Genomic DNA, 72,089 nt, shown 5'->3' with positions numbered 1-72,089 from the left:
ACCAGCAGGATCACATGGGGCAGCTAGAGCATAGTGCTTTACTGAACTTTACAAATCACAACACTCTAGTGTGCTTTGCCACACCATGCAGCGAGGCTCTAAGTTTCATTTTCAAAAATGACTTAGGAGTGTCATTTTCAAAAATACTTAGGCAAGTAAAGATGCAAATGGGTGCTTAGTGGGATTTTAAAAAACATGCAAGCAGGTTAGATGCCTAGCTACAATTGAAATCTAAGGGAGTTTGGCACTTAACCTGCTTAGGCATTTTTTGAAAATCCCACTAGGCACCCCTCTGTGTCTTTGGGCACCTGAATACCTTAGAACCTCTGCCCTTTATATCACTTTGAGACTTTTGAAAACTTTACCTGACTGCTCCATTTTTTATAAATAAGAATGATGCCAACAATTCATGAATTTTAACCTTCCCTTGGATATCATCTTGTGCTACTTTCTACATTTACAATATATAAAACAAAGCAATAAAAATCATACAAGTCATTCAGCAATGTAACCTGTTAAGTTTTGAAGTTTACAGAATCCATACAGGGCTCATTACTTTATGAGAACAATAAGACAGTAAGATCATCAGGTGAAGTCCCATGCTATATCATTTTCTCCCTTTCCTGACTCAGGATCATCCATGTTGCTTATAGAGCTTTGAGAGTTTCCCTCTGCTTTAACTCCCCAAGTGTTCTGTAATGATCTGACCATGCTTGCCTCTGGATCATGTTAAGTCAAACAAAACTGGATTGGATTCCCTTCTGAGTCCATATAATCTGAATTGGCCAGATCGTAGAATCATAGAATCATAGAATATCAGGGTTGGAAGGGGCCTCTGGAGGTCATCTAGTCCAACCCCCTGCTCAAGCAGGACCAATCCCCAACTAAGTCATCCCAGCCAGAGCTTTGTCAAGCCTGACCTTAAAAACTTCTAAGGAAGTAGATTCCACCACCTCCTAGGTAACACATTCCAGTGTTTCACCACCCTCCTAGTGAAAAAGTTTTTCCTAATATCCAACCTAAACCTCCCCCACTGCAACTTGAGACCATTACTCCTCGTTCTGTCATCTGCTACCACTGAGAACAGTCTAGATCCATCCTCTTTGGAACCCCCTTTCAGGTAGTTGAAAGCAGCTATCAAATCCCCCCTCATTCTTCTCTTCCGCAGACTAAACAATCCCAGTTCCCTCAGCCTCTCCTCATAAGTCATGTGTTCCAGTCCCTTAATCATTTTTGTTGCCCTCTGCTGGACTCTTTCCAATTTTTCCACATCCTTCTTGTAGTGTGGGGCCCAAAACTGGACACAATACTCCAGATGAGGCCACACCAATGTCGAATAGAGGGGAACAATCACGTCCCTCGATCTGCTGGCAATGCCCCTACTTATACATCCCAAAATGCCATTGGCCTTCTTGGCAACAAGGGCACACTGTTGACTCATATGCAGCTTCTCATCCACTATAACCCGTAGGTCCTTTTCTGCAGAACTGCTGCCGAGCCATTCGGTCCCTAGTCTGTAGCGGTGCATGTGATTCTTCCATCCTAAGTGCAGGACTCTGCACTTGTCCTTGTTGAACCTCATCAGATTTCTTTTGGCCCAATCCTCTAATTTGTCTAGGGCCCTCTGTATCCTATCCCTACCCTCCAGCGTATCTACCTCTCCTCCCAGTTTCGTGTCATCTGCAAACTTGCTGAGGGTGCAATCCACAGCATCCTCCAGATCATTAATGAAGATATTGGACCCAACCAGTCCGAGGACCGACCCTTGGGGCACTCCACTTGATACTGGCTGCCAACTAGACATGGAGCCATTGATCACTACCCGTTAACCCCCAGAATCTAGCCAGCTTTCTATTAACCTTATAGTCCATTCATCCAGCGCATACTTCTTTAACTTACTGGCAAGAATACTGTGGGAGACCGTGTCAAAAGCTTTGCTAAAGTCAAGGAACAACATGTCCACTGCTTTCCCCTCATCCGCAGAGCCAGTTATCTTGTCATAGATGGCAATTAGATTAGTCAGACATGACTTGTCCTTGGTGTATCCATGCTGACTGTTCCTGATCATTTTCCTCTCCTCTAAGTGCTTGAGAATTGATTCCTTGAGGACCTGCTCCATGATTTTTCCAGGGACTGAGGTGAGGCTGACTGGCCTGTAGTTTCCAGGATCCTCCTTCTTCCCTTTTTTAAAGACGGGCACTACATTAGCCTTTTTTCAGTCATCCGGGAGCTCCCCTGATCGCCATGAGTTTTCAAAGATAATGGCCAATGGCTCTGCAATCACGTCCGCCAACTCCTTTAGCACTCTCGGATGCAACGCATCTGGCCCCATCGACTTGTGCTCGTCCAGCTTTTCTAAATAGCCCCGAACCACTTCTTTCTTCACAGAGGTCTGGCCACCTCCTCCCCATGCTGTGCTGCCCATGAACGGCTGTTGAATGAAGCAAGAATTGCTTCCTGTGAAGAGTCCTTGTCATACCATAAAAAAGAATGAGGAACTAGACAAAACTCTTCCCAACTGCACACTGCAGTGAAACACTGCAAGGCAAAGAATTTTGGGTTGCATTAACAGAGGCATAGCATACAAATCATGGGAGATGATAGTACTGCTCTACTTGCTGCTGGTTAGGCCTTAGCTGGAGCACTGAGTTCAATTTTGGTCAGCACTGTTTAAACAGGTTGTAGAGAAACTCGAAAGGATCCAGAGGCAAGCAACAAAGATGACCAAAGGAATGAAAACTATATGAGCAAAGGCTGAAGGAACTGGGTATATTTAGTTTGGAAAAAAAGGAGATTAAGGGGGCACATGATAGTGGTCTTCAAATAAATACTTGAAAGGCTACCAAAAAAGGATGGGGAAAAATTGTTTTCTTTTGCAACAGAGGGCAGGACAAGAGGCAATGGGTTAAAACTACAGCATAGCAGATTTAGATTAAATCTCATGAAAAACTTCCTGTCAGAACTGTAGGGTAGTCGTGGAATCCCCTTCACTGGAGGTTTTCAAAAAGAGGCTGGATAGCCATCTGTCTTGTATGCTTTAGATACTACAAATCCTGCATCTTGGAAGGGGGTTATAGTAGGTGACCCTGGCGGCCCCTTCTAACCCTATGGTTCTATGATTCTGTGATAAGGCCATTTAGTCACCTCCCTGCCATCAATTTCTAAGAGGAAAAATACTTTTTGCCTCTCTTGAAAACTTTTAAAGTTAGAATCCAGAGCTTCAGTAACCTAGTATTTCTCACATACTGTACAGCATATCTCTAATGATAGGAAATATGAATCTGTGGAATTAAATGACAATGCAAGGAAAGATTAATGTCAGCTGTTTCCGATTGATTTTAGCCAGAGGTGAAGCCAAGGCTAAACTCATCTCTAGTGAGCTTAGAACCAGGTACATAAGGCTCACATCTGAGGTATCTAATTACTGTGGTTAGACCACATATTATGACAGTTTCTTTATGCATAAAATCTCTCTGACAGAGAAAGTGAGAAAGAGAGAGTGCCAGTTTTAAATTATTCCTTTTCAAGATCCTTTTATTGTTATTGATCAGTGTGACACTATTATAATAATCTTTGTACACAATATGCCTGAGGTATCATTTGAAAACTAAAAACTCAGTGTTCATTAATATTCTTGTGTGATGTATTCACATGGTGGTATTAACGGTTAAATATATATGCTAGAATTATGACTAACGTGTTTAAACCAAGCATGTCATGGGAACTGGTAAACAGGTCTGCCTTACACAAAGGAATGTGTATTTGATTCTCTGATTAGCCAGATCTTCAGACAGTGAAGGTCCATTTTTACATATTAGGTAAACAAATGAACTGAGCTAATAAATGGGGGAAGAAAGAGCGTGCAGTTTCCTTCATCACCAGACTCCATCTCACCATCCACACCACTTGAATAAACTGTACTTTGAGGGGTAGCCCTCAGAAGAACTCATTTCAGAGGTCTATTGATCTATAAAGACAGGGGCTAAAACTCAAGTGATAAGCAATTGCATCAACTGATTGCATACAATATTATTGTATCATAAAAGTGTATAAAGTAATTTCTTTTCTGAAAGCTAATGACACACTGATGATTAGTATAATTGTGAAATGTATGTATTAACACTATATGAGGAAATGTGGCTACTTAATGACATTCTGTTCTAAAGTCTGTGGCCAAACAGGAGAAATAGGTTCCCTCCCACACAGAAGAGAAGGCAGCTATTTATTTATCTTCTATGTAAGTTAAGCATGGTGGAATAAAAGAAATGGAAGTTCTGTTTATACAGAAATCAGCAGTGGGATGGGAAGTCTGGAGGAATGGACAACAGCATGAGGTGATCTTGCCTTTTGAAACAAGCTAATTGAACTTCAGAAGATATAAGCAAGGAGAGAAGCTATCTTTGGTATCCATCACTAGACAGACAGAAGAGGACACATCTCTTGAAAGCTGAGAAGGATGAGTCCTTCAACCAAGTGGGAGTTGAAATCACTGGGAACTGAATATAGGTGAGAAAAAACATCTTGAACAAAGCCCATACCTTGCTAGATTAAGTTTTAGACTTTTATAAGCATGTTTTCACTCTTATGTAACCCTTTCTTGTAACTTGTAACCCTTTCTAACTTCATTCTTTTTACTTGGCATCACTTAACCTGTGTCTTATCATTAATAAATTTGTTTTGTTTTTACTATGAACCAAGTCAGTGCTGTGTTTAAATGGAAAGGTGAGTTAATAAGCTGTGATGTCTTTATAGGAACAAACAATTGTTATTGTTTCTCTGAACTGTCCAGGCCAGGGCTGGACATTGCAGAGAACATGGTTTTGGAAAAATTTGGAACTTGCAGTGTGTTGGGGTCACTCCAGAAGTAGTAACTAAGGCTGGTTGAAGTCAGAATGGGGTTGTGGCACTGTAGACAGGTTGCTGGGTCAGAGCTGCTGAACAAGAGCTGTCTAGTACACAGACACACAGGGTGTGACCTGCATGCTTGTATGCTGGTTGTGAGCATTCCAGGTTGTAAGTTACAGCAGCAAAGCACTGTGAGGCACCCAGGATTTCAGGGCAAGAAGTGACCCAACCCTTCACTGGTTGGATTTCCCCAAACACCAACACAATCAGTTATGTACATTATAGTCCAAGTGTCTTTTCAGTGTCCAGATACCCAAGAGGGCATATGAGCAAATGGTAAAGCACACAAAAGGGAATTTTTGTGGGTAAGAATTATACAAACAACAGGGTAGATTCTAATACTATTACTCAATTTGGATGTACTTTATTCCATTAGCCATCCTACTGAAGTCAGTGGGACTCTAAGCAGAGTCAGGTGCTACTCAGCTGAGGCAGATTAGCACAACCTGGGCCTATATTTGTAATTATGTTGGTATCTTTTCACTTTAGTCTCTGATATTCAAACCAAATGGAGGGTGTGTACCGTACTGCGTATATTTGTAAATGATGTAGCTATTTTGTGATGGGGACATTATAATTCTTGGATCCGCTAATTAATTCTGATGTGATTATTCTGTCCAAGTGGCCTTTTGTATTTTTTCTTGATACATTCTGTATGAGGTGCCCAGTTGAACTCAAAGTCTTTCAGTGTATTTTCTTTAATGTCTATGCTGCTTTTTCATTGGAATGAAAACATATATGTTCATCATCCATTTTTAAGCAGGAGGAGGGTTTCTACGAGAAAGTAAAATAGCATTTAGCTGAGCACAAGGCCATCTGTAAATATACTTTTGTATTTATTTAACCATTATTCCTTCAGTTAGGTGTACAAGACAGAAGGCTAGATTCAGATCTTTACTATTGTCTTATCAGGGCCCCCATCACTGTGCTATCTGAGAAGAGGTTGGTATTCACCTTGACAAAAGTCATGCTCCAGGCCTCACAGCTCTGGCTAAGCTAAGCCTTTCTGTATGCAACCAATCCCATATGGAGACACTGTATTTTTTGCAAAGCATGTCGATGCCACCTGTCAGAAAAACAAAGTTTAACATTCTAATAATAGCCTATTATAAAACTGTACTTTAATAGGCAGCAAAGTTACCCATATGCAGCTCCATGTTCACTGGAGGCTATTTCTTGACAGGTATAGTCTGATGGCTTCCACTTGTTCAAAAGCATATCTCCTGCCATCATTGTACATGGCTTATTAGGTTTTATAAAGATGATTTGCAAGTGATTTGTGAGGGAGATATATTTTATAGCTTGCACTTCAAGTGTAGCAAAAAAAAAATCATTTATCTCACATACAGTGTTTTCTAAAAGTCAAGAACTAAAAATATAACTAGAAGTTGCTTTGGCAAATCTAATGCTACAGATTCTACTACATGAAAGTATGAAATAATATTAGAATTTTTTTTTCACGGCCAGTGTAGCTCTCATGGATCCAATTATTACTTCTTTATATAACATTCTATGTGATTGAGATAGGGAGACTTGTCCAGACTGATCTGAAAAGGAGAGCATAAAAACACTTGTGTGATTGCAGTACATATCAGAATGCATTCAAATAATGATAGCAGTCTGACACAGACTCAAAAAATCAAGGACTTTCAGAGCTGAGGATGAAAGGCCATTTTTAACTCATCCAGCTCAGACACTGGTACTCATATGGAAAATGAAATGACAAGTTATCCTGAGAACCTAAACAGAGAATCACTTAGATACATGGTGGTGGGTGAAGGAAGGTACAGCACCTTAATTGTGTGGGTTTTTTTGCTTATATAAATATATCAGATTTCTAGCAGCATTTTAACAAATTTTCCTGGCTTAATTCAGTAGCTCCTTCATTACTTTTTAAAAAAAGAATAGAGACATGTAATGAGATATAGGCTCAGTTCTAAAGACCTTTCTCAGTTTTCACTCAGAAAAAACTAATGAGAGTTCTGTTTGTGGAATGCCATGAGGATTGGGTCCTAAAATAGCACTGAGCCGTGTTCAGTACCTTGGACTTTTGCAAAGATCAGTAAAGGCCTTGAAGAGTGGGGCCTGTTCGATGTTTGTCCACATCACTAAACAACTGTTTTTGATCTAGAGTAGCAGGGGGTGCTATAGCTCTGTGGGCAGACATGTGCAGAGAAGCCTGCACAGCTACTTTCTGCCCTATAGCTAGCTTTATCCATGGCTGTTTGTCTAGCAAATTCTTGTGTTTGAAATCTCAGAAATCTGTATTTTCTATTACTTGGTAACTAAAAAAAAAGGCTACACTGACTTTTAATAATTGAAGAAATAAAAATGTGCGTGGTAAAAGCAACTGGTCTGGGTACAGCTTAATTCAGTCAGTGGAGTTTAACGAACTGACTGACATCGGCTGAGGATCCCTTCCAGTTGTATATAGGCTGACAAATGCATAAGGCTGCTAAATTTCAGCTTGATGTGATTTGAAATGGCTCAGATATTACACTTTAGCAAAAATGGCTCAAAAGTAGCAATACTTTCAGATACATAGTGCTTCTAGTGTACTGTTTCCAAATAGAAATGATTCTATAATTACTATTTGCAGTGTTGTTGTAGCCGTGTTGGTCCTAGGAGCTGAGGAAAGCAAGGTAGGTCAGGTAATATCTTCTGTTGGACCAACTTCTCTTGGTGTCAGGGATAAGCTTTCAATCTTCAGAGAATTCTTCCTCAGGTAACCAGAATATCCAAGCTAAATACAAGGTGGGACAGGTTGTTAAGCATAAGGGGTTCACACAAGCTGTCGGAAACGACTTAGAATGAAGTGGGCAATTAAGGGTTAAGCAGGGTGTGTTACCAAATGTGGTAATGAGCGATAAAACCAGTGTCTCTCTTAAGTCCATGGTTTTTAGTGTCCAGCAGAGTCATGAATTTAAGTTCCCAGGCTTGTCTTTTGAAGACATTGTGCAGGTTTCCTTTGAGGACAAGGACTGAGAGGATTATCCCATGTAATATTTACCTTGGACGCTCTAGTTACCTTCTCCATACTGGAGGAAGAACTCTGTGAAGCCTGAAAGCTTGTCTCTCCCAACAGAAGAAGTTGGTCCAATAAAAGATATTACCTTACCTACCCTTTCTTTCTGTTTAATTACTCCATTTAAATACAAGAGCAATTCAGACTTTATAATGGTCTGCATGCCAGTGACTTTCTTTAAAATACTGTAGATTCTCCTTCCAAAGACAATTGTGGAGGCTATGAAACCTTTTGTAATTTTAACAGTCACAGCAGGAATATGTATTTGGTACTCAGCACAGGCACCCTTACTCTTTGATGAACTAAGAAGTTCTATCTGTCACAGCAACTGTGAGGGATAAGGTGAAGGTCTAATAAATACAGCAGATGAATTGAAAGATATGAGTATTAAACATCAAGGACAAATCTAAGCATTTACATTTTTCTCTAATGCATTTTTTATGTTCGTAACCTACTGCATTGTATTATATTTACTCTATGAACTAAGAACTTCTGCATGTCAGAGCAAATGTGAGGGGCAAGGTGAAAGACTAATAAATAAAGCTGATGAACTGAAAGATAGGAGTATTAAATATCAAGGACAAAACCAAGCATTTACATTTTTCACTAAAGCCTTTTTATATTCATAACTCAACGTATCATCTACTTTCTCTGCCTAACTTTTTGAGGAGTACACATTTGGGTTCTCTACTACCTGACTGGTCAATTGTCCATGGATGCTTAAATATTACCACAGCAGTAAGAAAAGAAAAGTACTAAATACTTCTGAAAAGAGACAGGAATTTTAAAAACAAGACTTCCTCTGGACTCTCCAGAAGAGAGATTTTCTGATGTAAATAACAATGGTTTGAGCTTTTGGGTCTGAATATAAAACTTTTCAGAGTTTAGCGGTTTCAGATTTGAAAATCCAGCTTTGACCTTCAGTCTACACTCTAGAACTAATATAGTAAATAAATGTATTTAAAAGAGAACCAAAAGAGGAGCTAATGAAATGTGCACCTAATATTAAGCACATTGCATAGTGTTTCATTAAGACCTTCACTGTCATACTTGCATTCCTATCTCTCTTTTTTTTGCCACTGTATTAATAATAAATAAACAAAGAAATAATAAAATGTCAATAAGAAATAAAATAATAATGAGACATGGCATGAGAAATGCTAAGTCCATGAAATGTACCCATTTAATAAATGACAATATCATTATTATTAATAGTAATTAATAAGTAGTGTATTCTAATTATAATCACTGTATGACTTAAAATGGGGAAAATATAGGGTCTGATTATGTCTCATTCATGTCTATGGGAGCAAGAGAAGATGAAGCCTATTGAACATCATCATGGGCTGTCACTGGGGATTGAACCTGGAACCTCCGGTGCTAAAACAATAGACTTTTGGACTGAAAGAGTAGTCCTGTAAGTGGCAGTTATACAGTAGATTTATTTCTGTGGCCTGGCCCCTAGAGTGTATGCCTGGGGAGGAGACACCAAACACAGTGAACGATGGTTTACACAAAATAATGGGCTGAACAGTAATACCCTGGATTAGATTCAGTGGGGCCTTACACTAGGAATCGTCCCACTGAAGTCAATGGGACCACTTGTGGAGGAAGGTACTACACAGTATAGAGTATGGCAATCTGTCCCAAAATGATTAATTTGAATTTTAAATAGTTTGCGTAATGCCCTCTATCTGCAAATTGATTTTGTATTTTCCTGACCAAGAAACTTTGCTGGTAAATATACTCAATTTCCTCTGGGTTGGTGCTGCACAATTGCAGTGTAAACTATAAAGGACCACAGCTTACAAATTATTGCTGGTGAAGAAACTTTTTTGGGAAATTTGTCAGACTTCTAAAGTAAAAGATACTGTAGCGGAATAAAAATAGATAAATAATAAATTGCAACTTCGTCTAGAGCTGTGGACTGTGCTAGTCTTTCCTGTTTTGAAAGATTTTATGGTGAAAATGTTTTATTTTTTATGTTTTGAAATATACAGCAACATAAAAATGTAATGGTTGGCTTAACCTATAAAGAGTTTTCTAATCAGTTAGTTCCTGACAGAAGGTGGAATTTGTATCTCAGTGGAAGATTTACTTATTTATTTTTTCCTTTGCTTTTAATTTTCGAAGTCCAGGATGCCTTGAAGTTGCTTGACATAATGGGATAAATTTTCAAAGCTCCTTGCAGGAGAGATGCCAGTGCAAAAAAACCATCAAGCAAACACTGAGTTATGTGTGCGCATCTCCTGTGCTGTGTTTTGATAATTCATCCCATATATCTGAAAGACGATGGGATTTGCAAATAGAGTGAAATTATGGATTTGTCTGGTTACTTTCCTTATTTTGCATTACATGGAAATTAATAAAGTCAATAAGTGTTACATTTACTGTGCATTGAATTACTTGGTTGTTTGGTAATTATTAGTGTGGTTACAACCTGACATAAACAACTGTGTAACTCAAATGTGCAATTATGTGTGGTATATGCTGAGCTGACTCTTATTGCACATATTTTGCTGATTTTGCAAGCAATTAATAAATACTCTTACAATGTGGCTTGTCCAAAGAGCCTATAAATAACATATCAGAGTCCATTTTATGTTCAGCCTATACTTGTGCATGCACTGAGCACACTGTTACAGCTCATTAGTAAAGCCAAACAGAGATAATTTAACTAAATCACTATGAAAAGTAATTTAAAAGGAAGATAAAGGCAATTCTGCTCAATCCTGGATTTTCATCCTGATATTATTTTCCTTGTGGCGTATTTGTCAATAATGTCACAGCTGCAGTATTGATAAAATGTTAATTTTTGGCTTACTGGAGATTTTTAAGAGGTGTAGAATTTTGGCATATTACTCCTATTTCATCCTGTTTCATCATTGCAACCTGGTGACATAAACAATGTGCTCCTGCATGGAGACACTACTTTAGTCTTTCTTAGTTAGTTTTTCTCTTGCTACTAAACAAAGCCAATTGTGGCAGAGAAAAACTCATATTTATTGAAAAGCTTATTGTGAAAAGTCAGCAATGTTTTTCTCAAAAATAAATAAAGGCTAAGACTTACAGTCTGTTCAAATAATTCGTATCCCTGAAATCAAGAGTACTGTGGTGTTTTGTAATGAAGACATTCAAATTCTTGTCATATAAGGAATGAATACTAATACTTCCACTGTTCGTATAAAACTGTGAGCATTAAAAATATCTCACCTTGCTTAGTTATCTTAGAGGTCCTAGCAAAAAGTTGGCTATTTGGTTTGGTGTTGGGTATGCACATTAAATAACTACATATATTACAGCAGGATGAAAGCCTGATTCTTCTTTTCTGTGCATCTTGTGTGATCATTTACACGCATGTAAAGCTCAACCATTCTGATTTTGTGCCATTTTTTACATCTACTTTGCACTCTGCACATGTGGAAATGACTATATATAATGTGCAATGTAGTAGAGAATCTGGCCTTTTAAGGACATCTATCATTCATTCGGGGAGCTGGACCTACAGTGTTATTCTCAATAGCATGAAAACAGTAGTGAGAGAACAGAGAGAACAAAGAGAACAGCATAGAAACAGAGCAGTATTTTGTTTGTGCACTATGGACATTATCTTCCTAAAAACTTTAGAACCTCTGGGTATCAACTGACCTTGAAAAAAATCTTCCACAAGTGCAACAGCAAAATAAACTTCTCTGCTTCATGCCAAGCTGATGACGTAAGTGTTGCGCTCTGTATTGTCTCAGTTGGGCCCATAAATCTTGCACATTTTGCTGCTAGTTCAGGTGTTACTGCAGCTTTTGGTATCACTATGCATAATATTGTTTCTTCAGTCCCTTTGGCACTCTAAGTTATTTCCTCAGGAACTTGTGAAGATTGATTTATGGAAGTACTTGACTTTTGCAGAGAAGTAGAGGATGAGGAGAAGGAAGAAGAAAGAGAGAAGGAAGGAATATTATGTGGTTCAGATAATATTGTTTATGAAAATGTTTAGTGTCCTGCCTACCCAATCCCTAGAAAATTATCATTATTAATATTACTATATGTATTATCACAGCACCTAGGAGCCCCAGTGATGGACACCATTGTGTTATTTGTATAATCTAAATCTTAACTTACGACGTTGGTCTGGCTCTATTACTTGGTACAATAAACCCCAAACAAAACTATGTGTTGAACAGTTCCTGTAATTGCTGCAACTTCATAACTGAGGAGATTTAACAGAGCAAGCCAGCAGTTTCTACTGAGCCACAAATCAGTAATTAAGGCACTTTGCTAAAATTAATCCAATGGGGAGTGCTGCATGAACCCCAGGAACCAGCTTCTCCAGATATGAAAATACAATATTCAACCTGACACGTTGTAGTTTTTGGTAAGAAATATTACTTTTCCACTAGTGAACTGTTACCCAAGAAACAAATGGAAAGGCTGGCAGAAAACAAGTTAAGATGAAGGGCCTCTACCTCCTTTTGTGCTGGTGGAGATAGGTCAGACCACACTAATTAGACAACCTATCGATCCCAAAGATATGCTGTGGAACACGTGAGTATATAACTTGTGATAACAATCGAGAGCCACATTTGTGAGTCATCTGTGTATAGAGAATACCTAATGCCATCTGAGTGGATGAGGTAATTTACATGAATCGTGCAGGGGGGAGAGGAGAAGTGGGCAAAAAATGGAGCCTTATTGGATGGAACAAGCAGAGAGTTAGGAGGAGTACAAAATCCAAGGGTGCACAAGGTTTTCAAGAAGGGGGGAATGGTCAATCACATCAAAAGCAGCTGGGGAGTTGGGGTCTTTGAGGATGGAGAAGAGGTGCTGAGATTTGGCCATGAAGAGGTCATTAGGGAACTTGGTGAGAGCAGTTTCAGCATTGTGGAGAGGGCAGCTACTAGACTGAATGCAGGCCAGAGTTGGAACTTGTAGAGATTCAACAAAATAATGAATTATTAGAACATCCAGGCTCACTTTTCCTTCTCCTTCTCCTCTGCTGCTCTCACCAACTCTTGGTTTAGTAAACCCAAAGCAAAACTATGCCCTGAACAGTTCCTGTAATTGCTGCATCTGTAATCTGTCTCATTTCAGATCTCCACTGACTATGTCTTTTCTCTTTTGCCTACCCTTCTTAACCCTATGAAATGTCATGGGCTACAGCTAATATGAAAGATGCTATGCAATCTAATCTTATATTAAACACTGTTATAAAATACTTACCCTCTCAAGTCTGCGGTAGTTCCTGTTCGTTTGTGAAATGCTATGTACACTCAGTTAATTACCATGAGCCAGGGTTTTGGATGATTAGTGTAGAGGAAGAAAGGCTTACCTCACAACATTGAGATGTGGAAGAAACAACCTTCTCTTGTCTGAAAGATTTCAATCAACTCATGAAGTTTCGTAATTATAGTTTTCTTGTTTGTAAAATGCTTAGAAGAGCAAAAACACATTCAATTTTTGTTCTTTTTCATCCAGCCCTGGCACCTTTTATTCTCTCAAAACTATGGTGTGATGTTTCTTGTCTCACAGCCAGAGACAGGGATGAAATGAGTTCAGATAGAACTGTTTCTCAAACAAAGGGACACCATGTTCAATGCTTCAAAGCATTTCTACTCAGATTACTGTTCATGTTCATGTACCAGACAATACTTTCCTTGCTCATGGGTAACATGCTCATGTGAGGGCTCTTTTCACAGCCTGGCATCAAATCTTTGACCATTACTCTAGAGCTCACCTAGCATCTTCAGCTATTTTTTTCTTCACCTGACATCTCTGTCTCTGGCCACATTGAGGAATTAGTCCCCTCCCTAATTCATTTGCTTCTTTGATGATAACCTGCTGGGTCTTCAGTGAGATGCCAGTAATGGGAGACTTCACAGACAGTTTGGGAACTGAGACTATCTTTGGACAATAGCTCCTACCTCATGGTCTCTGGTTCCCAACTCAGAAACACGATAGTAATATCCTAATGGGTTAAGTTCCCTACTAACACCCTGTATGGTCCTGTACTATTGACATGACTGTAGAGATGAAGGATGGAAAGTCTCATAGTTAAGTCACTGTAGTGTGATTCAGAAAAGCTTGGTTTAGTTCTCATAGAAGTGATCAGAAAATGTGGAAAATTTCAATGAAAATGAAAAAAATAATTTTGGTTTCAATTGTCTATGGATTTTTTTTTTTTACTTTTCTGCAAAAATTTGAAAACCAAACATTTTTGGCTGAAAACTTGCATTTTAAAATGGAAAATTTCCATTATGACATCCCATTGCCTTGCCCCTTGGGATCTGTATTCCAGCCAAGAAGCCTAGACCAAATTACACCTCTCACAATGCACAATAGTTTTTTTTCTTGACAAGCCACCTCAGTACCATGTGGGAGTGCCTAGGCCAGGTGCACCGTGGAATAAATAGAGAGGTAGACATGCTGTTCTCTCCTTCCTCCGAGGGAGGACTTTTTTAGCTGGGTATTAACACTTGCATTCTCTGACTGGGAAGGTTCTCAAACCATATATTTCAATGGCTCTAATATTTTCACTCTACCCTTATCGGCTGTCTCTTCCTTTGCCTTAGCCAGTGTTACCTGAGCCTGCCAATAACAAATGTGAGGTGGGAACTCTCCCAAAGAACCCTGAAGCTCTCAGCCATTCAAACAAAGATGTTCCCTTCATGCTTTACGTTATCTTGCTGTTAGTTTTTTGTTAGTAAAGCCAAACTCCAGATAGAAGGTGAGTGCTAACTGTACAAGTTATGTACGTTTCTTATGAAGCATGTTGAGAAAGTCACTGTTTACACTAGTTCATTGTTCAAATAGCCATGAGCTGTTCACAAAAACTTTTGCTAGTCTCTAAAGTTTAATGAACTTTCCCTAGTCTCTAGTACAACAGATTTGTCAAAAATAAATAAATATTAATAAATAAAAACAAATTGTACTAGAAGTACCTTATTTATTATTAGTATTTATTTGTTCATTTAAAAAGTTTCAGTCATCCAAGCACTGAACAGAAAACACGTGTTACTTAGGTGATCAGTCACAAAACATAAATAATGGGAGAGGTCACGGGAAATAAAAAAAAATTCACAGAAGCCCATGACCTGTCCCTGATTTTTACTAAAAATAACTGACAAAATGGAGAGGGAGGTCCAGCACCCCCATTGCTGCGGCTCTAGGGCCCCCAGGCGCCCACAGCGGCTCGGAGATCTGGGCTCTCCCTCACCACTCAGGGCCCCCACTGGCTGATAGTTCCAGTACTGCGGCCCTGAGGCTGAAGTGGAAAATGTCATGGAGGTCTCTGGAAGTCACGGATTCTGTGACTTCGGTGATCTCTGTGACAAAATCTTTAGCCTGTAATCTAGACAAGTTGAAACTGGTTTGCATAAGCTGTCCAGCAAGTATTTATGTGTCATGTATTTGTAGAAATCAGAATTGGTTTGTGATTTGCAAACAGAAAAAAAGAGTTAAATTCACCACAAATATTATTTGTAGTGAAAAATTCAAGCAACTCACAGTGATGGCAGGACCCAACTATCCAATGAACAAGTAACACCTCATCAAAGCAGAGGGCCTGATTCTGTCTTACATCTTATGTAGGATTTTACACTCACTTTTCAGAGGTGTAAATTACTATTCAAGGTTAAAAACAGTGGAGAGCCAGGACCCAAACATGAAGAAATCTAAAGGCAATGACGTGGCAAGTGCAAAATTCAGGAAATAAGATTTTAAAGAGAGAAGGGAGTAGGGGGATATTGTCAGATAAAAGCAGTCAGGACTGAATGTATACAATTGGTGATCTGATCAATCTGTTTGTGGATTGTCAGGTTTCATTACATTTTTGAAAATAGGTAAAACAGTGCTAAGTATAACCACCTCCTCCCCCTGCTGAGGGTACTCAGAGTACAATGATTCTTCCATGATTCTACACTGGCACCCTCAGCTCCCATTAATTTCTGTGGGAACTGAGTACACACAGCACAATGCAGGACTGTCCATTGAAGTCAGAAGTGTTTCCTTTGACTTCAGTGGGTTTTGGATCAGGCCCAGAAGTATAATAGCAATGAATTTACAATGGCATCCAAGCCCTGCAGAGTATGCATGATTCAACTCTCAGGTACTGAGCAATCATACTAAAAAGAAGAGACAGCTTCTTTCTCAACAGGTAAACCAAAGCCCCAAAGTAAAAATTCTTTCCCAAGGAAACAAAAGGTTAATTTCAAGTGCTCAAGGTCTCCCATGAATCAAATGAAGTAATCCCATGTCTGAGTTTTAAAAGCATCCTTAAATTAGCCTGGTGCATTGCGTGGATCAAAGAGAGGGTTATCAAAGATTAATAAAGAGAGAGAGAGCAGAGAGATTCTGTTAGAAACTCCCTCATCACTGCAAGTGAATTGAAGAGTGCAATCCACTTATAATGGACACAGTTAGCATACCACTCAGTCTTCTGACATAGAAATCAGGGCAACACCGCTACCAATCATAAGGAAGGGACAAAAATCAGAGATCTTTTTAGAAAATGGATAATAAAGGCTTTGAAAAAATACATGCAAGTGATTTTAGGAAAGAATAATGTAATTGAATAGAAAAAAAAAACAGGTATTTTTTTCCAGATCTAACTGTGGTTATTTTTCAGAGCCAGCCATCTCTGAAGTGCAAGCCACATGAGGAAAGGAAGTTTCAGTGAACAATCAGAGAGTCTTAAGAAAAGCTGCTGGTTAGATGCACAAAAAATGATTCCCCAAAGAAAACATTATACAAATGATGAACCTCTTGCTGCTGAATGAGCAGTCAGGAGCATCTGTTGCCAATACTTTTTACATGTGCAAATTCCTAGCATCTGATTATGTTCAAATATAGGGCTGCCCCATTTATCCAAGGGGCTTAGATGTTATTTAAAACTTTTGGTTGCATGGAGAACAATGGATGGTGTATATTAAGGTTGCAGGTGTGATGGCACTTTAACAAACTGGGAGATTCTTTTAATCAGAGATTACTATGGGTCTGATCCAAAGCCCAGAGGTGTCAGAGACTCCCACTGACTTCAGTTTAGATCAGGATCTAGAACAGGCTTATGTTTTCCCTTTGGTTATTGTGATGTCTTGTAGACAGCCAGGACCAATTTTCAAAAGTGGACTCTAGTACTCTAACCTTGCAAACAACTGAATGTATATAACTTGATCCATCTGTGTATCCCTGTCAAGTCCCCTTGGGCAGGGGCTCTCTTTTACTCTGTATTTGTAAAGTGCCCATCACGGTGGGGCCCTGGTAATGATTGAGGCCTCTTGTAAACAAATAACAACACTAATAATGATATTATTATTGTAATACAGCATTGTTAATGTTCCTGCTATCCAATGGGTAAATTAATACTGAACTTACCTACAAATACCCTGAACTTTTGGTAGCTGCTATTACACAGAGCACCACCTCAGAGGTATTGTCCTGCATATTGCTAGATGGAATTGAAAAGTGGATGGAAGGATGGCGTTAGTTGGCAAACTTGAAGACTGAACAGGAATAAAAAATGGTCCCAAAATACCATTGAAATGAATCAGAAAAGCAAGAGATATGAATTCATGGTTGAGTCACGGATAACCACTTATCATTAAAAAATGTGTGTGTGGGGAAAGCTGTTGATGTTTTAGACAGAACAAACAGATCAAACTTGCACATCCCACTGTCTATGAAAGTGCTGACCTGCCAAGATTCCAGCTGCATCAGTGTCATAGACAGATTGGGGGTGTGTTAGTAGCACTTAGCATTCAGCTGCTATACATATCACCCATGCCAAGATGAAGCAGCCATCCACTGACCATTGCATTCTTTGTAGCTCACACCACTACATAATGGAAACAAAACTGTTTCATGAGACTGGGAATGAGCGGCAGCAGGGATTTGTATTTTTACAAATCTCTGTATTTTTAATAAGGTATATTTTCAATTTTAGTCCCATTTCCTAATGGACCATCATATTTTTCCACTGAGACTTGACTTTAACATCAGTGAATATATGCTTTAAAAAGTGCATCATTTTTATTAACAACCAAATGCAGGCCCTGATCCTGCAATGAGCACCTTGCAGCAGGACCCATTGCTCAAGAGGGCTAGTTGTTTTCTGCTGGCATATACCAGCAACAAATTATTATCTTCCTACTCCTCCTCTTCCACTGTGCTGACTCAAGGTAGCTTTTTTGGGTGACACCCTGGGGCAGACCCCTAGGTTCCATGCATCTTCCCCCCTCTCCCGATCTGGGAAAGTAGGTACAGGTCTGTATGGGGGATGATCTAACTTCCCCTTATGTCCCTGTACATGTGCATAGTTCAGGCAACAATCTAGTTCTTAGTTTTTAATCAGTCATACGATTTGTTTCCTTGAGTCTGATAGCAGTGGGCAGAGATTGAAATGGACTTTTCCAAGTCACAGAAACTCTTGCCGAGTGGCTGGGCTTCATTATCTTTGTATCCTGCACTTAAGCACAAATGAAAAGTAAACCAGGAGCCTTGTTGTCCACAAGCAGTAGTTCTATTGTCCACCTCTAGTTAGGCTCATAATATAAAAGAAGGCTCTCCCCTGTGCCCAAATAACAAGGGCCTGATCCCATTATACTCAATTGAAAGGCTCCCATTGACTTTGGCAAGCACTGGCTTGAGCTCTAAAATCAGTGCTAAGTTTTTCTCTGGGTATTTTACACTTCTCCTTGATTCCTATAAAGCATTGCCTAGAAATTGCTGGAAATTTTGTAACTTACAGTACAATAATAATGTCTACTGAGATTGAGATCATCATGGTAAATAGTCCCTTGATTAGTGAACATCCACAGCTTGTTTTCCGCTTAATCTGTTGGTGGAGCATCATGTTTGATTATCTAATGTGATGGAGGAAACCATTAAAAATCATAATTTGAATAAGGGTCTCAGCAGTGCAATTAGAAAATCTTACCGGGAGCTGGGGAAAATATAGATAGAATGCAATACACTGGAAGTAACTGTACATTAAATGAAAAAAATATATGCCTTACTGTGCCATTGCAACTGTTCACAGCGTTAATATTGATTTCTAATTGCAAATGACAAATCTAACCAATGACACCTAATTATTATGATTGTGTTGGACTAGATTAAAATATAAAAATACTCTATCCTCAGCATAGTTTTTATGAAAGCTCTGAACACTGCAGCATTTGAATATTCCTATTCATGAATCAGACAATCATCTCACGTTCCCTTGGCTCATATATAGAAAATATATAGCATGTTGTTGGAAATCCATTTTAGTTAAGAGGGCAATTGATAACTGAACTATAAAACTGAATCAGCTATTCTTTCCAAAGACGCCAGAGTTTGGAAGTTCCATTTCCACACTTGTTGCCATTCTTACTCTAGATAGCAAAAATCCACCGGGGCCATGGGGACTTGAGCCCCGTGTGTTTTAAATTTGCAGCCATATCACCTTGTGTGGTGATCCCGTAAAATAAAAGAGGTTGTAGCAGTAAGTGGAGCTGGTGTTTCCCTCTGAATCTATACTGAACCAGAACCCTAGCATGGTGTTAGAGGCCATTATGCAGTGTGATGTGCTGCATTTTGGATGAGATTAAATGCCAAAATGACTAGAGCTAGGGGGGAAAATTATTTGTCAATACATCAACATTTCCACTTATTCTCAACTGATTTTTGATTTTGTCTCTCTCATAACCCTTTATTGCTTTTCCTCAGCAGGTGTGCAATTCTTTTTCATTTGTGTAAATGCTGGGGAATGCCCATCATTCATGTGTATACCAATATTCACGTGTGAAAATGAAGATTTGCTATTCATGCTGGAAGTGCTTCGCCACTCACCTATAAAATTTCAGTCATCAAGACAGGAACCAGAAACTATACCATGTGACCAGTTAAACAAAACAATCAATTAATAGTTAAAACAAATAGGTTCCTAACAAGCTGTAGGCTGCAATATGTATGAAGTGTTCATTGAACACTTATGAATAATGAATACATTAATAAACATCAGTAGTTCTTTCTGGGTAATTCTCAAACAGAAGATAGGGTGAAATTTCTTAGCTACACTGTTCACTATTAATAGCTCATTCAACTTCTTGCCCCAAACACTTTGATCATTAAAAATTCCATGCAACATTTGGCAAGTTTAAGAGTAAAAAGAAAAGGAGTACTTGTGGCACCTTAGAGACTAACCAATTTATTTGAGCATAAGCTTTCATGAGCTACAGCTCACTTCATCGGATGCATACTGTGGAAAGTAGAGAAGATCTTTTTATACACACAAACCATGAAAAAATGGGTGTTTACCACTACAAAAGGTTTTCTTTCCCCCCACACCCTACTCTCCTGCTGGTAATAGCTTATCTAAAGTGATCACTCTCCTTACAATGTGTATGATAATCAAGTTGGGCCATTTCCAGCACAAATCCAGGTTTTCTCCCCCCCCCCCCACAAACCCACTCTCCTGTTGGTAATAGCTTATCTAAAGTGATCACTCTCCTTACAATGTGTATGATAATCAAGGTGGGGCATTTCCAGCACAAATCCAGGGTTTAACAAGAACGTGGGGGGGGGGGGGGGTAGGACAAAACAAGGGGAAATAGGTTACTTTGCATAATGACTTAGCCACTCCCAGTCTCTATTCAAGCCTAAGTTAATTGTATCCAATTTGCAAATGAATTCCAATTCAACAGTCTCTCGCTGGAGTCTGGTTTTGAAGTTTTTCTGTTGTAATATCGCAACTTTCATGTCTGTAATTGTGTGACCAGAGAGATTGAAGTGTTCTCCGACTGGTTTATGAATGTTATAATTCTTGGCATCTGATTTATGTCCATTTATTCTTTTAAGTAGAGACTGTCCAGTTTGGCCAATATACATGGCAGAGGGACATTGCTGGCACATGATGGCATATATCACATTGGTAGATGTGCAGGTGAACGAGCCTCTGATAGTGTGGCTGATGTTATTAGGCCCTGTGATGGTGCCCCCTGAATAGATATGTGGGCACAGTTGGCAACGGGCTTTGTTGCAAGGATAGGTTCCTGGGTTAGTGGTTCTGTTGTGTGGTATGTGGTTGCTGGTGAGTATTTGCTTCAGGTTGGGGGGCTGTCTGTAGGCAAGGACTGGCCTGTCTCCCAAGATTTGTGAGAGTGTTGGGTCATCCTTCAGGATAGGTTGTAGATCCTTAATAATGCTTTGGAGGGGTTTTAGTTGGGGGCTGAAGGTGACGGCTAGTGGCGTTCTGTTATTTTCTTTGTTAGGCCTGTCCTGTAGTAGGTGACTTCTGGGAACTCTTCTGGCTCTATCAATCTGTTTCTTCACTTCCGCAGGTGGGTATAGTAGTTGTAAGAGTGTTAATCCTAGTGTCCTTGCCAGATTCCAGCATGGAAAACTGGGTAAAATTTTCAAAAGTATCTAAGTCACTAAGAAGCCTAAAACCCACTGGGATTCAGTGGGACTTAGGTTACTAATACGTTTAAACCTTTTTAAATTTTTAGTCATAGTCATAGATTCCTAAATGCTTGTCACTTTTGAAAACAGGACATATGCTCCTAAATCACTTACATGCTTTTGAAAATTGTACTCCAACTGATCAATGTACCTAGTTTACATATCAACTGGTTACTTTTCTAAAGAGTTTGGGTATGATTTGTGGAGGGTATATATATTTTTTGCAAGCAGAAGTGGTAACTGAATCCAAACTGAACATGTCCAATCCAGCATAAAGAAAACATGCATTGATTTGACAAGATCAGGTAGTTTCAATGTGTATGAATATTCAGCACATCACCGCATCTCCCAGTGTAGACTAGAACTAAGCACTGGTAGTAATAGCTCAAAAAGATGATGATGATGCATAAAGTGCACTGCCAGTAAGACATCTCTGGTCTGATTATAATTGTCACAGGCTGTATATGCAAAGTGAAGGTTGTGTGTCTTCCTGTGTGTGTACACCTTGTGAAAAGCCCAACCTCTCAACAGTGTCCTGTTTAAGGAGCAAAGAATTTCACCTTTAAAGATTAATAATTAGAAAAAGGTTAAAAAGTCCAGAAAAATGTTTGCACCTCTAAACTGGAAGATTGGTGATTCAGTATCATGGATTAGGGGCCAGAGCCTGCCCTACTGGACAGCCTCTTAGCATTCCCATTTTCTACCTTCTCACAGCTCCTCTTTAGCATATGGGAAATGATCTCACAGCTACTCTGTGCTTGGAATGCCTATTGGTTTAAATAGGAGTTCTGTGCATGCCTAGCTGCAGAATGTTGTTTAGCAATAGATACTCCCCTATATAAATGTTCATAAAACTCATACCAGCTATATCTAAACATATAACAGATACACTAATATTGTTGGGGATGAATGCATTATTGATAAAGAAACATCTCTATACTGCTAATAAATACATATTATATATACATTTATGCAATGCGCATCTCTATCTTGCTGGTTACACATTTGATTGCAAAATGGGAGGTGTCTAGAGTGACAAATATACTTTTGTTTTACAGCCAAGACTAGAGGGCTGTGTTGTTCCCCCACCTGTTGTCTGAATGCTGTCATAATTATTTCATGAGTACATACTGTATAGTCAGAGCTAGTTACTGGAAACCAGTTTGTAAACTTCATTTTTGTTTGGACTAAACACGTTTTAGATTAACCAGACAATAATATATTCATACTCTATAATAAAACCAATTACCATTAAGACTTTTCAGATTTCCAGACATCTGGAGAAACCAAACATGGATTAAAAAGGCATTTATATTCAGAAAAGTGAATCTAAACCTTGTGGGTGTTATTTACTCTCAGTGATTTTCACATTGAATTTGCTAAATTCACAAGTTTAATGTTGATTTTTCTAATTGCCATCCCAGTGAAAGCCCATCCCCAAACCAAGCTCTTACATCACTGCCAGCAAAATCTGGCTTTGTTCCAAGTTGGAAGGAAACCCAAACATTTAGAAATTCTCCACAAAGGATATTTAAAAAAAAATCAGATCGATTGAAATGTTTCAGTTTGAGTAAATCGTTTCATTTTGATTTTGACTTTTTAGTTTATATTATAATATGTTCCATAGTACAAAATAAAAACATTGCAAAGAAAAGTCATTGCAAAATGAAAAATTTTAACATTTCATACCAAAAATGTTGAAACAGGATGTTTTGACATTATTGACCTCCGCCCAAATGAAATTCCAGAAAAATTGACATGATTTTGTGAGCACCTCAGTTTTGACAGAATTGCATTCTCTGATGAAAAATGGTTCCCTTGAAGTTTTTCTAACCAGCTCTAGTAGTAAACACTGGGCTTCATTGGAATATGATCAGATTTTGCATCCTCACTCACAGTGAGTAGCATCTTACTCCATGAAGACACTTATCTGACCCATAATAAGCAGCTAGAACTGGAAGGTCCTGTGACGGTTCTTGGGTCCCCAGGACTGTGAGTCACCTTGTTATCCACTGCCTCTAGCAGGGGCAAACTTGCCTGTGATGGCTGGTTGTCAGCTCCCTGACACGGCCAGCATTTCAGCCACTCAAGAACTATCCTCTGGGCTGCGCCAGCCCTGTGTTTGCCTTGCAGGTTAAAAATAGGTGCACCCCAGCCCCTGAGCTCCTTTGAAGCATTTTCCTGTGATTTCTAGCCCCTGACAATGGCTACTTACAGAAAATCCAGATCTTCTGCTCCTTTGGGAGCAATGTACCCCCCTTTACCAGTTTTACCTTAAACTAGCACTCCTGGAAAACATAGAGCACTTGTTAGGACTTATACTAAAACACATGAAGGTTTATTGAAGCAAGAATAGAGATTCCACTAGAAACAAGAGAGAGTGATAGAAACAAATGGTTGCAACACAAAACAAAATCATAAAATGCAAGGTAGGGCCCACATTTATTAATAGTTACCTTTCCTATTTAATAAAGTAGGTGTCTCCCTGCCCCTATTCCCCCAGGTTCAGTCTGCTGCAGTGCTAACTGGCTCCCCGGGACTAGAATTCAATCTTTCATGAAACCCCTCCACTCAACAAGAAGTTTCTTCAGGGAATGGGTGCAGAGTGTCTTGTTCCACCCTGTGATATACTGAATCAGTTTTTTGTGGTTTTTTTTTTCCACAGACAAGGCAATCCTGTGTCTGTTATAATGTTTTTACTTTCAAGTGGTTTTGATTGTTAAAAGTTGTCTCTGATGGTTTTCTGTTGACTGTTCTGTGATGGGGCAATGATAGACAATTGAACCTTGCATTACATCACTGGCTAACCAGGGAGGGGTGACACCTTCCTCCTAATTGAATGGGCCATCAGCGAGACACTAACTTTTACTCCAAGAGCATCAGGCATAATTTTCAATATAATTACATTTTAAGAAATATTATCCATATACACATCTCAGAATCATTATGAGTACTGATAAATTTCAAGCTTTCAGTAGTGACCACACATGCTACCCTTTATGGATAAATGTCATGGAAGTGCTGTATTAGGGATACTGGCTTTGTCAGGTCTTAGGCAGAAGTTGCTTTTAAAGAACAGTGAACCCTTTTCCAATTGGCACCAATGTGTCACAGATACACAGAGCCAGAATACATATACACCTCTCTATTGATGTTGAGCAGTACCTTATGCGGTGGTTAGCTCCTCTGAATTCAGTGGTGATACTTGTGGTGTAAGCTGCCAACCAATCTGTTAAAGGTATTAGACTATAGCTTACTGTAGGCACATATTTTGCATAAAAAGATGAAATTTTAAATCAGTTACTTTAGCAAATTGCCATTTTTTAGCTTCATCCCAAACTTTTGGAGTCCTGGAACATGTCCCTGATAAACAACCAAACATTGGGTGCTTACCCAGGTTCAGTATTTAAAGTTCACTGAAAACCATTACTAATTCTTGTATCCTCTGCAACAACCAGGAAATATACATTTTTACTCAATTTAGCACTAACTATAATAAATTTAGCAATTAATCTTGTGACTTAGTTCATAGATTTGACAGTACTTCAGAAATTTTCGCTGTAGTCTTGGAAATGCCAAAGAACCTGTTTTGTAAACGATCTAGGAGGCGCCATTCATCCTGAGTTACACTGTAGCTAGACTGTTTTGTCTTGCTACAGTAGCCATAAATCCAGAAACTGCTCTTTTGTTCTTGTTTGTGCATAATGCGGAAATAATTTGTTACATGTTAAGTTACAGTAAATTGCTGTGCCAGCTTTGCTACGTGATAAGTTCTCTGATTACATGAACAGGTAGGTTTAGAGCAGTTTGCAATATTAATGTTGTTTATTGTTTGTGCAGAGATTGTTATGTCTGATTGTTTTATAATGATTATCACAGATAGTTTAAGGCCACATACTGAAGGTTTTTGTTTTTTAATTCAGGGTTAGCAACAAAGAGAAGCCAAGTTTTGATGTATTTTATGTTGCCACAAGAAAATCTGTTTAAAGTCTTTTATGATTTGGTTGACACCTTTTTATAACTGGCTCATTAGAGAAATTAATGTTTTATGTTTTATTTTATTTCCCAATACCTAGTTTCACTTGTATTTGTATCCTCTTCCAGGAAGGGCAACTTTGGACAGAGATGCTCCAGAGGCATAGCTGGTTAGTAAAATGTGATACATGTAGAAGAGAAAACCTACATCACCTTCTGGCCCTGTCAAGAATCTTCAGGTCTGTATTATTTTTCCTGAAGAACTCTCTCCACAGCAGTGACCTTCCTTTAAGAAGATTCTTGGGCAGCCATGGGTAGGGGGTTTCCTAATAGTTCAATTGGAAATCTAGGTCAGGATTTCAGTCTTAAGTTAGCTGTTCAAGGCCATCACTGGTCAAAATGCCTTCTTGTGAAAATTCTACCTGGATTATGTTTGTGTTTCAAAAGACAAAACCTTTCAATTGACTCAGGATCAGGCCGAATGTTTTGGCTACTAATGACTGTGAAATAAGAACTTGTGCTCTCCTTCCAGTTCCGGGTGGCGAACTAGTTGTCCACATTATATATGGTTTTAATTTGCAACGTGTTGGAAGCCACAATTGAGAAGTCAAAGACAGAGCATCAGTTGAGTAGGGCCATGCAAGAAGGGGAGGAATAGAGCATAGAGAGCAGCAGAATTAGATGCTGAACAGAATGCCATGTCCGTACCAATCCAGGGCCTCCTACCCTGTTGATATTGCTCCACATCCTGGACTCAACCCCTGCTCCTGGGTTGGATCAGGATTAGGGAATTACAAAAAATATGGCTGCTGAACATCTCATTAGTATCCATTAAATCATCCTTAAGGATGTGTTACTTGGTTGTGCCCTTGTCCTGTGCTTGGCCACGCCCAGTTTCCCTTTGCGAAGGTACAGCAGCAGGCATGCAGGTTCTAGACAGCATGGCTGCTGATGGAATTATACTCTGTGGGAACCTCACAGGAATTACACTCACAGGAATACTATTGGGAGGGTATAATGAGCATACACCACACTGTACTCTCTGCTGCTCCACGGACTACTGCATCCAGCCCTTACTGATCTAGCCCTCATGGACAAGCTCTGTAAAATGTAGTAGTATCAGACTAATAGGGCTATATAGACATTTAACAGCTTAAATAATTTCATAATTTTAATTTAAATGTAACTCTAAAAACCTATGCATAATAGAGAACTGTATCTGTCATATACATTTTTGAGCCACATTTTAGAATTGTGTGGAAGGGCTAGTATTCTAAATCACCTCCATATTAAATTCTATATGACTAGTCCATAGGGGACAGGTGGCCCTTACAGTTCAGGCTGGGGAACATAGGTGAGGCAGCTTGCTCTGTTGTATCTGTTCTATAGGTTGAGGGCTCTGGGACTTGCAATCAAAAACCTTTTTGATGAGTTGTAAATTCAGTCCTTCGTAAACAAATTAATGAAACTTCAGGAATTATGAGGAATGTTCCTGAATGATTTACAAATGTTCATCATGGTTTGTCATTCTGTTCATTGAGGGGAGTCACATGTTTTATGAAGCCTGCTTTGGCTTTTGCAGGTTCATTACCCACTGTATGTGAACAATAAATGTCCCATTTCATGTTGGAAAAATTGCCCAATAAAAATAAAAGAAAATGCCATAAGAAACATTCATAAACAACATCTAACTGTGTTAAGTTGCCTGGCTGCTTTTGAGAAAAAAGAGAAACGCCATGCTGGAATACCAAATAGTTCATTCAGATAAAAACTTGAGGGGGAAGTAATAGTATAAAACAGAACCATAGCAACTTCCCCTAATATATTGGATTAGCTGTATAATATTAAGGGCTGGAAAATTTTGTATCGGACCTTAGCCAATTTATGGCTTGATCCTTAGTCCCTGGTAATGCACTATTAAAATCATTGGAGCTTTCCAATCCTATGAACCTACTGTTAAGCACATAGAACTTGACTTCAGAGGGTCTACTCATGCCCGTAAAGTTAAGCACATGCTTAAGTGCTGTGCAGGACTGGGGCCAGAGTGCTCAGCACCTTGCTGGATTGAACCCTTCAACCTGGAATCATAAAGACTGCTGAGCAAGCTTCCCCCACGGCTCTTTCAAGGCGCCTAGAACATGATTTCATTGAATTGTTGATTTCACTGGGACTTCTTGAGAGCAGAAGCGCTATTCAATATAAGAAAGGATATCTGAGAATCTGCTCATTACTGATTTTTGCAAGTACAAAAGCCTTTGTTTGTTGCATTTATTTATCCAAATTTATTTTTCGACACATTTTAGAAAGTTATTTTCCATTTAAGGTCTATTCTGTTTCTTGCCTTCTGTCAAGTCCACTAATACATCTTTATGGTATGGTCACTGCTACCTGGGTTTGCAGCTCTCTCGTCAAAATGCTCCATGTTGTGCAGGATGGTGCTGAGATATCCTAGAACAGTGGTTTTCAACTTGCGGTTTGCAGACTATGACTCAGACTACTTCTAAGATTTACAAAGGGATCCACACCTCCATTCAAAATATTTTAGGGGTTCACAAATGAAAAAATGTTGGAAACCACTGTACTAGAACTTCACCAACAGGATTTGCAAGCCCAGCCTGCTTGGTACTTCCTTTTCACCATTCTGTTTTCTTTGTGCTGCACCTTTAAGTATAAAAGTGTCTCCAGGATTGCTATAAGGGCAACTATGAAGCAGCTACCATTTTGAATGTCTGTTCATATAGAGAATGTTACAGAGGAAGAAGTTGCCATGTTCTCTCTCCCCCCTCACAGGGAGTCTATATTTGTTGTTTTCTGTAATCTCAAGTAAATGTTGTCTGGACTCAGTGATACAGCTTTTGTACTTTGTGACTGGCAAAGCATAACCAAGGTCACTCTTGATTTAAAAGCACAGAGGCAAGCAACTCAGCTAATAACGGAGACTGTAAACAGAGGCGTAGTAGGCTGTATTGTGCTGTTTTAAGCTTTGTGGGTAGATTTCTCTTACTGAGATTTCTCATGCAGAAGGAATATTGAATCCCTATTATTCTTTGACAAACTACAACAAAATGCTTAATTCATAAATACTAAAGTTTTCTGTTTTGTTTATTTATTTATTTTTAAACCAAGGGGTGGGGGCTGAGTATTCCTAGATCCTTTTAAATGCTGGTGGGTGAAATCCTGACCCCTCTGAAGTCCAGGGGAGTTTTTTAATTGATTTCCCTGGGGCCAGGGTTTCACTTTCTTTCATTATTTTCTCCCTCATTTTAACTATGATCACCAATCAGTCTGTTCCATGTGTGATCCCAAATGGCATTTTGGCCCAGATCCTCAAAGCTACCGAGGCACCAAACTCCTAATGATTTCAATGGGCATCTAAATACCATTGAGGATCTGGGCCTTGGAGTCTAGACTGACTGAGGCTAGTCAACTAGTTTGTACTGTTGTTTATAGGCTGATGAGTCAAAAGGATGTCCAGATTCTCAGCTGGTGTAAATCAGTATAGTTTCATTGAAGCGAGTGGAGCTATGCTGATTTACCCAGTTGATAATCTGACCCAGTATCACAAGTTCAATGCCAGGCTTTCAAATTAAGCAAAGTTCCTGTCCGTTCTGAGTGAGAGAAAAACGTGAAGCAAAGCTACAAACAGATTTTAAAAAATCATATTCAAATCGTATGGGTCTGCTACAGCTGCATTTTTCTTTTATATGCTGATATACTGAATAAAGACAAACCAGCATTGTTCAAGCCATGAATTTTTGTATATGGCTGTTGAGGGAGGAGAGGAGATGAGGAAGTTCAGTCTATAGCTGGCAGCTGCTTCTGACAGAGAGAAGCAAGAAAATGCATGATGCTACCTTTTGGGGAGACAGTTTCCAGATACAATGACATGTTCCATTGTAAGCACAGACTGCTCATTTACATTTTTTCTCCTTTTCACATATGCCTTTGCAAGCTTCGCCTATTGCAGATGGGTCCATAGAGTTGGTGATGAGTCAAATCCATCACTTCCAGTGCACAGCAGTGATCCTAACTGAGAAGTGTATTAGTGCATTAGTGATATTTGCTGCCACAAGGGGGCAATTTGACCTCAGACATTCTGCTTTCCCCATTTTCCCATCCAGGAAGCCTCATCAGTGTCAGCCTTGAAATGTTGGCAGGCAAAAACAAATCTTGAAACTGCAACCTCAGATGCCTGCCTGACAGAGTCATGAGCCTCTGAATATGCTTATATATTAGGCAGGCTTGATGCGACTGATAGACAGGGGAGACATGTAGTAAGTGAAGGGTGAGGGTGGAAGAGAAAGAACCTGTCTGACAGAGAAATGCAAGGGGCGGGTGGTGGTGGGGGCTTCCCGGCAAACAGCAAGGTTCCTGTAGAAGCTACACTTTACTTTGATTCTTGCTCTTTTAGCTGCAGCTCTCTTGGGAAGCCCTCGGGGGATTATTATGACGACTGTGTTTTTCTATGATTCATGCTAACGCTAGATGATCTAACACTTTCTTTCTTAAACTGTTTCTGAGTGATAGCAAAGCCTCGGTTTTGGGGTTTAAAAGAATAAACCGCTTTAAGATTTAAACCTGTTTTATTATGTGCCTCAAGATGCTTAATAACACATGCAGCATATTAGGCTCACATCTGTATTTGCCTGGCATTTACTAACAGGAGGCACGGCTAGTTTATTATGTTTTGAGGATCCTGCTTCCCAAGGCCCTTGTTTATCATATTGAAGGCTTGAAAAGTAAACTTACGCTCTCACACTCTATTATCAGTCTCATTGCAGGCTCAAAATCCCTCATTTCCTAGTGAGGGGCCTCAGGATCCATGTCCCGTAAAACTCTTATCAGAGGTCTAACCTGGCAGTTGTTTCATCCGCACATGGACATATACATCTACACCAAAGGACAGGAAGGGGAAAAGTAGTGTGGGAGCTTACACTCTGGGACCACTGAGATGTCAAACTGGTACACATATACCTTGTTCTTTGGAGGTGTAATTCACTGCAGTAAAGAAAGCTCTTGTATCATCGCTGATGCTGTTCTTGGTTGGCTGTGCTTTAAGTTCCCAGCAAAGCGTGTCGAAGCTGTGATCATTCATGGTGACAATAAAGGCCATGTCTGGTTCTTATTTATGCTAAAGGTAACTGGTTATTAGCTGTTGTAAAATTTTCATAACAGGGCAAGTTTGTATATGGCTCTTTGAGGAAAGCTCTTTGGTCAAAGCTGTGCCGCCTTTTTATCTGGTGAGGTAACATCTTCCTCTCTACTGGCTGAGCCACTAGCCTATGCAGTGCGGGCGATGGTATCAAAGATCTGAGCACTCCCCACTCCAGCCTGCCCCCTCTCTGTACACATGCACAGGAGGGAGACTAATAGCCTTGTGGATGATGAGTGGTAACGCGGACAGCCTGTGCAGGGATGTAGGGGCCCCTTATGTCCCTGTTCAGCTGTGGCCATGGGTTACAATCTGTCTCGAAGTGCACTCATTCATTGCAAACTTAAATGTCCCAGTACAAGCTTGGGATATGGAGCATCTCTAAACATGGGAATGAACGTTAAATAACCTGGATCATGTGACGAAATATAATATCCCATATATGTGAATGACAAAAGTATATTATCTGTGGGGCCAATCCTGCAATCTTTATACAATTGTCTTTAATGAGTCTTTTACATGTATAAGGATTGAGTTTGGAATTGGTTCTATTTTATAAAATTACAGTGCTCCTACACAAAATCTACAATAGAAAGGAAACAATAATTATGAGCAAGAGACTTATGAGCAGCTGGAAGTAACCTGAGTTGGTTTTAGTTCTTGTTGAGCTGAAGCTTGAATAAATAGTTTTTGGAAATGCCAGTTGTCTTGAATAAGGCACCATTCCTGGAAGTTGTTCCAGGTAAGCGGACCTGTCTGCTCATATGAATTCCCAGTGAAGTGTACGCATGAAGGGATCTGTTCATCTGAAAGAACTTGCAGGATCAGGCCTCAGCTGGAAAACATTGGCTTGATCCCATTTTTTTTGCCATTGCACGATTGGGCTCATTATCTTTCTCAATTTTACCTTTGGCATAACTGCTGCTGACTGAATTGTTTTCTGAACAAATATTATTTAAAGAGCATCATTTTCAATAAGTTCCACTAAATGCTGATGTCCACTAAACACAAACCACAGTACTGTACTGCAGTTACCTACACAGAAAAGCTTTGTGTTTTAACAGATTGGAGTTTCTTCACATTTTAAGAGTGAAAGCCTTGCCCTATTGAAGTCAATGGGATTTCATTCTAAATATATGTTCAATGTGCAGAGTACGGTAAGGTTGAACAGGGCAGAAAGACCTTAAGATTTTTGGCTGGGGAGCAGTTCTTTAAAACTTGCAGACAGGTGCAACATGACAGTTCAGAAATTGGGTGTGTGTGTGTCTGAATAGTGTTCTTGAACTTTTAAAATAAATGCTGAGACTTGCATGACTTTTATAGACTCTCCAGCTTGCATCTATTCTCACACTGTCAGGATGTGCAGCAGAAATCTCCATCAGTGTCAGCTACAACATTCCTTTTTTTATGCCTCAGTGCTCCAGTCTATAAGAATGGGCCTTTTGCATCTCACCCAAAGTCAAAGCAAAATGCAATTGTCATGGAACTCTGGAAATGAAATGGAATGAAAAAAGCATTTCCTGGAATATCTTTCTTTAGACTCGAGGATTAGAGTGATGGAAATGTTGGTTTCCCAGACAAAGGGTTTTATATAAATTGCACAAGCTGTTTCTTTAAACACTGAATAAGACATTTGCACTTAGTACTTCTTACTAACACCTGTCAAATCAGATAAGATAAATCTTAATTAATATCATATTATATGTCTATACCACCTTTCACTCCAAAGAAGCTCAGATTCATGTTAACATATATATAACCACTTTAACCACCACTGAAATGCATCTACATCTGCAGGTGAATGTGATATCTGTTTAACAGTATATAACACTAAAGAACACTATGGTATAGGAAATGAGGACTACCCTGTCAAAGTAAAACTAAATGGAGAATTAAGGTAGAATGTAATTACCCAAACTGAAATTTGGCTAGTACATAGGAAATAACTCCCCTAACTCTTGTGAAAAGTGCTATGAGATCTTTAATAATGACAACTGGTCAGAGTCTCCATATCATATCCAATGACAGCATGTATACCCTTCTCATGAAAACAGAAACTTTCTGATTACTGACAGTTTGACAGATATCCTTGTACTTCTGACCAAGTAGCAAGGCTGGTGTTTTATAGAACTGGGCAAATTTATGAAATCTACCTAAAAGTCAGTTGAGTATTTTAGTGGTACACAGTTTCTGCATTTGTCTGGCTATACCGAAAGAACGACAAGAGATGCCTGACATGGGTTTAATCAGGCTGCAACTTTATTATTAGACGTCTGGGACTACCCGGCAGATAAAAGTATACAGTGCAGTCAACTCCATGCTCGTTCAAATAACTACCTGGGGCTTCCACCAGCCCCCTTCATTTTCCATCCAGGTCTCCCAGCCAACCCAGCGCTTGGACCTTACCATCCACCCTCACCCTCGTAGGAGGGTTAAGGTGGGCTATAAGAATTCCATTCCATTCCTTTAACCAGCACCTCCTTTTAAGTCCTTTACCATGCCATTTATCTGGTCACTGGATTCCTTCTCTATGGAGTACCTGAAGTGGACATGCACTTACAAAATGAGTTGTGACATACAGCCTACGACCTTTTCTCCTCACCAGAAAAGATCCTGACACCTGCTGTGTCACCTGACACCTGCTGTGGGGAAGGTGAAAAAACCTCACTCCACTGAAGCCAATATGGGTGTGTGGGAAAAATTCCTTCCCAGCCCCTCTAAAAAGGAGCGACTAGCACAATGACCATAGCAGGTACTAACCCAACCACCTCAAGGGGAGGGAGGGAGGGTAGGTGCTGCCCTGCTTGCTGCATGGAGATAGGGTTTCCAACGCCAGGGGCTTGCACCTTTAAAGCCTTCTGCCCTCACATTCCCAGGGGGTGAGTCAGTGCTACAAAGCTGACCGCCACTCGCACTGCTGCCTTCCTTCAGCAAGCCCGGGCAACGTTCCCACCGCTTCAGGTGCGGTGCGGTCAATCTCTAATCAGCAGTGGCACATAGAGAACGATCCATGCCCAAAGAACACGTGATAGATTTTCAGCTTGCTAGATGACTAGATTTTTTTTGTTGGATTGTTCAATTTTGGAAAGAGAGAGAAATTAATTGAAGTTAATGGACACTGACTTTAAAAATAATCCTTTTTCATAATACGATCCATGAATGAGCTACAGCTGCTACTTACACTTTATACCCTGTCTTCATTGCATTCTCTACCTACCCCACTACTCCCAATGAATAAATTATTTGGAATAAATTATTTTGGAAAGACTTTGACAGGCACAAATAGGTCTCTGCAATGGAAAAATTTTCATTTCTTGTTCGCTCTAAGTTTTGGAGGCTCCTCAGAACCAAACCTATGCACTTTTTGAGGTTCACCTTTTACTAATAATTACTATATATAGATCTCTGCATAGAAATAGTAGTTCATGTAATTCCTGAAAATTTTCAGCTGAGCTCTCTCATTTTGGGAAGAAGAGATGGAAGAACTGGTTGCTGAATAATCTAAACTTCCATAGTTATAGGTCTGACATCTAGTCTTATTCTCCATCTGAGAACTAATTAAACAAAGAATGCTGGGCATTCCTCACTGTTTATGGGAAATACACAGATAGAAGCTAATGGTAATGATTTCTTTACAGAAAATTGAGGCAACAAAGTGCTGCAAGGTTTCATTACACAGGATGAAGAAAGAACATCTGTAGATTTTATTGGGCATATGGCTTGAAATCTTAAAACTCCAGTTTATTTCTTTCCTGGGTGCTAGGATGGGAATTCTAGTAGTGTTACTGAGGAGTCGAGTATTAAAGATGGTAGTCCTCAGGAGAGGAGTCATGCAATTAAAAGTGTCCCAGCCATATATGTGCAAATACTGGGAAGCAGTGGAATTAAAACCATATTCACTGATTGTGCTTTTGGTGGGCAGAACCTGTGCAGCCTGTTCACCGAGTCTTTTTAAGAAAATGATTGTGAAAACATCTGACTTCCTGTAAATGCCTGTAACTTGTCAAGCGATCCCCCACTACTTTTCGATGGACAGCACTTCACCCATTTCAGTACAAGATCTGATGGAAAATTTGGTCTTCCATCATTGTTGGCTTCAGTTGCAGGCTGACATTCTTTCTTTGCTAGACCACACTGAAGCCCCAATTCAGCAGGATAGCTGAGCACTTCCCTGCTTGACTTTGAGCGCTGAAGTCAATGGTACTACTCACTTTCATTCGTATGAAGTCAAACATGTGTGTAAGTACCTTGTTGAATCAGAGCCTGGATGAGGATGACCTAACAGCAGATTCTCATGCTGATTATTCAATGAAAGCATAAAACCCAGCTTATTTTGAAGGAAATGGGGCATGCAGTCCAGAAAAGCCGGAGTGGTGCTGTGATGGGACCAATAAAAAGACTTTAAATTGTTTTTTTTTTCCCAACAAAAATTCAGATTGCAAAGGATAACAGAGTGGAAGAATGATTTATTAAAAAAACCAAAGAGGTTATAGGCAAACTATGAATGGAGATTTAACAACAGATCTGGATAATCTGGTCACAGGTCATCCATGAGAAGATCACAATTTCCTAGAATGAATTCACCAAATCATTTCTACAAATAAATCCTGTTCAGTAGGTCATTTGCAAGCAGTATACTGTGAGCATTCAAAATTCAGGCTGTTTTGACTAGAAATGTAGGTCACACAGTATATTTCTATTCCATGACTGGGTGTCCGTCATTCTTAAAATCTGGTGAAAATACTCACGATTATGAATAGTGAATTCAATTAATATTTGCTGTTTCCACCTATAAAATTGCTCACTGGAATATTTTTGGGAGCAAATCCAATAGTCAAGCTTACTGTGAGGAGAGTGGAAAGGAGTTCATTAAAATAATGAGAAAGACTATTCATGGAATGCTGTGACAGTATTCACTCAGCTGTAGTCATCCATAAAAAAGCTGATAGAAATGAGAAGCAATAAGAGAGGAATTAAGGAAGCTGGAAGAAAGATAAAATAAAAGGGACAGAGACAGATGAGGAAATGGAAGGGAAAAGAAAGGGGGGTTATGGGCTTTCTTCCTTCCTGTAGCTTCCTTCCCTAAGTCTTCGCTTTCTCCCTTTACTCTTCCCCCCTTTTCTGCTTTTTGCCATATGTATAACAGGCAATGGTTGGCTAGTGTCCTCTACAATTCAAAACATCATGGTAGGAACATAGTGCAGTGAACAAGAAAGAAAGATGGATCCATACACTGGGTAAAGACTGGTCTGCTACAGGGGATAAAGAAGAATAACAGTATTTTAAAGTAATATGAATCATTAGGGTTTATACAGTGACAGATACTGCAAATGCATGCAATGTCGTTGGGGACCATATTAGATTGAGATTATGCATCACTGTTGGCCAAGGATTATATGCAACTTCAGGTAGGAAGGTTATCACAGTTCCTCTAGGAACTAAAAACATTGGGAAGGTGATGAAGGCAAATCACTTGGGTTGTGAACACCTCCAGAGAAATACCACCCCCTACATGAAATTAGGTTTTTCAGAGACCAACAGTCAAAGAAAGGGCTTTTGATATAAAAAGACTGCATTTAAACTGACTCGTGGCCTTGTCTCCGATCCAGAAAAAGGACAGGACTGTCTGTTCAGAGGGGGCCCCCAACCCTTGCAGAAGTGGGAAAGGCTGTAGCCTACTAGGACCCCATCAGACTAATAGGTAACCTCTGGTGCATATAGAAGCTATTCTTGTTTGGCATGCTTTTCCTGTCATTCTTTTACCTTAAAAATAGGCATGCTCACTTAGAAGAGCCACGTGGTAACTTGTAACTGCTGGCAGGCAATACTCTGTTTGAGGCCCTCAGACAGAAAGCAATACAGGTGCTGGCCATTAGGCAGAGTGGCTTGCTGGAGATATAGCAATGTAAAGCAGGAGCCGTGTAGCCTCAGAACCCCAGTCAGGAGAGAGAGAGACACGGGTCTCTGCCCAAGAAATGTGACAGCTGGGAGCCTGAAACCCGTAAGTGTGACCTCAAGGAAGACCAGAAGGTGGGGTCAAAGGTACAGTTAACCCTGAAACTATGACATATACAATAGACGAAATCTGTACTTACAATCACCTCCTGTCTTAATCAACCACTCTAGGTTATCTCAGAGGATATCCTTTCTTTTAGAGGACCGCCTTCAGCAGGAAAGCAATTTTTGCTGATCCTAGGAAAGTGATTTTGCATGATGCTCCTCTAGTAAACATTACATTAAAATAGGAGTTTGTATTATGACTTAATGTGACTGAAGCAATTAAATTCTGAGTCCAAATTTCCACTCTGTCTCATCTTCTACACCATCACCATAACAAGGCACTATAGAGAAAGCAGTGGATAATTCTTTTAGGAGTCTAATTTAAACCAACATACCAGACTTTAGCTTTTCAGAAGAAGATAACACTATTTACCTAACATCAGCTACGCAGATCTATTGGCTGATGTGACCAGAATCATTGCAGCCTTTTTGGTAGGTAAAATACTATTACTTCCCATGTTGATACCCTTGTGAAGGCATTATGCAATATATACACTACTCATTCAGAATATGGGGTTAATATATATTCCTTCCATTCATGCCAGCCCTCTGTCAGGGAATATGTAAATATGTAAATCATGCAGTGATATGCATTTGTGGTGGTTTCATTATAAGAATGCTTGAATGTGGATGGCCAAATTCCAGTTGCAGTTATACATGTGAAACTTCACTGAGCTCATGAATCATAGTCTATCCTTCCGTTCACAAGAGCTTAGGGCCATATCAACATTCATGCACTTTAACTACAATGTTTTAAAAGTTTGGGCATCAGGATGCAAATTGAAGAACATAAGGCAATGGTTTTTGGAGCAGAAACTTTCTCTCTGTTATATACAATGCCTAGCACAATGGGACCCTAGCCTCTAGGAACTCCTGTAATACAGATAATAACAATTATAATAAATAAATTATTTAAACATTGAGTTCTTGAACTATTATTGTGCCTTGGTACCACAGGGGTTCTCAGAATTTTATGACCCTATGCATTATATTACCTGGACTCAATAGGTCACTTTAAAATAATAGAAAAGGAGCATTAACCTTTATTTTCTTAATTTTTTTAGATAAAAAACAGAAATCATCAAAGATAATGAGTAGCAAACAGAATTAGAGAACTCCATCTCATAAAATTGATGCCCTGCTGCTTGGTGATGAATATTTTGCCAAGTATTTATTTTGAATTAAAGCATCTCAGGCTTCAAATTAAATCTCAGATAGACTCTGGCATTTGAGAGATGAAATATGTGAGTTTGTCTAGAGGGAAATTGTCCATTTAATTCAATTCCTGCGTCACTAGCAGTGACCTATCTAGGTGAAGGAAAACTCCTTGGCAGATAGCCATGCTACAGAACTATCCTTTGTTGCATTTGGAAAACGGAAAGTTGTTGATCTTAGGAAATGGTTTCAGTCTGCTGTTCAAAAATGATAAGAACCAGCAGTATGGTTCAGAGCTTTCCTTTACTAGTGTTCTGACCCTCCATTATCTCTTGACCATCAGAATGGGCTGTGGAAAAGTGAAGATCAGATGTATTCCAAATAATCTACCTTTTTGCAAGAGTTCTTTCCTGTGACTTATGAAATAATGGGAAGCAAATCTACTATATGCATCCCACAGCTGCCAATGTTTTCTCCCTAAGAACATCTTTAACAATGGCACCATAAGTAATAGGTGACAAGGAAAATGACAGTGAACACACAGCAAACAGTGAATCAAACAATAGTTATGGAATCTGATGGTTGATGGTGGAAGGAGTTATGCATCTTGCATAGCCAGGGCCCATAATCTGTACTGAATATAGTGTTAGAGGAATAATAATGTATTTGATGAAAAGTGGCAAAATTCGATGGATACTTTATACATGGAACAATATTTGACAAGCGCTATTTGTGAACAATTATTGAGCAATTGATCCTGTCAAAAATTGAGCTGTTTCTGCTTCTGAACATTCCTTTTAATGTAGAAATATTATTTCAGTCTACAATGAAGGGCACAAATGCATGAAAAAATGTATTGAATCAAAAACGATAGCAAAAGATCAACAAAGCTTCTAACATACTCTATTAGTCAGTGGCAAGTGGACGCATTAGTAAAAACACCTATAACAACATGACACTACTGGATATTCTTTATCTTCTCCCAAATGTCACAGCAGAGTCTGGATCAAAATAAACAGTTGTGCATTGTAGAAAAAATACTAAAGCTATTAAATACATGTGTTGCATGGGAGACTAATGCCCCCTGAGGGGCTTAATCCTTTTCAGCATAATTTGGCTATTCTCTTGTAAGCAATGTCCCCCTCCATAAAAGCTCCAGTAAAAAGCTAAGCATTGCAACATGCCTTGTGGATCTCCAAACTCGTTCATTATGGCACTGTCTCCCTGACAGGGACTTTACTTTACCTAGAGGTTTGTTTGATGGCAAGGAAACAAAAGGTGAACGGAAGACTAAGTTGCTAATAGGGCCATAACCAGCATTAGGCTGGAGTCAGTGTAGCTAAGACAAGCAGAAACACTCTGGTACTAGAGACAATGGATAAAAACAAAATAAATCTGGAATGTTGAGATCGGTTTATACATGGATAGAGTATGCAGTACAGGGATTGGTTCCTGAAAAGTAACCAAGCCAGTCATGAAGACCATGATGCAATGTATAGTTAGGAATGCAGATGTTAGTAAAGCTGAATATCAGGAACAGTTCTGCTGTGTAACTTTGGGTTTGTGACGTACCCTTCAATTACATTCTTTTGCAGGTAAGAGCATAGTTTTAGGCTAGCAGTTTTCTCCTTTGACTTGCTTTATCAGAGCGGGTCTGTTAATTAGATCCAGGGTTTGGTTTCCTTTACTGTGAAGTATAATTCTGCTATCAGTGAAACCACATTCTGCCCTAGGTGATTTCTGCTTTGGCTTTAATCCTTTTTTTTTTTAATCCCATGAAATAAAGAGTATTTCCTTACCAGGGGAAGCTGGATAGCCCATTGGTCTAAATAGAGTTCTTTTACTTTGAGATTTCTGATATGCTAAATCTCTGTGAAAGTTTGATAAAAGGTAACTTTGAGGCTTTTAATTAATTATGTACAAAAAGTTGACAGAACTCTACTGGGAGTTATTCTTAATAATCCATGCATGTAATATAATGGGAACATTGTTTATAAATATAAATGAACTGAAAGGTTTGTAACACTGGAACAAAAGAAAATGAAAAATCAAAGCATGGTTGGCAACCCCAAGATTAAATGACTGCTCAAGAGACACCATTTTATCTTTGTTTTCCAATAAATTCCTGAATGCTGGAGGGGGAAAAAAACCCTTAAAACAGCCCCTTAAACCTCTTACTGGAAATGAGGCATGGAAACGTTGCTTTAAATATTTCCCACAAATGAAAAGATGCACTCTTACATTACAGAATGTCTGAGCACTCACTTCAGACAGAGAGAGAGACAGAGAGAGGTGTTAATAAATCAGATGCAAAGCAGCAACAAATGGAAATGAAAAGTCATGGATAAGTGAAAGAAAAAAGGGTTGAGAAAATGAAAAAAAAATCATAAAAAGGAAGGCTTAGTAAAAAGGGATCAGAATATTAACAAAGCAAAACTTTTGTAAAAGAAACAGAGGAAGGGCCAATACACTGATCTAAATCATTCTCTCATCGTAGCATTTGGTTGGGTTAGGAATCCTAACACCATATGCCAGCATGGGATTTGAAGTAATTTCATCATCAGTACTTCGCCTAGCTTTCAGATTTCTCTTGCTAAGCAGCAGGAAATATTTGCCTTCTGGGAAGGGCAATGCACATCACAACTGTGGGCTCAGGTCATTCATAGCTAACAAGTTTGGGGCAATGAGTCTTCCCCATTATAATCTGTGTCCATCATTAACGGGAACCTCAGCAATTTAAAAAGTCATGCTTCTGTCTGAAGACTGCATTCCCATTATAATTACAAGTGGACACCTCAGATTTCTGTAATTCAAAGGAATTAGCAAAGGAATATTTTTTAACTTTGTGTATTTATTACTTTGTGTATTTGATAGCCCTTTGTGTATAGTCAGTTTAATTGTTCCCTTGAAGACTCAGGGCTAGATTGTGTCACAAGGACACAGCCAAGAGTAGGGGGAGACAGATTGCTGTACTTCTCCAGGAATCATCCAAGGAAGGCATTGTGTCTCAAACAGCTACCCCTTGCTGCAGAGGAGTAATAATTGACTGTTGGCCTATACCATCAGCAAAGCATTACGCTCTCCTGGGCTAGCCTAGATAGCCAGTGAGATTGGAGGGCAGAGCCAAGGTTCACCCATTCCAGAGTATAATCTAGTCCTTCACTAGTTTCCCTGTTGCTTTACACATCAAGAGGAGTAAAGAAAATGCTTATAATATTTAAAGATTTTTTTAAAGGGGTCAGTTAGAACAACAAATCAAGATGACACTCTCCCTCTTTAAACCTTTCTTTGCTTTTTAGTGGCACTATGTAAACCTTTCTAACTCTGTGGCACCTTTTGTATGCTAATATTCTCAGTACATCTGGAGAATGTGGCTGATATCTAGGTTTTGGATGTAGAGAACAGGCAAAAAGTGAAAATTCGACTTCTTTCTCCATTGACACTACATGCTCATGTGCAGTATATCCTATGTGATTGTCTCTCTGGAAAAGATTCCAAAAGCATCAGAAGCCGTGTTGCCATATGTACAAATTATAACAAAAGGAGAAATTGTTGGTGCCACCTACCAGAGGAAACACGGAAATGGAAAAATTCTTGCTACTTTGCATAATACCAAAATAGAGGGAGAGAAATAACCCCTGGCTAATGCTTTACTGTATGTTTTGATTATTTCAGACTGAGATGCTTGAATAGTAAACATATGGTTTTAGGTTTATGGTTTTTTATGGTATGTTTGGGATAAATAAGTTCGCTTTCAAATTAGTCATGAAAACATGTAGGGAGCTGAAACTGACAAGCACTGAGTTAATCTCCATCATGAAGCAATTCCTTCTGCTGTCTTGCGTGTTGTTCCTAAGAGATTTTAGCATTTTAATGGAGTGGACATTAGGCTTAAAATTCTAGGGATACTGAAAAGCATCTAGGGAAGTTGGGAGCTGTGGCTTTCTCCGTTTGTTTACCAGTTGACTGGTTATTTTTATTTGAATTAGTTTTTATTTAATACAAACATTTGAAGAAAAGAGTCTTGCCTGAGTGCTACTTTGGAATCCCAGGAAGGAATCACAGGGGCTGTTTCATTACAACATTTTTAACCACCACATAGTAGAACTGTGAGGCAAATTTGCACTTCAAACCGTAGCTAAAATCAACACCACCCACAGATAGAGATAATAAAACATCAAAAGAATTATGAAACACACTGGCACATGCATACATATTTTAAAACTGAATGAATGAAAAATGAAGAAATCCGGTACACACACCTCAAGTTCTTTTCTAGCTGTTTGCTTATAAGGTGACTGCTCCTGATTCAAAGTGCAGAATTTTTGTAATAGTCTCTCCAGGTTCAACTGACGTAACTTGGTAAAAATGGACATTTTTTATACTTCAGAAAGTTCTGATTATGGAAGTTCCTTTTTCACGGGAGTCCATGATTTTACAAGATCCAAATACCACCCAACCTCATTAACTGTACTTGTCCTGACGTTTGCAGTCAGAGTTCTGTGGAATGCACCGAGATAATAGAGTGATGGTTTCAGGAATACAAAAGCAAAAGATCAGTTCCATGTAACTCACAATCCTGTCAGTCTTGAATCAGTAGAACCACCAAAGATATCTGTGACTCTGGGAGCCCCTCAGAGCCAACTGGCAAAGGGTCCACCATTCTGTAAGTCATATTAGGCCTGACATGCTCATTGCCCCAACACACTGTTGTCTTAATAGGTATCTCACAGGTGCCTTTGTTAGATATCATATGTAAACTGGTGACACACTGGTCCTGAAAATCTTTGTGTGAGGTATGTGCAGGGTGTGTACAAAGAGTGATAGATGTATGATGGAAAAATGTTCTTAAAATGTGTTTGAGAGGCTCTTAAATCCAGCTTTTCCCTGACAAAAAAATGTGTATTTACCTGTCTGACCTGCAGAAGACAATGAAAGTACCTTTACATGTAAAATAAATAAAGCAATCAAGCGGGGGGAAAAGACCATTTAACAATCACCCTGGGGGACAGCATCTGCAAGCCAGGAACACTTCCTGGCTCCTGACTTTGAGTAATATAAAGGAAATCAAAAGACCATCAGGCTAATGAAGTGGGTCAGGCCCTTTGGGGGCAATGTACTCCCCTGCGGGCCCAACAAAGAGGCTGACTGCAAGGGACTGCAACCAGCCTCCCTGGTTCTTGTGCAGAACGCCTTGTGCCCTCCACTGTACCTTAAGAAGTACCATCCCAATTGAAGGAGTAATATCAGAGTACTCTTTCTGACCTAAGATGGCTATGAAGTACATTGCAGAAAACAGTAGCTTATGGCCTGTGTGTGTCTCTCTCTTATAACAAAAACAACGATGAGTACTTGTGGCACCTTAGAGAAAAAGCCCACAGAAGCTTATGCCCAAATAAATGTGTTAGTTTCTAAGGTGCCACAAGTAGTCCTCATTGTTTTTGCTGATACAGACTAACATGGCTACCACTCTGAAACCTATCTCTGATAACCGTCCATTTGACTGTGGTGAGCAGGAGCATATAAAAGCAGAGTGAATTTGGGAATATTGGCAAAATCCCATGTAGTGAGCTGTGCCTCAGGTTCTGAGCTCTCATTTGGAGGTAGATCTGTGTGATGGTATGTGAAGCTGAAAATAACAGCCTTCAGCTGACGACGTTTTCTTTGGTTTAAGAACAAAGGTGCTGAACGTCTGTAGCTGGACCATATTCCTTGATATTTTTATATCAAGGGCAGCTTCTCCCTGTGGCAAATGATAAAAACATTTAATCTCTTTTCTAAGACTCTCTCCAAGGTGTTTATTGTTTCTCTCACACATCTTTGTTACATTTGTTCCTCAATGTAAGGAATGAAGAGATCCAGCTCCATTAGTCCTTTTAGCCTAGGCAATTCACTTGAGAACTCCCACAAAAGAAGGGCATGTGCCTTCTTCTCAATCTGATTGCATTGCTTCCCTTCTCTGCTTGGTTCTCTTCTCCATTGTGTGCTCACAGAATTTGTACACGGTGACCTGCAATGAAAATAAGCTTTTGACAAAATGATGAAATAAGCTGTTGCAAACTTACACACGATGAGCTGACCCTGACACCTCTGTTATACGTGTATGTTTATTGAGTACCTGCCTAGTTTTTAATGCCTTCTCTACTGTCAATTTTTTAGAATGCTGGTTTGCATTTCATTGTCTGTCAAGTCAGATGGTCTGAGCTCTGATTCTCTTACTCCAGCAGCTCAACTGACATCCATAGTTTGTAGCAGGTTTTATTCTGTCTCACTAAAAAAACCAGTTCTCACACTTATTTTCTAACTATACCACCAATGATTATATCTTGAACTAAAAATCGAGGGCTCAAAATCACAAGAAATTCAGATGGGCAGAAGCTGCAAACTATGGATCTGGATTTAGATTTTAAATACCACAAAGTTCAGGATATCTGGATCAGCCTCTTATGAAGATAAAGGTCATCAGCAAAATGTGGCTTCAGATCCACTTTTTGATTTGTAATATCCAGAAAGTTCAGAGTTGGACTTTGACTTTGGGCCCATCTCTACTAAGAAAACACTTTATCACTGAGCTGTTTCAAGCATCAATTGACCGAATACAATTTTTTCAAGTTTCTGATCAAACAAATGGTTTTACAGATCAGTTTTATCACTGGGATTGCTGATGATTTTGCTTATGTTTTGTCAGATTGTAACATAGTTCCTTCCTGGTCCCACAGGAAAAAAAATAATGAAGAATTGTAATTGCATTTCCTGTAATGTACAGCAGTGGTTAGACTCTAACAGAACTAAATGTAATAGAAAAGGGGAAAATATTAAAATGAGTTAACTCTATGGTTAAGTGCTGAATGCGCCAAGAGCAGCAGGTAAGGTCAGGCAGCATATGCTGCACATAAGGATTTGCTTACACTACCACTATTGTTGATGTTTTGCACAGGTAGAAAAGGTGGCTCGTGCTAGTATGGTTTACCCTGACTTGAAACTGGACAATGCTGCATCAGTATGCATTACTTTTTACACCACTACTGTGTGTCTATCCTTCGGGTTTGCACCAAGGTAGCTACACCAGTATACAGCAAGAGTGAAAGCAATGGCAAAAGTGGTAATGACTTTAGCAGGGTCCGGATTGTACCTCACCTCCCGTGTGATGCCCCAGAAAGGATTGTTCTGTGATGTTATTGATAGAATGAGTCAGACTCTATATTCACTGAAATGTATGTATTGAATACTTTCATTCACTGATATTGGGGAAATTAGTGCATAAGTAGGTTTAACTTAGTGAAACACCCTTAAATCTTTGTAGGCAGAACTTCCAATTTTCTGAAACAATTCTACCATACCTAATGGGTCCTGGATCTTTTTTATGAGCTCTAATATCAGTTTTTCTTGGTGTATAGTCATCTCTCTTCAGATTCAGAAACAGATGAAAATGTGCTCATTAAACTATATTTGTGGACTTTGGGGGTCACTGTGTGGCATGGAAGAGCAGATCCCTTGAGCTCCAGAGCCATCCTCTAATATCGTCTCCATCCAGGGCCCCCTGACAACCCCACCAATAAAGGAACAGGTACCCAGAAATCTCTGGAATGTCAACAGGCAAAAATTTGTCGACTGGGAACTGTACAAGTAGCTGTAACACAAGAGTGGAGACCCCCACAACCCCTGTACCACATGGCTGATGCTGAGGCACTGTGTCTGTGATGGTCCTGCTGGAGAAAGTTGCTGCAGACATAGTAGAGAACAAGGCCACAGTGGCCACCATACAACTGACTGTTAACTTGATTAACTCCTCTCTGAAAACACAGACAGGATGGGTGAATGAAGCAATAGAGAGAATATCATCGGTAAGGTCAGGTACAAGAGGTCTCTGCCAAGTGCAGAGAAGTCTCACAGACTTATCTTGTCTTAAATCTAATGTGGGAGACCTTGAGGGAAGGTCTTGCCACAATAATTTGAGAATTATAAGAGTACCTAAAGGAGCAGAGAAAGGCAACCTCATACAATTTGTTCCCTGGCTCCTTTCCGAAGTGCTCAGCCTGCTGGATGATTTTTAATTTGATGTAGAGAGCAACCATAGCTCCTAAGCCAGTATCAAATGCCAAATCTCATGAATTTACGGTCAAATTTTTTAGATTTACCATAAAAGAAAAAAAAATGCAGCTAGCTTGTGGAAACAAAGAACTGTTTTGGGGGATGCCACAAAATAAGATCATGATCTTTCAAGATTTTGCAAATATGTGGCTGAACAGAGACCAGCCTTTAGAAGAGCACAGGAACTTGCCAAGCAGCCAGGGCTCAAATATTTTATAAAGTTTCCAACTCAGTTTTATGCCAAGGTGGGTGAGGAAGTGCATCCAGTCCAGAAGCCACAAGACGCAGAACATTCTTTAAATGGACTGCAATGAATTGAGTACCTGTTCTGTTTTACAGAAAGTTAATTTTGCAGTTGTTAGATCTATCCTACCCACTCTTAGGAGCTTATCCAAAGTTACTGTGACTAACTTTCTTATTTGGGTTCACTCTTCTGCTCTAAGCTTTCGCTTTTTTAACTTTTGGGGTTTGTCCATCAATTCTCATCAAATGGCTGAATGTGAAGAGCCCCTGCAGAGGAGTTAAGGAAACAGCTCATTTCAAATTGATCTACTGGGTGTGAACGGACTGTGGAAAGGATTTATTTAAATTGCCTATTGGCAATGTTGAGTGCCTTTGCTCCAGTATTTGTTCTGGGGAATTAATGAAACATTTTGACAACATCCCTAACTGGACAGATCAATATTCACCTGTGCTTGTAATCGAACAAGGCTGCATCAGCTTGGCACTGAAGTAAACCAAACAGATCACCAGGGGGCAGTGCAGCTGTTGCTCTGTAAAAGCGTGAAGGCTTCAACCAGCATCTACTTGTACTACATTTTAAAGGTGGCAGACACTGCTGTGTCACCATGCCTTACTTCTGGGGGTCCTCAGAGCCTGGCAGCTTGACATCCCCTGTGCTGCAAGTGTGAGAGACGGCTCTCCGCCCTGCAAGGAGGCATGGAAAGCTGCACAGGAGCTGAGCAATGTATTTGCCCTTCCTACGGACCAATGCAGCGGAGAAGATCAATGAAAGTTTGCTGAGCTACATGGATAGTGATTTCTGCACTCTCTATCACCTCCTACTTCCTCTTCTGACCCTGCCACTGCCCCTGGTCCGGCTTGTCCTGTTCCCCACATTCTCCGCCTTCTTCTCCCTCCATCCACTCCCACCACCCCACCTACACCCCCAATCTCTCTACCCTTATTGCCCTCCTTGCCTTTACTTCCCTTTCCCCCCATAACTTCTTCAGCTACTTCCCGCATCCTAACACCTTCTATAAGCTTAGCTGCCCCCTCTGGAACATACAATTGGTTTAGTTTTGTTGACAGTGTTAAGTGTTTGATAATTGTTCTCTTTTCATTGGGATCTCCTATGCTTGATAATAAGTTAACATATAACAACTTATGTGTTTTTATATCTTTCCTTTAACTTGTGTTTTTTTGTGTGCTCTTCCTTCCCCCTCTCTGGAGCCATCTCCTCCCTACTCTTGGAAATCTGGCAAGCAGCAAGCATCTGGCAAGGCAATTCAAAATCTGTGGAATAAGTGCTTGAGACATTTCATCCATAGACTGCCCTCCTCATGGGTTTCTGTGTGGGGAGTAGGATAGGTTATAACTGAACAATTGACACAAACATTACATCACCTTTGTTTGTAAGACTACGCATAGAAAAATACTTCTTAACACAGCCAGATGGTTCTGAATCTTAATTTTATTTCCTGGAATGTAAAGGGACTCAACAATCCAATTAAAAGGAAAAAGTGTACTCATTATTAAAGAAGGCAAGTGCAGACATAGTGCTTTTGCCGGACACACATTTGACTGCAGATGAGGCCGCTAAATTAGAATGTGACTGGGTAGGAAAAGCAGTGTTTTGCTGCTTCTCATCCAAATCTACAAGAGTAGCATACCTTCCCATAAAGCACTGGCCGTAACAGTCTCTGAGTCAATTTCAGATGATCAGGGCAAATTTTTAACCATAAAGTCACTGTAAATGGATCTGAATTAATCATTGCTAATATGTATGGGCCCTACCTGGATGATCCTGAAACCTTTCATAGGATTTTACTAATTTATATGGAGAGCCCTATATCCCTACTGTGATTGCTGGGAATTTTAATGAGGTGCTTGATCCTTTTATGGACAAATCTCAGCCTCAGGATCATAAGCCAACCAAATCTAGAATGGCTCTGGAGCTGCACATTAAGGATCTGAGACTGTGACATCTGAAGGCTTATACATGCAATGGGTAGGGACTCTTCATACTTTTTCTCCAGTACATGGCTCCTATTCCTATATAGAATTCTTTTTGATCTCCAGAGACTAGGTTAATTCTGTAATTGATTCCTCCATTAATACAATTGCTGTCTCTGATCATGCCCCTATAGCTCATCAAATAGCAAGAGGCCCTGGTGAGAAATACCCATGTAGATGGAGATTTAATTCTTCACTGTTATTAGATACCGATTTCATAAATAAATAAATAAATAAATAAATAAATAAAATTGAAAAAGAAACTGGCCTGCTCCTGGAGGCAGACAAACTCACAACATCTTCTAGTGAGCTGTTGCAGGAGACCATTTGGGGGGGTCTCATATTTGCAAAGAAGAGGAAAAGTGGAGAAAACATGAGCTCCCGTGAGAAAAAAATAAAAGAGCTTTATTTGCCCTATGCTACAGCCCCCTTTCCAGGTTTGCTGCAATCCCTGATTAACTGTAGATTTGAACTCAAATCAACTGCACTCAAAATAGGGTGAAATCAGCCTATTCTAACTCAGGCAGGACTTCTGAGAATCAGGTAAAAAAGTTGGCAAGTTGCGGGTATACCGCCTATAACAAAAGACCTGCATGTAGAATCACAGGCACCCATGCTAAACATGATAAATTATGTACATCTCCTAAGGATATACGGAACATAATAATGGTCACACTGGATGAAACCAATGATCCATCTTCCAACAGTGGCCAGCAGCTTCAGAGGGAATGAACAGAACATGGCAATTATTGAGTGACCCATACCCTGTCATCCAGTCCTAGTTTCACAGAGCAGGGGGTTGCATGCATCTCTGACCATCTTGGCTAATAGCCATTAATGGAACTATCCTCCATGAACGTATCTAATTGTTTTTTGAACCCAATTATGCTTTTGGCCTATACAACATCCCCTGGCAACAAGTTCCACAGGCTCACTGTGTGTTGTGTGACAAAGTACTTCCTTATGTTTGTTTTAAACCTGCTACCTAAATTTCATTGAGTGACTCCCATGTGTCATGTGGGGAGGTAAATAAAACTTCCTTATCCACTTTCTCCACACCATTCATGAGTTTATAGACTTCTATCATGCCTTAGTTGTCAATTCTATAAGATGAACAGTCCCAGTCTTTTTCATCTCTCCTCATATGGAAGTTGTTCCATACCCCTAATCATGTGTATTGCTTTCTCTGTATTTTTTCCAGCTCTAATATATCTTTTTTGAGATTGGGTGACTAGAACTGTATTCAAGGAGTGGGTGTACCATGGATTTATGAAGTGGCAGTATGATATTTTCAGTTTTATATTCTCTCCCTTTCCTATGGATTCCTAACATGCTGTTAGCTTTTTTGACTGCTACTGCATATTTAATAAATATTTTCAAAGAACTATCCAGAATGATTCCATCAGCTCTCTCTTGAGTGGTAACAGTTAATTTAGACCCCATCATTTTGTATGTATCATTGAGATTATGTTTTCCAATGTGCATTACTTTCCATTTATCAACACTGAATTTCATGAGCCATTTTGTTTCCCAGTCACCCAGTTTTGTGAGATCCTTTGCTAATTCTTTGCAGTCTTCTTTGGACTTAGCTATTTTGAGTAATTTTGTATCATTTGCAAACTTTGCCACCTCATTGTTTACCCCTTTTCTCAGATCATTTATGAACATATGAAAATATGTTGAACAGCATTGGTCCAAGTACAGCTCCTTGGGGAACCCCACTATTTACCTTGTTATACCAATAAAATAAAAACCAGCAGGATCTTATTAAAGGGGAAAAGGCAAAATGCCACATTTATTGTGAATACAGAAAGAATCATAGTAAGCAGTTAGTTATAGCTATAACATTCCCTTCAATTTCATATTTATTCACACATTCATTCACACACACACACACACACACACAGGTTCTGCAAGGTTGTTATCATAGTTACCAGCCTTAGAGTTGCTCATGCCACGCCACTGGCCAGGTGGCCTGGATATGAGGAGGGAGCAGGGCCTTGTCAGATGCTCATCTGATGCTCCTGGAAGTTGATTTGCAGAATCAGACCCCAAAGTTCTCAGTTTCTAGAGTCCATTTTTATAGGAATTTCTTCCTATGGCAGTCTATGGGAATTGCTTCATCAGGCTGTTGCTGAATCAATCAGCAGATGTGGCACATTCCTGACGGCTCCGTGCTGCCAGATGTTATCTTGTTCTTTGGTTCTCCCATTCTTGAGGCTGTTGGGTGGATTCCAGTCTGCCCTCCGGGGGTCCTCTGGTTATTTCCACTTGACGTCTTCTTCAGACGGTGGACACTGGATTCTTAGGCTGGCACCTCCCTGATCATTCAGTTATTATCCACACCAAGCATCCATCCACATACATCCTCTATCTCTATTTTAATCACAATTGTTAACAAAGCGAGATGAATACAACAAAAGGGCGGGGAGTCTCTGGGTGCTGTTTCTGTTGTTACAGAGTATTGCTTTGAGTCTCTCTCTGTGTGAGTAGTTGTTACAAAGAATTGCTTTGAGAACTCTGTCTTAGAATGTACTAACACAATTAGCACCTTGCAAGTTTCACACAGAGAGGGAGAGAAACAGTACCAAAAACCAAGAGACCTCTTAATTAGTAATACCCTGGAATTTAAACTATGGGGAATCAAACTCATTTGTGATTTTAATACAGAACTTCTTTAATATGATCCAATAACCTCTCTCCACTGTGAAAACTGACCATTTATTCCTACCCTTTTAACGAGTCACTGATCCATGAGAGGACCTTTTCTCTTATCCCATGACTGCCTACTTTGCTTAAGAAGCTTTAGTTAGGGACCTTGTCAACAGCTTTCTGAAAGTCCAAGTACGCTATATCCCAGAGTCATTCTTTGTCCACATATGTGTTGACACCCTCAAAGAATTCTAATAGATTGGTGAGGCATGATGTTCCTTTACAAAAGCCGTGTTCACTCTTCCTCAATGTATTGTGTTCACCTATGGGTCTGATAATTCTGTTTTTCAATATAGTTTCTACATATTTTCCTGATACTGAAGTTATGCTTACTAGCCTGTAATTGCCAGGATAACCTCTGGAGCCTTTTAAAAAAAATTGGTTTTATATTAGCTATCCTCCAGTCATCTGGTACAGAGGCTGATTTAAGCGATAGGTTACATACCGTCATTATTAGTTCTGCAATTTCATATTTGAGTTCCTTCAGAACTCTTGGATGAATATCATCTGGTCCTGGTGACGTATTACTCTTTCCTTTATCAGTTTGTTCCAAAACTTCCTCTTTTGACATCTCAATCTGGGACAGTTCTTTAAAGAATACCTAAAAAGAATGGCTCAGATGTGGGAATCTCCTTCTCATCCTCTAAACTGAAGATGAGGTCAGTGAGGCAATTAAAAATGTGAAAGTGGGAAATGCCCCTGGGACAGATGGCTTCCCTGCCAAATTCTATAGACACTTATTTGACCTCCAGTCTGACAAGATGCTTAAAATGTTTAAGAGTCACTCCTAGAGGGTGCCCTTCCCCCTACAGGGAGGGAAGCCCTATGTCAGTTATCTCTAAATCAGGAAGAGATGCCACACTGTTTCAATGGTAGGGCAATTTCACATATTAACAATGATGTCAAAATATTGGCAAAAGTTCTGGTAATTAGATTGGAGAAGGTTTGGGGGTTTGGTTTAGGTATTAATGCATCCAATTCCCCCTGCAGGTCTGCTCAGTTCCTCTTTTTGTCCAATCAAGAAAAATAAGGTACCTAAAGTGGTGGCTGTGTGGTTATCTGGGCTATCCTAGTTAAGGGGTATGAATTTCATTCTCACTGTCATGCAAAAGCACCAACCAGGGCAATCCAGACATGCAAACTGGGAAAAAACATATAATTTGGAAGAACTGGCTGAGCAAGGGCATCCTGTGGATTTCCCGATTAGTCAAGGGTGAGGTCTTCTAACATTGAAGCAACTCAGCAGAGTGGCAGTAGTTACAGCTAAAACACATGTTAATGTTTCAGTTTGGTCCAAGTGCCTTAGGACTGCCAGAGGCCCTTGGAAGTGCTTCATAAATTCTCCAGGCCCATGTCCCTCTATATATGCTTGACTAATGAAGAGGAACTCCATTAGTATGGAGGTATTTGTGAAAATGTGGGAAGGGGAGTAATCACAGCCTATAAAAGAACCCCCACGGCATACCATTGAAGGTTAAAAATGCTTTTGTAGATTTCACACAGCAGAAGATTCTATCAAAATATATTGAATACCACAGAGGTTGTGCAAGGTGGGGGCCTTTTCCTCTGATGCTTCTTGTTACTGTAATAAAGAAAAAAGAAACTGGATGCATGTGCTATCGGACTGTCCAACAGTCAGGCAGCTGTGGAAAGAGGTGGACATGAGTGGAAATAGACCTTGGCTTCTGCAACTAAATCTCTGCTGAAAATTATATTCTAGGTTATATAGCTACTATGCTGGGTTTAACCCCACTACAAAGACTTTGGTGCTTGAAGGCTGCAATGATTATGAAGCACACAATGTTACAAAAATGGAGGAGTAGCTTATGGTCAGAATAGAGCAGTGGCATTTGGATCTGTCCAAGTTACCTCAAAAGAAAGAATAGGTTATTGATATAGAAAACAATTATATGAATTTGAAGAAATTTGGACCCTGTTTCTTGATACATTTGGATAAAGAATACTGAGATAGCTCAAATAATGCCAGACTTCCATTCCTCCTGACCTCTCTGCTTTCCTCCCCACAAGCCGGTCCCCTCATTCCCCCCATCCTTTTTTGCCTATTTGCATATTTTTTTATTCTTATTTTTATTGTTAACTCCCCCCCCACTCTAACATGTTATGTCTGTGTAATGTTGTCTGATCTTGTATTGCCTGATCTTGCAGCTTTGAAAGGTTGTCAAGATGTGGAAATGCATAATTTCATTGGCTATCCTGTGAAATGTGTGGCATCTGGTAACATATACAAGAAGTAAGATATTTACCTTGTGGATTTTATATTATTTGTTTATTTATGAAAATTAATCACAACCCCTCCCGCAAAATACCTTCCTATATTTATGTCAATGCCATTAGCATACCTAGTTTTTACGTCAGCTTCCTGCCCATTTCATGTTCTGTCCCCTTTTGTATTTTCTGTTAAAGTTCTTACTAAGACATTGTCTCCTCTATCGCCAACTCTTTACAATAGCTGTCAGCGTCCTATGCTGAATTGTGGCTGATATGGCTCGATCCACAAGCTATATCCTATCTCACTTCATTTGCTCTCAGTTTTCTGTTAAACAAGTCAGTATCCACTGTTCCTGGAAGTATTTCCTTTTTTAAGTAAGCTAAAAAATACTTTGGGCCAGGAGCTTCGTTCCACAGGAGAGGGCAGTTAAAGACAGTGGAAAAGGGGTGGGGCCAGCAACTCTGTGGAACACTTTCCTCTCACTCTCAAGGCCTGCAGCGTGGTATTATGGGTAGGTGCTCTGAGGATCAGGAATGGGACAGGTTGGCTGCATGGTGGGGTGGAGTCAGTTATTCACAGTGAGTCCCCTGTTATGCTGGCAGGTATCCAAACAGCAATCCACTTGGGAGTTGACGCTACTCCAGTCAGCCTTACCTTCCCCTTCAGAGGGGAAGAACAGTGCAGGTGTTGGGGAGAAGCCTGATTTCTTCACGGGGAGAGAGGGATCCAGGAAGCCTCAAGCAGGAACTGGAACTGACTGTTGCAAAGCCAGTATTCACAAGGCTTCAGCCTGGTTTCCCCGTAGAGGCTCCAGCAGACTTTTTTCCTCCCCTGGCTTTTTCCTGCAGGAAAGGATCATCAGTTCATTTATTCCCTAAGGTTTCAATGTCTATAAATATAACTGCAGGCTTCCTTTTCATGTGCAACTCCCAATGTTGTGCATTAAGATGGAGAAAATTTGGTATAACACAATTTCCCCGATCTGCTTGCTAGTCTTATACAATTTACCTATATTCATCCTTCATTTCAATACATTATCTGCATAGACTGCATTCCCCCATTACACTTTGAGTGGTTGCTTTTTTGAAGATGCATAAGCATAGAATTTTATTCAAATCCTTCCATGATTATTCATCTATAATGCTTTTAAGGAGGTTACCACTGCCTTTATAATGTATCAGAAAATGACATTTACATTAAAATAGAATTTTAAATTTTGTTTTAAACACTTTAAATGTGGCAAGTTTTGAAAGGAAAACTTACCCTTTGAATGCAGCACACCATGAAGTTCATCTATGCAAGTCTGCTGGGGCATATAGGGATGGAGGGAAATGCTCTTACACTGGGGAGCAGCAACTTACTCAAAATCAGTGGGACTACTTGTGTGAATAACTGATGTCCAGTGTGATAAAGGAGGGCCACAGGACACAATCAAAGCATCAAGGGCTTGTTGTATCCCTTCCAGCTTAGAGCTGGTAGATTCACCCCTCAGGGAGTGAGATGCTGGCAAATAGGATATCAATTTTTGTCAAGGCTTTAGGCGCCAGGCGAGCATTGCCAAATTCGTTGCTTGACACCAATCTGCTTCCCCCGTGTGTTAGTGTGGCTAAGATCGGTATTGAACCTATAACAATGTGTTTACTGTTCAGATTTTATGAAATGCTTGTAAGTTGCTGCATGCATTAATATCATTTATGATATCTTTATCACATGCGAGAAGGCAATATTTAAGTTTTTGTTTTATGACTGTAAAAAATGTTTGCTCTGAACCTATGAGCCCAATCAGGAGGGGTTGTCTCCTAACCTTCATCAACGCAATCAAAACGAATTGTGCCATTGTGGACATCACAATACAAAGAATGTGTTAATTGCCCTTTCACATACATGAAGAAGCTATGTGCACAAGGGCATGTCCCATCAGCTTGAATTCTGGAAGAAGGAAATAAAGATAGGGGACAAGAATATTTTTCATCTCTTTTGCTGTTTGGACTCTCACAGGTCTGGAGCTATGAAACATAAGCAGAGATCCCCAGGGTCAACCTAGGTTAGCCCTAAAAGACATTCAGTGCTGCTACACCTCTGTCACCTTTTGGAACCACAGACTGTAACTCATTTGTGTATATATGTTTGCCGGCTTTAACCTGTAAATAACTCTCTCATTTATTTTTCCTAGTTAATAAATCTTGAGTTAGTTTGCTTTTGGATTTGCTACAAGCATTGTCTTTGGTGGGAGGGATAGCTCAGTGGTTTGAGTATTGGCCTGCTGAACCCAGGGTTGTGAGTTCAATCCTTGAGGGGGCCATTTAGGGATCTGGGGCAAAAATTGGGGGATTGGCCCTGCTTTGAGCAGGGGGTTGTACTAGATGACCTCTTGAGGTCCCTTCCAACCCTGATATTCTATGATTAAGATCTGAGGTACAAATTGCCCTGGGATATGTAACTGAGCTCTTAGGACTGGAAGCAGCCTAAATCTTTGGTGAGTAGCAACCATCACTTTGTCCAGCTTGCCTGGCTGGCAAGATAGATTGGAATGCCCAAGGCGACTATCTGTGACTCCATGGTAAGACGGTTACAGTGATCCAGGAGTTCACATTCATTACTGGGTTGGTGAAATCTAATTATAGAACATACAACAGTTTGGGGTATCTCCCCTGCTTTTTGACAGTCTGCCCTGAGGTTGACACTCATGGTCACGAACTACTCCAGATAGTGTGACAGGTAGATCAGGCAGTATTTACATTGCTTCTCACCCTCAAGAGTGGTGTTAGAGAGGGCAAATTTAAATTGGAATGGGGCTCAATCGGAGCCATGATGGCAGAGTGCTGGGAGTTTGGGGTGGAGGTGGTATATGTGTTTAATTGACACATCCTTTGTCTGTTCTGGGGACGGGGTGGGTCAGTGGGAAGCCTCCATCAGTGTTAGGGCTTGTCTTCACTACCGGAGTAAGCTGACCTAAGTTACACTACTTCAACTACATGGGCACTATTTCCCATGATTATTATTGCTGTTCTTCTTTTCTTCGATGCAAGTGGTCTATTTCCCTTCTTGCATCCATGTAAGTCTCATTGACATTGATGGGTTGTAACATATGAGGACAATGAATAAGCCTGCTATTGTCAGCTTAGATATTAAGTATAAAAAGCTAGACAGACAGCAATGAGATCGGGAGGCTCATGCATCATACTGTCTATGTGGTCACTAGGAGGGTCATTTTTAAACCAGTACCCAATATAAATGTCTACTCTGCACATGAATATAAATGTCTATGTGGATAGGAATCTCTCTTTGGCCAGCTGCAGCCTCGCTATTTCTTTGGCTCTCTCTATACTTCAAACGCTTGTTGCAGCTGTGCCTCTTTAGCACTTCAGTGTAGACACTCACTACAGTGAAGGAAGAGTTTCTCCTATTGCTGCAGTTAATCTACTTTCCCGAGAGGCAGTAGCTAAGTTGACAGAAGAATTCTTCCATTGATCTAGTGTGGTCTATACTGGGGGTTAGGTCGGCTTAATTACATTGCTCAGGGATGGGCATTTTTCACACCCCGGAGCGATGTAGCTGGGTCAACCTATCTTTTTAGTGTCGACCTGACCTTAGAAAATTCCTTTGAGTTGTCATCTCGCTCTTCCCCACATGTAACTGAGACAGAAGTGCAATTCCACTGATGTGAATGAGATGAACAAAATAAATTTCAAGTAAAGAAAGAAAAATAAGTGAATGAGTCTGTTTATGAGGGTTGAGAAAATCCCCTGCAATTTTGCTACAACATTTTTTCCCTATTGACGTGCATTTTAAATCATCACTGGAAGTAATTCTTTCTTGGGCTGCACATAAATGATGATTTATAACTCACTGCTTCAAGTCAATTCATGTGATGTATAGATTTATACTTATCAATATTTGTGCAGCTACATCCACTAGAGATGACACATGGGTTATTTATTAAAAGCAGACCCTCATTTTAACCATCTTTTAAAACCTGCCATGCTGCTTCATTCATCTCCTGTTGCTCCATCCAGTTTTTTCCATTTAGCAAGTTATTTTATTAAAGGAGAACATGTTTTGCAAACATTCCATAGATTTTTGTTAAATGATTAATAGGCAGTCATAGATTAATGTATTTTTATATCACATCAATGTCAATATCAGGAATGCAATTGAGTAAGTTATGCATATTATAAAGTGAGAAACAAATTTGTCAGGGGATTTTAACTTGGAAATGACTTACACAAATAAATCAGCCCCGTGAGAAATAGTTATATTATCTTCAGAATATACCATATATCCTGTATTTAGGGTTACACAAAATCTGCACACCAACCTCCCTTGCAATGCCTCATGGCAAACTCTGGAAGAGACGAGTGAGTAGATTCACCCTCTAAACCAGTGGCTCTCAACCTTTCCTGTACCTGAGTCTGATTTGTCTTGTGTACCCCCAAGTTTCACCTCACTTAAAAACTATGGCTTACAAAATCAGACATAAAAATACCAAAGTGTCACTGTACACTATTACTGAAAAATTGTTTACTTTCTCATGTTTACCATATCATTATAAAAGAAATCAATTGGAATATAAACATTGTACTTACATTTCTGTGTATAGTATATAGAGCAGTATAAACAAATCATTGTCTGGATGAAATTTTAGTTTGTACTGACTTCACTAGTGCTTTTTACGTAGCCTGTTGTAAAACTAGGCAAATATCTAGGTGAGTTGATGTACCCCTTGGAAGACCTCTGCATACCCCTGGGGGTACACTTACCCCTGGTTGAGAACCACTGCTCTAGACCACCATAGGGAAGGCAGGAGACTGGCACTCGAAGGGTACCTGTCAGCTGGTTCGGTTATCTCTATTGTGGCAGGTAGAGCCTGTGGTCAGAAAAACTTGGCCTGAACCATTTTCCATTGGAAAATAAAATTTGGTCAAAATCAGAATGCTTTGGGAAATCATGTTGATTTCACAAAAAAATTGTTTCGGAGAAAAGCCAAAAAAACAGTTGTGGCAATGTTGAATCATTATCTTTAGACATTTTTGGAAAGAAACATTTTGATTTTATATCTTCAAATGATTTTTCATTTGTAATGTTTGCAATTTTGTATGATATATAAAGAATAATATAAAACAATCAAAATAGCATATTTTGATTTTCTTGCAATGAAATGTTTCAGTTGATCCCAAATTATTTTTTGCCCCCAGAATTTTCCTCCACAGAGAATTTCAGTATCTTCATGTTTTGCTCCAATTCAAAATGAAGCCAGATTTTAAAATCCCCCAATCCTTAGTGAAACATCTGCTGCACAGCAATTCATGAATTTGTGTGTTATCCTTGTGCAGGATAGGTTCCTGGGTTAGTGTTTTGTTGCGTGGTGTGTGGTTGCTGGTGAGTATTTGCTTCAGGCTGGGGGGCTGTCTGTAAGCAAGGACTGGCCTGTCTCCCAAGATCTGTGAGAGTGATGGGTCGTCACCAGCAACCACACACCACACAACAAAAACACTAACCCAGGAACCTATCAAACAACAAACCCTGTTGCCAACTGTGTCCACATATCTATTCAGGGGACACCATCATAGGGCCTAATCACATCAGCCACATTATCAGAGGCTCGTTCACCTGCACATCTACCAATGTGATATATGCCATCATGTGCCAGCAATGCCCCTCTGCCATGTATATTGGCCAAACTGGACAGTCTCTACTTAAAAGAATAAATGGACATAAATCAGATGCCAAGAATTATAACATTCAAAAACCAGTCGGAGAACACTTCAATCTCTTTGGTCACTCGATTACAGACCTAAAAGTGGCAATTCTTCAACAAAAAACTTCAAAAACAGACTCCAACGAGAGACTGCTGAATTAGAATTAATTTGCAAACTGGACACAATTAATTTAGGCTTGAATACAGACTGGGAGTGGATGTGTCATTACACAAAGTAAAACTATTTCCCCATGTTTATTTTCCCACGCACACACACTGTTCCTCAGACGTTCTTGTCAACTGCTGGAAATGGCCCACCTTGATTATCACTACAAAAGGTTTTTTTTATTTTTTTCTCCCCCCACCCACCTCCTGCTGGTAATAGCTCACCTTACCTGATCACTCTCCTTACAGTGTGTATAGTAACACCCATTGTTTCATGTTCTCTGTGTATATAAAATCTCCCCACTGTATTTTCCACTGCATGCATCCGATGAAGTGAGCTGTAGCTCATGAAAGCTTATGCTCTAATAAATTTGTTAGCTCTAAGGTGCCACAAGTCCTCCTTTTCTTTTTGCGGATACAGACTAACACGGCTGCTACTCTGAAACAGATTTAGTAGTTTCTTTCTATTGTAATTATAGGGAATGCTGTAAATGCTGCCGTTCAGTAAATGTCCTTGTTTTAATGGCACTCTTCACACTGGGGCCATACTGCACAGTCAGCTGAGTCGTGAGTTAAGGTTATTTGAGATGGTTTAAGAGATGGCTGAAACTTTTACTGCCTAAGTTAACCAAGTGCTGAAGCTTTATTTTACAGCCTCAGAGTGCAGTGTTTATGCCATTAGCCATATATAAGGATAAGATTTGGTCATGGATTCCCTGACTTTAATGAACCTCCGTGACTTCTTTGGCTTCAACTGCTGCGGGTGGAAGCAGAAGCTGTCAGCACCCGGGGCGGGGGTGGGGGACAAAGCTGTCTGCTGTCACAGATGTGGCAGGGGCTGAAGCCCCCCCGGCAGCGAGGCTTGGACTGTCAGTCCCATCCCCCCGAGCCTCCACCAGTGCCTCAACAAACACCCACACAGCAATTTTTGGCACACTAGCATCGGCCCTGCTAACAGGTTTGCACCCAGCTGTAGTACAGCCATACCCTAAATTGCTTATGCATGTCCACCTCTCTGTGGGAACTCTAGTTTGCAGAGTAACCCCTTGCTGACCACACGGCAAGTAACCAAAGAATGAAGGCTTTGCAGAGGAGTTTTATAAAGACAATAACTTTTGCCTTCAAAGCTCACAAGAGTTATAGCTCTTTAGGAAAAACAACAAAAGCCTTGACATGAGAGAGAGCTTATATGCTCATCTCTCTTCTTGTGATTCCTAAGCTCGTCAGGGTGTCAGGTACGTAGGCCTCTCCTGTCCTCTGCCTCCCGCAATCCGATGATTGTCTCTCAATGGTCAGCCAGTGAGAAAAATGGAGCTTAGAGCAGATCCGACCCTTAAATAAGATTTCTACCCCTTCTGTTGGATGACCAACTGATCAGCTGCAAAACACAAGTCAGCTGGTTACCTGGGAAGTTCCAGCTTCATGTGTACAAACTGGGAACACCAGTTTCCTGCAGCTTGGCTTCTCTTTGTAGCATGCCCATTGTGCTAGGGGGTCGGTCCCAGTGATTGGAAAACAATCAAAGTTAATGACTCTTCTGTTGGCCCTTTAGGAAGGTGTCAGGCACTGCAATAAACTGACCTGGGTCTGTCCTTGACAGCTTAATCCATCACAGAGATTAATTGTTTTTGCTACAGATAGTTGTGTTTGTAATTGATAATGATTGTTTGGAAAATATTCAGAATATACAGTGGAAACATTTGTTAATGAGTTAGGAAAGCTTTCAAGTCTAAATGACCAGTTTTAATTAAGTCAAGGTAATTAGTGATTGAATATTGTTACCATATAATGGCAGTTTATCAGCCTGTAGGAAATGAGTTTATTGGCCTCAGCATCACAAAACCCCTTGCGACAAATGCAAAAAGCAGTCTCAGCCAACAGACTAAGGATTCAGTTTGTGTGGGGAATGAACAACTCTCTCAAGTCTACCTGGCACCCCTCCAGGTTTATGGTTTATTGGTAGGGCAGCGTGGGGAAGCTTGCACAGTCACTATCCATAGCGTCTGTATTCTGTGGAGAAACGTTAACAAAACTTAATTGAACCTAAAAGAGGATTTGGTGCAGGTTCAGTATGAGGTTTAGGGGAGGGAACATATAGAGCTAGTTCTCGTTTTCTTTTATTCATCATATATTGCGGGGAATGTGAATCAAAGTAGTTATTAAATGAATTTTAATAATGAACAGTTCATTTCTGTGCTATTGTAATCCATGGTAGCAACATGTGGGACTTTGTCCCCATCTAGTGGCTGGACCACAAAAGAGAATAAGAAGCTACTAGAGCTATAGTTTAAGAGTTCCTTCTTTAATACCAGGTTTCAGAGTAACAGCCGTGTTAGTCTGTATCCGCAAAAAGAAAAGGAGACTTGCGGCACCTTAGAGACTAACAAATCGATTTAAATACACAGAGAACATGAAACAATGGGTGTTACCATACACACTGTAAGGAGAGTGATCAGGTAAGGTGAGCTATTACCAGCAGGAGAGTGGAGGGGGGGAACCTTTTGTAGTGATAATCAAGGTGGGCCATTTCCAGCAGTTGACAAGAACGTGTGAGGAAATCTCCCCACTGTATTTTCCACTGAATGCATCCGATGAAGTGAGCTGTAGCTCACGAAAGCTTATGCTCAAATAAATTTGTTAGTCTCTAAGGTGCCACAAGTACTCCTTTTCTTTAAGACCGTTTATATCATACCCTAGAAGAGAGGAGGTGATGGCTTCCAGAGGGAATTGTTTGCAGACACTCTAAGGCCCCCAGTTATTTATTTAAATAATATACCCTCTTTGATCTTACTACCAAACTTGACTAAATGAAGCAGGTGGTCACCAGGTTGACTCATCCACAATAAACTTTAAACCACCTCTCACTGGCTTTTACTACAAAACAAAATCACAGAACACTATAGTGAGCAGATGCTTTATTGCTCTGACTTGTATGATTGCCATAACTGTCTGCTGTTTTTTCTTCCCAACAACTACTTGTTAGTTTCACCAGCTGCTCAACAAGCTCCACGAGTCTGTCTCTGCTCCCTACAGCTCTGCACTTCCACATTTTGAAGAATCTTCCCTGTAAACAGAGCCAATTTTATCTTTGGTGTAAGTATGTACAATTCCATAACTTCATTGCTGTCAATGGCATTGCACCTGCTTACAGATGGGGTGAATTTGGCTGTTGGAATTGTAGGAGTCAGCTACATAGACATTGGTTACTGTTAAAAATGTGATATTTGAGATTACCATAATACTCCCTGTCATAAATATAAAGGGAAGTGTAACCAGCTTTTTGTATACAGTGCTATAAAATCCCTCTTGGCCAGAGGCAAAACCCTTTCACCTGTAAAGGGTTAAGAAGCTAAGGTAACATCGCTGGCACCTGACCCAAAATGGCCAATGAGGGGACAAGATTCTTTCAAATCTGGGGGGGGGGATGGGGGGTAAACACAAAGGGTTTGGGCTGTCTGCGCAATGCTTTTGCAGGGAACAGATCAGGAATGCAAGCCTTACAACTCCTGTAAAGTTAGTAAGTAATCTAGCTAGAAAATGTGTTAGATTTTCTTTTGTTTAATGGCTTGTAAAATAAGCTGTGCTGGAGGGAATGTATATTCCTGTTTTTGTGTCTTTTTGTAACTTAAGGTTTTGCATAGAGGGATTGTCTATGTTTTGAATCTGATTACCCTGTAAGGTATTTACCATCCTGATTTTACAGAGGTGATTCTTTTACCTTTTCTTTAATTAAAATTCTTCTTTTAAGGACCTGATTGATTTTTTATTGTTCTTAAGATCCAAGGGTTTGGGTCTGTGTTCACCTGTACCAATTGGTGAGGATTATTATCAAGCCTTCCCCAGGAAAGGGGGTGTAGGGGTTGGGGGCATATTTTGGGGGAAGACGTCTCCAAGTGGGCTTTTTCCCTGTTCTTTGTTAACACGCTTGGTGGTGGCAGCATACTGTTCAAGGACAAGGCAAAGTTTGTAACCTAAACTAGTAAAAATAAGCTTAGGGGGTCTTTCATGCAGGTCCCCACATCTGTACCCTAAAGTTCAAAGTGGAGAAGAAACCTTGACACTCCCCTACACATAGGCTTGGAGATGCCTGTAGGTAACTATGTGATAGCAGGTGGGCTGATTACTACTCTAGGTCATTCATAAAGGGCTTGCATGCAAAAACCTGAAGTATGTAGAGATGGCCTTCAGTTGGAATATAGACCTGCTCATTGCCAATAAAGAAAAATATGTTGTAGTTTTCTGTTATCATATCACAAGAGCTGCTGTAGCAAATAACATGGGTAGTTTTAGAAACCAAACAAAAGGCTAGAAATCATGCAATAACAGGAACAAAACAGTTGGGCACTTCTCCTCCACTTGCCCACCCACAACTGTAAAGTAAACAGCAACAACATCATGCTGGCAGCCACTCACCAGCCCCTCCTAGGACAAAACTTCACTTTTCATAGATTCATAGTTCAGTCCAGAAGGGACAGTTAGATTATCTAATCTGACCCCCTGTATATCACAGGCCATTACATTTCACACATTTTCCCCTGTGTTGAACCCAATAACTTGTGCTTGAATGCCTTTCTGGAAGACCTGCTTTAGCCAGTCTTGATCTGAAGACATCAAAAGGTCCAAATCCACCACTATCCTTGGGAGTTTACTGCAGAGGTTTGTCTCCCTCACTGTTAAAATGTTGCTTAAACTTCCAGTTCCAGACATTAATTCTTACTATGTCTTTCTTCACTAGATGAAAGATCTCTTTAGTACCCATTAATTTCTGCCTGTGTAGGTACTTATACACTTATCAAGTCACATCTCAGGTTACATCTACACTGCGAGCTAGGCATATGATTCCCAGCTTGCATACAGATCCTCACATTAGCTTCATCAAGCTAGCCCGAGTATGTGTACACAAACTGGGAATCACCCCCTTAGATTGTAGATGTACTGTAGATGTAGCCTCATTCTTCAGTATGAAACCTTTAAGTCTCTCACTAAAAGGCATTTTCTTCACCCTCTCTAACTTTTTAAAATGTGGACCCCAGAACCGGATGCAGCATTCTAGCATTGGTTTCTCCAAATCTGAATACAGAAGTGAAATCACCTCCCTTACTTACTGCTCCTATTCACTACTCCCCTGTGTATACATCCAAGAGTCGCACTGGCCGTTTTTGCCACACTATCCATCTGGATATAACTTTGCATTTGGCTGTACTAAAACAAAGTTTGTTTGGATGGGCCCAGTTTACCAAGTGACACAAATGGCTCTGTATGGCTGTCCTTTCCTCATCATTATTTACTATTCCACCACTCCGCAAATTTTATCAACAGTGATTTTGTATTTAGTTCCAGATCAATGATGAGAATGTTGAACAGTTTTGGGACTAGTATCAATCCCTGGGGAACCCTAGTGGAAATATCCCATTCAATGATGATTCCCCATTGACCACTGCTTTTTCTGAGATCTGTCATGTATTCTGTTGATATTGTATAATGCTAATTTTTGAATCAGAACATTGCGTGGTATTAAGTCAAATGACTTACAAAAACCTCACTATATTACATCTGCACAGTTACCTTTTATCAACCAAATTTGTAATCTGATCAAACAATAAAATCAATATTTGACAAGACTTATTTTTCATAAAATGGTGTTGATTGGCATTAATTATATTGTTATACTTTAATTCTTTATCAAGTGAATCCCGTATCAGATGTTCCATTTTTTGGGGGGGGATTGATATCAGGCAACTAGCCTATAGTAACTTGGGTCATCCTGCTTTCCCTTTTTGAATATAGGAACATTAGCACTCCTCCAGTCTTCTGGAATTTCCTTGGTCTTACAAAATTTATTAAAAATTAACATAAACAGGCCGGAGTTCTACTCAGCCAACTCTTTTAGAACTCTTTTGGGTTCAAGTTATCTGCGCCTGATGATTTAAAAATATTTTGCTCTAATAGATGTTGTATCACATCCTCCACAGTTACTAATGGACTGGAAAGTACTTTATAATCCTCATATGATACGAAGTACATCATCCTACATTGTTCCAAATACTGAACAGAAATATTTACTGAACACTTCTGCCTTTTCTGCATCATTACAATTTTACCATATCTATCAAGTAAGGGGCCTCTACTATTACTAGGATTTCTTTTGCTGCTAATATACTTACAAATTCCTTCTTATTGCCTTTACCCCGGCCAGCCATGAATTGCATCCTGATGTCTTTAGCACCCACCAATTTTATGGATTTCTTAACTTTTAATTTATATGAATTGCTATCCATTTCCCCATTTGTTATATATTGCCTTTTTATTTCTTATTGCCGCCTTTACTTTGCCATTAAGCCAGGATGGGCTTTTAGCCAAAATTGTCCTTTCTTTCTAAGTTGTTGACTTTCTTTTTTAGTTGTCTCATAATTTATTTTTTTAATCATAAGTTTCACTAAGTGAAGCAGTAAGAGTGTAAAATCTAAAGAAATGCCAATATGCCTGGAGCAATGAACAGGTTTTTTCTACTTCCCTTTCTCCATTGTTGCCTCAAAAGGATTCTCAGAGCACACAGTCCATCATAATATCTACTTTATACATGAGATAAAAATAGATATGACACATAATTGCCTCCCACTTCATTATCCTTGTTGTTTCTCTTTGGCTTTGTCCCTTTTTTGTGCCCTGTTTTTTGCATTATTTGGCACAGGTGCTGATTTAGGGAGGTTAGTGCTGGAGTAACAGATCTTTGGCTAAATTACATTAGGAAGGATCTGATTGCAAATGAACACTGGAAGGAAATGCTGCTCTTGTCACACCCCCCCCCCCCCCCCGCCTCTCACTCTTTCCTTTTTCAGAGGAAATGTTCTTAGTAGGTCAAATTTATGTGTTCTCCACAAGAAGACCATCAATATGGCTTCATGAAGGACTTCTCAAAGATTTGGGACTGAAAAAATTCCCAGAACTGAAAATGAAAATGTGGTACCCATGTGAAGAAAGAAAAATAATGTTTCTGGCTGTTACTGTCTGGCACATTTAACTGTGATTTCCAGGGAAAGAAGGGAAAATGTATTAAGAGAAAAACCTTAGCATATTTGGAATCAATTGAAAAAACTCACCACTTTGATCAAGTATTCAGTAACCACACTAAGATATAAAAGAATATGAAGTCCCTGCAGAATGTGGGAAGGAGAGAAAAAAGATAGACATCTTGTGTTAATTTTAATGAATTTGCTAGGAGCAAAGATATCCTAATGAAGGGCGTGGTACAAGAACCTAGACAGATAGAACACCTCAGAAGGTTGGATTCTATCTAGTCCAGTGGTTCCCAAACTAGGGGTGCCACTTGTTCAGGGAAAGCCCCTGGCGGGCTAGGCCCGTTTGTTTACCAGCCGCGTCTGCAGGTTTGGCCGATCGCGGCTCCAACTGGCCGCAGTTCGCCATTCTCAGCCAATGGGGGCTGTGGGAAGCAGCGTGGGCTGAGGGGTGTGCAGGTCGCCATTCCCGCAGCCGCCATTGGCCTGGAGCGGCGAACTGTGGCCAGTGGGAGCCATGATCGGCCAAACCTGCAGACGCGGCAGGTAAACAAACTGGCCTGCCCCATCCCGCCAAGGGCTTTCCCTGAACAAGTGACACCCCTAGTTTGGAAACCATTGATCTAGTCCATGTGAATATGATGCAACCACACCTGGAATATTGTGTTTAACTCTGAGTGGTGTATGTACCTCATTATCAACAACAATGGCAAACTGGAGGGTGCTTAGCAACAAAAAAGATTAGGGTTTTGGAGCGACTGATTTACTTTTTCAGTATCTCCTCATTGCAGGAGACAACTATGCTGATCAGGTAGGCAAGTTTCAGACCACAAGAGGTCACAGGCTGGTTTGATCACTGGCTTTTAACTGCCCTTCACTTTCATTGTACTATCAAACTTTCAGTTTCCCTGTGGCAAAAGCAAACTGGGAAATCTAATGTCACAAATATCTTACTTTCCAGAGAACAAACACCTATTTTTTTTAAAAAATTATTGAACAAGACCCAAATCCCTTTGTCATTCTGGTTGCCTTCTGCTGTGCCTTAACAATTCTTGGGTATAACTTTTATACTTAATGTCGAAATTGCACAAAGAGTCTGTACATGTGCATTGACTTTGATTCCCCAGAGGACAGGCAGTAACGCTACTGTGAAACAGAGGTGGAAGGACTGCAGTGTTGTCGTAGCCATGTTGGTCCCAGGGTATTAGAGAGGGCAGGTGGGTGAGATAGTATCTTTTATTGGACCAACTTTTTTTTTTTTATTATCTTTTTTTATCAGAGGCTTATAGATGGTGAGTCCTCTGGGGATGTTGTTTTGTTTCTTGCATTTATTCAGGAAATAGATGTCACCATTTTGCTTCTTTTTTCTTCATGTTGTGGAGTTCCATTTCAGATGGCAAAACGTGATCTCTTCCACTGTTGTTTGCAGTGTTGCTGTAGCCATATTGGTCCCAGGATATTTGAGGGAGATGGTGGGTGATAAAAGATATCCCCTTATCCACTTTGTCTCTCTTGAGAGACGGAATATCATTCTATGTATTGACATGAAAATTAGCACACCAAGCATTCATGTCACTTGTAGTTGGGTGAGAGTCATGTAATAATCAATAATGCACTTCCTAAGTGAGTGGAGGCTACCAATGAAAATGACAAGTGAATAAAGAAGCAGGTAATCTGTGTATTTCCTGCAACACAATGAAACATGCTGCAGAGTAGTCTGATACAAATGGTGTAGCTGATATTTGTCGCTAAAGTCGTAGCTTTGAGTCTCAGTCTCTGGAATGTCTCATTATACAAATAAATGCAAAGACAAATTGCATATTGATGTGACTACCATGATATTATAGCACTGCTACTAAAATATGAATCTTGTTCAGAATAATTAGCTGGGGCCTCTTCTTGATTTAATTAGTAGGAAGGTAGGGAAACATAGACTCATAGGCTTAAAGGCCAGAAGGGACCATCATGATCATCTAGTCTGACCTCCTGCATGTTGCAGGCCACAGAACCTCACATACCCACTCCTGTAATAGACACATAATCTCTGGCTGAGTTACCAAAGTCCTCAAATCATGATTTAAAGACTTCAAGCTACACCACCATTTACACTAGTTTAACCTGCAAGTGACCCATGCCTCATGTTGCAGGGGAAGGCAAAAAAACCCCCCAAGGTCTCTGCCAGTCTCCCAGTGATGCTCATACAACACTGAACGATGCTTATATAACGCAGATGATATCACATTTATTTCTGATCACTACTGCTATGATTGTACTGCAAGAACGGCCTCAATACTTAGCCACTGCAAATCCACTGCTATTCCTCTGCCTCTGTAAGGGACATATGCTTCCTACTTTATGTGAAGTAGTGTATTACTTCACAAGAAACTCACAGAAATCAATGGGCCAACTCATGGAATGAGGTGTCACACAGTGTGTGTAAGGGTAGTAGAATCAGTTACTGAATATGAAAGAAACATAGGTGACCTCACCCATCTTTTACTTTTGCTTCTATGTTGCTTTGCCAGATTTGGAATTACATTCCTTTACCTCTATTCACTGTCTTTGTTTATTCTTTATTTGCATGTTTAAAAGTCCCAGCTAAAATTCCTTCAGTCCCCAAATTTCGGTCAACTAGGGATAACATTTTACTTTTATTTCTAGAGCTTGTTGAAATTTTCTACTGAATTTTTTTTTTCATTGAGCAATGCCTTTTCCAAAAAAAAAAAAAAAAATTGAATAGTCTCCCACCGCCCATTGCATTGGCATGCTTAACGGAAATTTTTATCAACATTTTTATAAAAAAATTTGAAACTGTTACAGGAAATTTTCACTTACTAAAAACCAAGTTTTCAACAAACACCAAGTTTTCAACAAACACCACATTTTCATTTATTGAAAACTGGGGTTTTGGTAAATTAAAATTCTCAATAACCATTCTGATTTTTTTTTTTTTTGAAAAAATTAGATACACTTTAAAAATATTTCATAAAAATAAAAAAAATGAGTCTTTTAAAGCCTCACCATTTTCAATAATTTTGATTATCCTATAATGTGTGTCAGGTTAGTGTGCTGTGTGATCAAGTGATTTCTGTCACAAACTCTGAGCATTGAAATCTGTTGATCAGCTTTATTTTGACTCAAGACATCCCTAAGATGTATGTAAACATAATTAATTCTTTAAAACTCTTTCATATGTTAACATGTTCCTTGCATGAATAATGGAATAACAGGCCTTTATGTATTATTAATTATTGTTATTAATCACACTTTTTATGTTAGTGGCTAAGGGCGTACTGCAAGAATAGGGCTGTTGTGCCAGGCACTGAACAAACCCGGAATACCAGCCATTCCTTGCCCTGAAGAGCTTACCATTTAAATAGACAAGTCAGACACGGGGTTGGGGAAGGGGTTGTAACACAGAAGCAGAGTGATCAATGTGACGGCAGCAAATGTCACATTAGTTTCACAGTTTTATTTTTTAGGTAGGTGTACTTAGGAGGGTATAAGCTCAATGAAAGGGAAGGGGCTGAGGGGAGCAGTGCAGTGGAGAAGAGGGTAAAAGAGGCAGATGTGAAGTGAACTTGAGGTGAGGGAGTGGAAGGTGTAGGGTTGGAGCAAACAGCCAGTCAACAAAGGGTGGAAAGTCCAGTCAAACTTTAGAAGGTTCTCTGAATATCCAGAGGTACCTGCTTTGGCTGCTTCTGCTCCTACCAGTTGGACTCCATGTCTGGTTCCTCTCTCTGAAGTTTTTCCCCCAAGGCCACTCGGCAAGAGGGTGGAGGGAGTAAAAGGGGATGAGGCACCACCTGGCTCCTCAGAATGGGAGAGGAGTCTCCCCTGCACAGTTCTGGGTCATGTGGGGTACTGAGGGGAGCAGTGGCCTCAGCTGGGCCCCATTTTACCCCCTCTCCCTCCGATGTAACAGTTCCTACTTTGGTTGCTTCTTCTGCTCCCGGACGGAGTATCTGGCTAAGATCCAAGAATACAATTGATTAGGCTATGGCTAGATGGGGACAATAAAGTAAGGAACAAAATCACACTTGGAAGAGCAGATTTCAGTTTATGACTGAAGAGGTTCCTAAAAGGCAAGGGCTGAGAATTATTCCCCTCCCACAGGTTCCAAATGGCTTTATCATCATCATTTTAAAAAGCTCAGATGTTGTGTCATCTACTTGTATGATATTGTAGCTATTCCTTACTTCAGGGCAACCTACTGACTAGCTTTTAGCAGCTGTGTTTTCAGGCTGGTAGATGTTATCTGTTTTTTTTTTCTTGAGAATGAAATGGATAGTTTAACCTTTAGAACACTGGCATTTTATAGACTGACAGCCAAAGGAGTTTCTAAAAGCAGAGGTTTCAAACCAATACTACACATAGTGTGCTGTTATTCGGGTTTCTCCTTACCTTAACCTCACCTCACTAAAGATGTGTCTATTCATCCTGAGTGTTCTGCTCTGAAGTCCTGAAAATAATACTACTGAGGTACCAAAAACAGTCTCTTGATATTGCACTGAGGTACTGAACTCTTCAGCACTTACTCTCCTCGTTGTTCTTGCCAGCTGGAATCCCATTCCCTGTCAATTCCTGCTCCTTCCATACAGCAACCAAGACCTTTCCACCTGCATATCTCTTCCATACTGTCCCATCCTCCCTTTTAAAATACCCCCCAAATTGTTCCTGTTCAATGGGTCTCCAGATTTAAGCTGCCTGATTTTCTGGCCCAGACATCAATGCCTCCTCTCCATTCTCCATCATTGCTGGCTGGCTCCATTTCAGTTCCTCCATTTCAGTCCCCAACCAAGGCAACCTGCTTCCCTATTGCAGGTTTCTCTCCAAGGAGAGAGCATCAATGGGCACCAAGAATGGGTGCTTCATGTTGGGATTGCAGGCTGAGGAAGAGGAGAAAGTTCCTGGCAGAAAGGAGGCAGTGCAGGGTGGGGCTTGCTTCTCTGAAGACTGGCGACCTTCCCTTTCTCTCTGTCACCAGAAAACCTCCTTTCTTCCTGGCACCCTACTTGTCCTGCCCTTCCTAAATAGCAACCACAAAACCCTGGAAATCAGCCATTTCTCATAGAACATCTATCTAATTTGCAGAGGATGAATGAGGAGTATCAAGTTGCGCCACCATGGCCCTCTTCTCATTTATTTGTGCGTGGTCAAGCCTGCAATGGAACCTGAGCTCCCCAAAGTCAACCCAGGCTCCACTGCAGATTAGAGCAAAGAGCTGCATGGGAGGTGCAAGTGCTGACTAGTACAAATAATTATTTTGATTCACCAGCTCAGGGCAAAGGTGGTGGCGAAATTTGCCTCACTCTGCACCTAGATCATCTGCACCAATGGCAACGGGCAGGCACTGGGACAAAACTGCCTTAATTTTCCAGGCTATTCTCATAATCGGGCTCTTGCAGGCCTACCTCTACTCTGAGCTCAATTGCTGGAAAGTGGGTGAAAGTTCATAAAATGTTACAATAACCCATAACAGTGAATGTTGATAGAAAAGACACAAAATAGATGCAGACTATGTTGGTACAAACAAAAATGGCTGCTGATATAACCAAATGACTGAGCTGAGGCTGTAACTTTTAAACAACAGGAAAACAGAACCGGGAAATAAACGGGGCAGAAGTGGGGCAAATTGGGCCTAATTTGACAGAATAATGAGGGATGGCCTGTACTGTAAATCATCTGATTCTGTGGTCCTTAATGCACATTTTATTCAAAGAATAAAATGGTGGAACAGACTCCTGGGGGATTCCCTCAGGAAAGGCCGACAGACTTCTGCTTCACTCCAGAAACTTGTTGTTCCACTGGTGAGCCTTGAGGATCACTGTGACACTCAGCCCACAGGCCACCAGTGAGGATGTGGACCATCATGCCGGGGCCAGACAGAATCCTGGGTTAATGCATGTGCTCTTTCTTCCCTTCTTTTGTATTTCCCCTTTCTGTTTCCCACTAACTTCCTCCTAGTCTCTCTCTTTCTCTCAGCTTTCAACCTGATCCTGAGACCAACTGCATTGCATGGCATCAGCACAGTGAGATGAGATGGCCCATTGGTTCTGCCCAGCCTAAGGAGGACCAGTGAAAAACAAATATCTGCCCAGACAGGGAAGTGAGTCAGGATCTAGAACAACTGTGATCATAGCCAGCTTGACAGTTTAGAACATTGATCTGTGACTAACCATCTGCCTTGATATCTGAGAATTTCAACAAAAAGCCATGTTTCCCCCACCTTTACTCTT

Source organism: Chelonia mydas, chromosome 11 (assembly GCF_015237465.2).
Source record: "Chelonia mydas isolate rCheMyd1 chromosome 11, rCheMyd1.pri.v2, whole genome shotgun sequence".
In the NCBI taxonomy this organism is placed as follows: domain Eukaryota; kingdom Metazoa; phylum Chordata; order Testudines; family Cheloniidae; genus Chelonia; species Chelonia mydas.
The sequence above is the reverse complement of the archived record's forward strand: the minus strand, read 5'-3'. Positions refer to the sequence as shown.